We start from the raw sequence: 52,691 nt of genomic DNA, 5'->3' as shown, positions 1-52,691 counted from the left end.
GTTCACTGATAAAATCCTGGATTCTTGAGGAGCATTCATTCCCTGTTGCAACTGTACATTATACACAAAAGTGTCTTCCTCTATGTTTTACTTATAAAATATTTTAGACCTACCTATACAGACTGACAGAAAACAAATCCATAATTAAATATCAGTCTTCAAAAAGAGTTACCACATTTTGAGTTTTGCAATTACTATTAACTATTTGTCCTGAAACACAATGAACAACACCTGATTGGTTAAAAGAAAGTTTTATGTTCTAGTCTGCATTTTATTTACATTTTTTAATGTTTCCATTTTTGGGGGGCAGATGGTCATATTTTCAGTGCCAGAAAAATACAATTTGCATTTTCATTCTAGAAATAGGTCAGAAACTTACAAATAAGAATGCACAGTTATATCATTCTGTTTTGAATTTTTTTTGGTCCACTTCTCAAATAAACTACTTGTATGCAGAAATGCTGTAAGTTTGAAATATGACTTTTTATAAGTTTAATGAGTATAAAAATATTTAAAGAATTTTTTTAATTAACATTTAAATAGGCAAACCAATTTTTATCCCTGTCAGCTGATTTCACAGTCTACATACTAACAGCATAATTATAAACACACATGGAGTGTGTGCACATAAAAACTAATGCTACATCAACAGTAGTACTATATCCTTTATTCAGAAAGAATGATTGACCTATCCTCTTACAAAATTATAAATCAATCAGAGTCTTAATTTCATTGATCTTGGTTTGTTTTACTTCACTAGCAGTAAGCTTTTTAGATGCAAAGGCTCCTGCTGCAAGTTCCCTCTTCTTGTTCTGGATTTTCAGCATATTTTCTTCCACTGAGTTCTTCACAATGAACTAACATACATTAAAAAGAAAAAACAATACACAAAGTAAAAGGCAGACATTTTCAAAAATGGGTGCCTAAATTAGGCACTTAAGTGATTAACTGGAATTACTCTGTACTTAGCACATTTGAAATCAGGCCACTTATTTAAGTGCCTATGTATGGATTTAGAAATATAGGCCCATGTTTCTGGAAATTCTATCGATATGGTAACACTCTGAAAGAAGAAAAGGAGGACTTGTGGCACCTTAGAGACTAACCAATTTATTAGAGCATAAGCTTTCGTGAGCTACAGCTCACTTCCTCAGATGCATATCGTGGAAACTGCAGCAGGCTTTATATATACACAGAGAATATGAAACAATACCTATTCCCACCCCACTGTCCTGCTGGTAATAGCTTATCTAAAGTGATTTCCAGCACAAATCCAGGTTTTCTCACCCTCCACCCCCCCACACAAATTCACTCTCCTGCTGGTGATAGCCCATCCAAAGTGACAACTCATCAAAGTGACACTTTGGATGGGCTATCACCAGCAGGAGAGTGAATTTGTGTGGGGGGGTGGAGGGTGAGAAAACCTGGATTTGTGCTGGAAATCACTTTAGATAAGCTATTACCAGCAGGACAGTGGGGTGGGAATAGGTATTGTTTCATATTCTCTGTGTATATATAAAGCCTGCTGCAGTTTCCACGATATGCATCTGAGGAAGTGAGCTGTAGCTCACGAAAGCTTATGCTCTAATAAATTGGTTAGTCTCTAAGGTGCCACAAGTCCTCCTTTTCTTTTTGCGAATACAGACTAACACGGCTGCTACTCTGAACTCTGAAAGAAGCGTGGCTCTATCATTCACTTACTTTGCCAAAAGAGTGAGTGGCAAAGTACACAGACAAATCTTGGGTCTTGGGGGGGGAAAGGAGTAATCTCTCTTTTGCCTCCATTTTGATTATTGGAACAACAAATTCTTCCTACTTGCTGCTGCTATCAGAAGAGGAACAACTCCAATTTCCTAAATGTGATTCCCCCAGTTGGTGTAGGAGGAGGAAGGGGAGACAACTGGCTGGTGAAGAACAGATCAGCAGCTAGGAGACCTGTAGTGACATAAGGAAAAGCACGTGGGTCCCTCCCAAAGACCAACAGCCTGGCTAGCTAGACAACAATAGCATGCCTAGGGACCTACAGACTGGGGTACTGGCTAGATTCCATTCAGGCTTCTGGAGCTTGAAAAACCCTGGGAATCCAGAGCACAGAGGCTCAGATTCCTCTCTCAGCAGTTCTAGTGGGTAGCCAGGAAGGGGCGCTTTCTAGGATCTGAGACAGAATGGTGGCAGTGCAGTAATACACGAAGATTTTTACAACACTGTTGCAAAGGCTTATACTTTTGCTCTTTAAACTGAAAGCAAGAGCAGGTCTGTTCATTTGTCTCAGGTAAAAGCCATTTAGCAAGCACAAATTACAAGCAGTTCATGAAGAGCAGCTTCTGGGCCTGTATGCGCAGTGAAGTCTACCTGCTGCTGATCAGGAGAAACTGGAGTTGGTGGCCAGGATGTACTCACGTGCCATGAGGCACAATGGGTCACCTGCTCCAAACCAGCAGCCAGAGCGGGTCCCTTTTTCTCCTACAGGGCATGCAATGACAAAGCAGATGGGGTCAGATGATCCAGCAGAAGTATCTGCAGTGACTAAAGGTCCAGAGCTGTGGAGGCTGAGGAAGACACTGATGGAGCGTGAAGCCAGACATCAGAGTGAGGAGAGAGCTGGAGCAACAGAAGTTTGCTGACCTGGACAAAACGCAGGCAGCTCAAACGGGAGATGAGGGTCAAGTCACGCCCATGGGACCCAGGAGCAAGGACATAAGCGTATGCCTCATCAGGGGCTAGTATACAAATATATGAGGGAATGATGGATTCTATCATTCTGCCTGCAGCTGAATCACTAGGGATGCTAATGTTTGTTCTGGGATTCTGACTGTGGGAAATTATTTTTCTTGATTTTTTCGGTAGTAGTGTACCAGGGTCACATTCTGAGGGTTCAGGTACAAGCCCATCATGACCAGACTCAGTGGTTGAGGGGAGAGCTCAACATCTACCTTCACTGGGGAAATTGAGTCAGTGCTGAGTGTGTCTGTGGCACATCTAACAGTTGCTGTGGCTCAGAATCTGCTGGGAGCAGCAAGATAGTGATACAGCTAGGAAATGCTGTGGACCAGAACCCCACTAGAAGTACAGAAGATTACTGGGGGCGGTGAGACACTGGCGCAGCTAGAAGGTGCTGTGGACCAGAATGACGGTGGGAGAAGGGAAACTAGGTATGGCCATAAGGTGATGTGCCTCAGAACTCCCCTGGAATAAGGCAGACTCTGGGTGGTAAAAATGCTGACAAATCCATGCCACCTAGTAAAGGATGGGAAAAGCCCAGACAGGTTATAACCACTGTGGCAAGTGAAGATGTTAAGAGGGAAAGATGCCCTTTAATCTGTGGGTTTAGAGTGGTCATGAGAGATATAATTAAACCTGAGGGGGATGAGAGAAGGAAACACACCTCACCTCTCCCCAAGGGGGGAATGAACATGGGAACTAACGGATGACTGTATTTTAGTTTGATTATTGGAACAGTTTACTGGCTGAATGAATGTATGAAGTTCAAATTAATAAGCTGATACCCTGTCCAGACAGAGGGACTTTAAACCAAGATCTGTGGAGTAGCCAGTAGCTAATCCTAATGAGTCTACAACAGGGGAAAGCTGACACACAGAAGCCCATTGGTACCACCTGACAAAGGATTTACTGTCCTGTAACAGCAACTCTTAAGAAGCCTGACAAAGTCAGTACAGCTAAACACACTGCTTTGACGGTATTTATCCATAAATTATATCCTGTAAGGTCTCTAATATAAGCTTATGTCATACTAATCCTCACAATAATTGCATTATATATGTATGGATGATATTTAAGGAGTTCGTGTATATGTAGTGAAAATATAAAGACTGTCACCAATCAAAGAGAAAAAACAAGGTTCTTCCAGACAGGAAACAGGATGTATATTCACCTCTCTCAGTTCACAGGTAAATTAAGCATGGTAAGTCACTGGAGACTAAACCACAGAGGTTGTCCTGCCTCTACGGAGGGAAAATGAACTCTGAATAATACAAACAGAATGCAAGGAAAAGTCTCATCTATTCACTAAGAAAAACATCTGGTAGAAGGGGATGCTTCATGAACACTTGGATCCCAGTTTGCCTGAAACCGGCTAGCTCTGCAAGTCAGAACCCTTTTTTTTTTTTTGGGAGGGGGGGAGGGGGGAGGAATCTACAGCATATAGGAAAGATAATGATTTCTAAGTTTCAGAGTAGCAGCCGTGTTAGTCTGTATCCGCAAAAAGAAAAGGAGCACTTGTGGCACCTTAGAGACTAACCAATTTATTTGAGCATGAGCTTTCGTGAGCTACAGCTCACTTCATTGGAGCTGTAGCTCACAAAAGCTTATGCTCAAATAAATTTGTTAGTCTCTAAGGTGCCACAAGTCCTCCTTTTGATTTATAAGTGTAGACCCTGGTTTGTATTTATTATTTGATATGTAAAAAACAGTTTTGTTTCTAATTATCCTTACTCAGTATCTCTTAAATCTTAATCTTTGATAATAAACTTGTCTGTTTTCATTATGAATATATTCCTCAGTGCTATGATGTCATATAGGCACTGATCCTCAATTGCATCAAACAAGTTACTTAGTGTGTATTCAGTCCATTTCGGGATAGCAAATCTGGTAATTTCTGAGAGTGTCCAGTGACAGGTGCTGGATACTAAGGGGGTATGCTTCAAGAGGGCTCCAGGATTGGGGGGCATCTACTGATAACCTGCAAGGCAAAGAAAGGCCTGGCACAGCCCTGAGGAGACTGTAAGGGTGGCTAACAGACTGGTGGTGTCAGGGAGCCGCTGGTACCCAGTTAGGCATCTGCAAGTCTTCCTCTGACTGGAGACAGTGAGGGGTAAGAAGGTGACTCGGAGTCCTGGGCATCTTGAGAAAGCATCACACCTACCCACCTTAAGATCTCAGCCAGGAACAAGCAAACTCTGCTTCAAAAATTAATCTCTCTTCAGAGAGAGAGGTCATACCCTATTATTTTTGCAAAACTTTAACAAAATTTCACATTTTTGTAAGTGAGGAAAACAACATAGCCCGAGCTAACATTTCAAAAATGGTATCCCAACTATAGTTATATTTATGTTATACTATAGCTATATCCTCTGCCCAATTCTTTTAAATAAAAAGTTGTTTAAAAGAACATCACTCCTATATCAAAATCACAGTTGTTCAAACAGCTCACCTTAGTGATAACAACATCTTGCTTCTGGCCAAGTCTGTGACATCTGTCAAAACACTGGTCTTCTGCAGCAGGATTCCAAGCCTATCAATGATGCATGATCATCAATCTAAACCTTATGGTGAACAATCAGTTTTTCAAAACTACACTTCCAGTACATTAAGACACTAAGAAATTTAAAAAATGAATTCACTAAAACATGTTATCATGATAGTACGGCCTATGATAAAAGTAGCCATGTGATTAGCACTGTTTATTTTTATCAGTAACTGTTGTTCTTAGGGTATGTGACATAATCACACTATTCTATATAAGGCTGTAGGGTGGATTTAAAAAAAAATTTAAGTAAAAAAGGGCATTTATATTTTCAGTAAAACCATAGAGGAGTTTGTAATCAGGACCAGCAAATTCCAGCAAGACTCCATAGATGAAAAGTTCACTCAGTTCATTTATGCAACCAGTTCTCCCTTTTGTTTTGTTCAGAACAAATATTCCATTGACATGGTTCAGTCATTACAACAACTACACTTCACCCAGCAGAACAGACATTGCTGGAAGGTTGCTGGATACAGTGAATGAGAAGGAAACTGAACAGTGTGCAAAAAACAGTGATGAGAAATTCATTAATCTGAGCCTTGATGCATGCAGCAATGTACACAATGATTTAGTAATATGTGCTTGTGTGACAACAGAAGATGGGTTTGTCAATCTTTCAGAAAAAATGGATATGTCAGGAAATGCCCATGCAGCAGAGTACTTAAAAAACGGGCAGTAAAAGCTATAACAAAAATTCAAGTGTCAAGCACATAGCTTTGTCACTGACAATGTTGCAAATGTAGCAAAGATGAGAAGAAATCAAAGAGGGAACCTGAAATTTATGTAGGTGCAGTGCTCATTTGATGCATCTTTTAGCCAGAGACTTAAGTATGACTCCAGGAATAAATGAAAATGTTGCTGAAATTGCAAAATACTTCATCACTTTTCTTCAGCTTCACTGAAAAGAGCAAGATCTAAACTAATTCTCCCCCATGGTGTACAACTGAATTCAGTGGTTGACTGCTTTGAGCTATTTATTAAAAAAACTTGTCTATTCTGATAACAATTTACAATGAAAATCAGGACAAAATAAATGGAACTATCACAGCCAAAGTAGTCAACATCAGACTAAACGGAAATGTAGAAGATATGCTGAATGTCACAAAATCCATTTTCATTGCCTTGAACAAACTGCAGAAAGATTGCTGCTGTATTGCTGATACAGTCGACTGAAGAAAGACTCCAGCAACAAAAGTTATATTGCAGGTAGTAAAGAAGAGGATGGATCAAGCACTTACTCCACCTCAATTTCTTGCCAATATTACCAACCCAAAATACTAGAGTAGATATCTCACTATTGAAGATGATGCTGCTGCAATAGCATGGCATCTAATCTCATCAATAATGCCATAATAGATTTCAGGACTGGAGGTGAACCATTCTAGTAATACATGTTTGCTGAAGATATTTTGAAGAACATCATACCACCAAACTTGTGGTAAGTCCCTAGCTAAGCACCTGGAACCAGTTTGTTGAAGTGCTAAATCAGCTTTTAACAGCAATAGCCTCTTCTGCAGGCACAGAAAGAACATTTTCTTCATTTGGACTAATTTATTCAAAGTTGAGAAATCAAATGGGAGTTGAAAAAAAAGCAGGAAAATGTGTCTTTTCCAGTCTATGAATAAAAACGATGAAGGAGGGGATGAGATCTACTAGTTTTAAAAGTTTGAAGAACAGCCTAAGTGACTTAGGAGACTGTGCTCTCATTTTCAAAATACTTAGGTGAGTAGAAACTTGAGCTCCAGTCTAAGCTAATCCTAAAAAATACATGGTGAATCACATAGTGCACAAGAGAAGCAAACACTGCCAAGGGATTCCTCTTGCAGCCATGGACATGAAAAAGGAACATGGGGCAGGTGAGCCTGCTCCACTGCTTATGCCCTCAGTGAGGGATACGAAATGGTATAGAAACAGCCCCAAAAGAAACTGCTGGCCAAAAAAAAAATCTGATCTCAGGCGTATGGGGTGCATGTGATCCATGAGTGGAATCTGTGTGGACAACACAGAAAGAATAACCTTCTGTTTCTCCATCTGCAGTCACTTCATAACAGGAGAAGAAAGAAACTAGAGGAGAGTTGTGCTAAACTCAAAGAAAGATGTGTAGAATGAAAATGGCTCATGCACAACCCCAGTCAGCTGCACTCTGCAACCTGGTACAAAAAGTACAGGACTTTTGCATGCAAACACAGTGCTATCCCCCTCTTTGATGCCTCTCAAAAACAGGAAGCAGGACACAAAGAACAATGGATAGAAGAGAGGATTAAAAATATATGAAAACCAACAGAAAACAGTGGTAGTTTTTAAGTATCTCACATGATGTTACACTAAATTTAACTTTTAGCAGCCAGCTCTACTACTATTGCACAAATAGTTCTGTCTTTTCCAATTTTTTTGTTTTGGTTTGTTTTTTTTTTTGTTTTGGTTTTTTGTTTAAGAATACAAAGAGTGCTACATTGCCAAAGAAAGACACAAGATATTCTTTCCTTCCTCTATCTGCCCCTTGCCCAGATAGCACTAATGTCATTAATTCTTAGGGTATATCTACACTGCAATTAGACCCGCAGATGACTCTGGCTAAGAGGCTCAGGGGCTATTTAAATGCAGTGTAGACGTTCAGGCTCAGGCTGCAGCCCACGCTCTGGGCCCCTCCCACCTCAGAGTCCTAGAGCTCAGGCTCCAACCCAAGTCAGACTGTCTATACACAATTAAACAGCCCTTTAGCAGAAGCCCTGGGAGCCCAAGTCAGCTGGCACAGGCCAGGGTTGGGTTTTTAATTGTAGTATTGGCTTTATACCTACCGCTTCCTAAAATCCTGAGGGAACTACAACTAGTTTTGTATAGATCACTTCCAACATACCAGTGTTAAGTCTATTACTTACAGGATCCATTAAAAACACTCGTGAAGCAGCTGTCAGATTTAAACCAACTCCACCAGCTTTTAGGGATAGCAGCATTATGGTCGGGGACCCTTTTTGGCTGTCTTGGAAACTCTGAATTGCTTGTACTCTCTTCTTCTGTGGCATGGACCCATTCAAACGAGTAAACACAAACCCTGATTCTCTGCAGTAAAGAAAAACAACATTTATCAAGTTACTATGACAACAGGAAACATCTATTTAAAATCCTGACCTCTGCTGTGAATGTTTAAAAGGTTATGCTTCTAGTCAAAACAGAAGTTAAGATACATGGATCTATACCACTAAACAAAGAGTAATAGGATTCTCTTATATTCTAAAAGAAAAGCACATTTTGTTCAATTTATTTGAAATGGACATTTCACAGACATTTCAGCCACTAAGAAGTACAAAATTATAATTAGTTCAACTTACTTCAGTGGAGTTTCTATTAGAGACAGGAAAGTGGTGAACTGAGAAACAATCAGACACTTTACAGTTGGATTCTGCTTCCTTAGGTCTATCAAAGCATGCATTAGAGCACTGATCTGAAATGCCAAAAATTAAGATTTATGCAATAGGGTTATGATCCCAATCTTTTGGATACTTCAAAAGCTTTGTGCTTAGGTACTGTGCTGATGGCTGATAATTTACCCTGTAATAAAACAGGGTAATCCTAAAGAAAATTTGTTTTTTAGAACAACTCCTGAAAAGAAAATAAGAACTGGCCAGTTTTTATGGCTATAAAGGTAGCTATTGGGAAGTTGGCAATGTTTGGAGAAAGTTTCCTGAGGAATTAATATCAACCTAATCTGTGTATCCAATGCACTTTTCTCCTACTGACAAAGTGTCAACAACCTTCTTCAGGCCAGAAAGCATGCAAAGGGGAAGGACGTGGAGGGGGAACTCAAAGCAGTGAGACTGAGGTAGGGGTTCTGGCCGGGACCAGTGCTACAGAACATCAGAGGAGGAAAAGGAAGATCAGATTCCTTTTGGAGCTGAGAGAATAAAGAATGATCTCCTTCCACCTTTGAGCCCAAAGGCCAAATATTTTTGTTCTTCAGCTTCTATAACTGTCAGGATAGAGATATTTTTAAGGGCTCAATATATACTGACTTTGAAAGGGCAGTAACCTTCTTGCAAATTTAAATTAAGTTTGTTGAGAAACAGTCAAATTCTGCAATTAAAACCAAAAAAAGAAATCAAATGAAGACAGGAAAATTTCAGATTTGGCAGTAAGACCTTGTACACTGATGAGGTTGAGGCTAAACAAAAAAAGGTAAACTTTATAAAAAGATATAACCAGCTGGGTAAACTAGTGAAATAATGTTTCTGAATAAAACATCAGAAATATAATGTCTGAAGCTCATTTATTTTAAGAATTTTAATGTGTGAAGCTCAGCAATTTTAAGAATTTTCTAAAGAAATGTATTCATTCATTTCTGATAAATTAAAGAGGATTTCCTTACATTTAGTTACAAAATATATCTTCAAAAGAAAAAAACATTAGAATTTCTGCTCTTTTACTGAAACAGTATTTTAATTAGTACACTCCATAAACAGCCCTTCACTAAGGGAGCTCTAGGTCAACAATACTACTTAGCTGCAATTTGCACTACTTTTGTCTGTTTCCTTGTTGCAACCAAGGCTTGTGGTAGGATTTTATGGTTTTAGTAGTGTTGTATTAACTTGATGTATACACCGAAAATTCAATTTTAAAGCGGAGAAAACTATTTCTATATAACGTGCTAGATTTCACTACACAAGACAGTGGGAAATTACTTTTGAACTGGATATCCATTCCCGATCACCCTTCTTCTCAAGGCTAGAATCCGACTCCTCCAGAGGACATTCTACCAAATGTTCTACTCGAAGTTCGTTCCTACAAAGAGGACATTTGGCATTTGGCTATAAAATAAAAAGGGAGTTGAAACATTAGGAAAAGCACTTTCTTCATTTTAGATCAGATTAAGAGCATTTTCCCCCTGAAAAGCTACTTTATCACTTGCAGATCAAAGAGTTCCAAGATTGCCTTTATGAAGTACATTCAGTGAAACTGAGAATTGCATTCTCATCCATGCTAACTCACACATGGTACATTATTCCACATGATATAACTCTTCCAGCCACACCTGACACTGCAAAAATAAGATGATTGTATGTGCTACACTATGAAGACTACACTGACGTTTCCATTTTAATACTATTTTATTCACATTTCTTAAAAAACAAAATTGAAAATATTTGTTTGGAACAATGCAAACATTTGTTTATTTTTAAACTTTGAGCTAAATATGGTATATCATTCAGGTCCTCTGGAAAAGAGAGGGAAGAGAAAAACTCTCTGTATTCAAAATATCAGAAGCAGAAAAATAAACCATTTTTTAAAAAAATCTGAGTTCTTAGATCAAGGACAGTCTTCTCTTTAAAAATGAAATGTGAAAGATTAACTGCAAAGTTAAGCACATCCCTACCCTTTTGCTGTATTTAGGGGCAGATATTTGGACACTGGCGGTCATTTTTTTATAGGTGCAAATAACTGCAGACATAATTTTATGCCTGCAAATATTTGCTCTCACTGAAAATAGAGACCTGGTTAAGGCAGGGCCAAGAATTTCTCTATTAACATTTCCATGGGGCAGTATTTGACAAACATAGTATGGATTGTCTGTGTTGCAGGAATGGAGAAGGGCAAGAGTTTTAGTCTACCATCTCTACAGAAGGAAAGGGAAAGGGAAACTTCTTCCCCCCGTTCCCCTCTCCCCGGGGGCATGGTCACTAGGTAACTCGAGGGGATGGAAGACCACGAGTGTCGATGAAGCCCCCTCGCACTAGGCCCCGGTGTCCTTCCCCCCCCCCTCCTGCCTGGAGGCACTCGCAGCAGCTCTGCGTACTAGGCCCAAGTGTCCTTGGCCCCCCCGCCTGGAGGCACACACAGCAGTTATGCTGAGAATCTGCAACAATATGTTGCAGAGTCAGACTGCCTGAAACTAAGCAAGGCCAAACAGGGGAGATATGAAAGAACAATGCTGAATAAAGCAGCTTTATGTATAGTTTAACAAATGATACAGAGAATCAGGGAACTAGCTAGGAACTGGATTGGCTGGCTATATGGATACTTGGGGCAGCTTGCTATTGGATAAGTATGCTGGGAAAAAGGATGTATAAAAGCCTGTGTAACTTCCTGCTCTGTTGTGCAGGATTTGAGATTTTATTCTCCCTGTACCTTTTTGCAGCTGCAAATAAACTTTTCTGCTTCTCCACCCCGTTGTGATTATTGGGTGTAGCACACCGGGTAACGAACCACTCAAGCTGTTGTTCAGCCTCTCGGCACTGGGTGCCGGCAACAAAGGGAAATGGAAATCATGCCTCACCAATCTATCAGAATTCTTTAAGGGAGTTAACAGCCATGTAGATAAGTTGACACACTACTTGAATTTTCAGAAAGCCTTTGACAAGGATCCTAATCAAAGGCTCTTAAGGAAACTAAAGTAGCCATGGAGGGAGGGTCCTCTCATAGATCAGAATTGATTGAAAGATAGGAAAAAGGCTAGGCATATATGGTCAAGTTTTCACAATGAAGAGGTAAACAGCAGGATCCTCCCAGGATACAGAGATTGGAACCTGTGCTGTTCAACATATTCATTGATGATTTAGAAAAGGGGGTGAAGTGGCAAAGTTTACAGACTATACAAAATTATTCAACATAATTAAGTCCAAAGCAGACAGCTAAGAGTTACAGAAGGGTCTCACAAAACAGGGTGACTGATCAACAAAATGGCAGATGAAATTCAATGTTGATATGCAAAGTAATCCACACTGGAAAAAATAATCCCGATTATACATATTCAATGATGGGTTCTAAATCAGCTATTACCACCCAAGAAAGATCTTGGAGTCAAGCATGGATAGCTTTCTGAAAACTTCAGCTCAATGCACAGTAGTGGTCAAAAAGGCTAACAGTATGTTAGGAACTATTAGGAAAGGGATAGAAAATAAGACAGAAAATATTATAAATGCCACTATATAAATCCATGGTGTAATTACATCTTGAATACTGTGTCCAATTCTGGTTGCCCCATCTCAAAAAGGATACAGTGGAACAGAAAACATTCACAGAAGGGCAACAAATATATATGATCAAGTGTAGAGAATGGCGTCCACACAAGGACAGACTAAGAAGATTAGGGCTATTCAGAAAAGAGACAACTAAAGGGCAATATGATAGAGGTCTATACAAATCAAAAATGGCATGGAAAAAGTGAATAGAGAAGTGCTATTAATGCTTTCACACAACACAAAAACTAGGGGTCACCCAATGAAATTAATAGGCACGAGGTTTAATACAAACAAGAGGAAGTCTTTTTTCCACACAATGCATAACTAACCTGTGGAACTCATTGCCATGGAATGTTGTGATAGCCAAAAGCATAACAGGATTCAAAAAAGAAAAGGTCCTATCAATGGCTATTAGCCATGATGGTCAAGGATGCAACCCCATACTCAGGGTAACCCTAAACCTCTAACTACCAGAAACCCAGAGTGGAAGAAGAGTGGAACATTTCATAATGCCCTGTTCTGTACACTCCTCCTGAAGCTCTGGTAATGGTCACTGTTGGAGACAGGTTACTGGACAAGATGTACCATGGTCTGGCCTAGTATGGCTGCTCCCATGTGAGAGAGACAGGGCAGGTGAGGTAATATGTTTATTGGATCAGCTTCTAATGGTGGAAGAGATAATCTTTTGAACTACACAGACCTCTTCCTCAGGTCTGGAGAAAATAACCAGAAAGTAACCAGTCTGAGCTAAATACAAGGTGGGTTAAGCATAGGAGGTTCAACACATGCTGCAGGAGACCACTTAAAATGAAGTGGACAATTAAGGATTAGCAAGCAAGAGGGTGTGTGACAATTTCCCGTAGTAAGCCATAAAAATCAGTGCCCGTTTTTAATGTCCAGCAGAGTTATGAATTTAAGTTCCCAGGCTTGTCTTGAGACGGCGTTATGTAGATTTCTTTTGAGGACTGGGACCAAGAGGTCAGATATGGAGTGATCGCTTTATGACAAGTGTTCATCCACAGGTGATATGGTGTTTTTGTCTTTTATCATTTTTCTATGTGAATTCATTTGACAAATCACATCCTGGAACAGACCACCCAAATACCCCAGAACTTTCTGCAGCACAGAAAACAACAAACCCATGGACAGCACACCCTTAGTTGTCACCTACCATCCCCATACTGGAACCCATACAGGGTATCATTAAACAATTACAACCTATACCTGATGGGGACCATACAAGGAAATAAATCTTTACTAAACACCCTCTTCTGGCCTTCAAACACCATCCAACCTCAGCAAGCTCATCATCAGAAGCAAGCTCCTCAGAGGCCAGGATACAGCCAACTCAAAGCAGGGCTAAACAGATGCAAAACATGCAGACATATCTCCACAGCTAAAGTGATCAAATACCCCTGACAAACACACCTGTCAAGATGAATAGGTCTTACACATGCCTAATGCAACATGTAGTGTACCTCATCCAGTGCACCAAATGCCCCAAACACCAAGAGTTGAAAATGGACAATCAGTATGCTCTTGAATGAACTCACACCGAAAAATTTAAAAGACAAGAACACCAAATCATTCCTGGCTGAACACTTTTCACAAACAATCACCTCAAATCTGACCTCTCTGTCCCCTTTCTCAACGGAAACCTGCATAATCCCTTCAAAAAACAAGCCTGGGAACTTAAATTCATAAGTCAGCTCAACATTAAAAATCATGCACTTAACAGCGACTTATCTGTCACACCTTGTATTTAGCTCAGATACAGTGGTTGCCTTCAAGACATGAGAAAGATCTCTGTGTAGCTTGAGAACTGTCCCTTCCACCAACAGAAATTGGTCCAATTAAAAAAAAAAAAAAAAATTACCTAACCTACCTTTCCTCTCTTAGTTTTCACTATCTTATTCTATCATTCACCAACCTTCCACTCAGTTTACTATGGGGATAGACAATTGCTTCACCAATCCCAATATAATGTAGGTAACCTCAGAGTGAACTATTATAAAATGGTTAGCACTGACCTCTGGTGACAAATCTAGAGAGTACACTCAGTGCATATGTATGCAGTTTGAACAGATGTCAGCTGGCATACAAAGGGGTTGGTGGGTCTGCATGATGCAGGGGAAATTACAAGACTGCTGGGGCTTCCAAATTATCTTTTTTACTCACTTGAACAGATTACAAACAGAACTGCTAAAAAGGATCAGTTTTCATTAGAGTCTCCTATATGATGCTACTGACTGCTTCAGTTATTGAATATTTCTTTTTAAGTTCCAGTTAAATAACTGCTGTTAAACAGTTTAATTGAAAGGTGTTTTTGTCCTCACTGGGGAAAAAAAAACAAAAAACAAAAAACCACACACCTTACTTTTTAGATTCACTATTAATTGGTCATCTTCAAACAAAGTAATTTTGATTTCTTTTAAATGCAGATGGAGAACATGCTAGCCAAAGGCTTGAAAAAAGTATGCATGCAGCATACCCACAGTGATAGTCCTGTGGAGGTACACAGCACTATACATGATGCTCTCATATTCATTTCCAAGACTAAAAAGGAGTGACCTGGTAAAGCACAGCAGTAATCTCAAAAGATTAATCCCATTTTATCGTGAGAAAAAGTGAACAATGACTGGTAAAATCTGCACCGGAAACAGTTGCGAGGCTCTCATTAAAGTTTATGGGATATGCGGGTGCAAATCCAAAGACAAAATTTGGGCCTTGGGCTGTTCCAGTAGGCTTAGCATACATCAGTATATTCTTCAGCCTTAAAGCTACTCTGTTTATTAATAGGATTATGATATGTCATCTGGAACGCAACATTACCTCCGCTCTGGTCCAGATTCAATCTTTGTTGCTTTGGGATTAGTCACTACGATTAAATGCAACAACAAAATAGCTAACCTGTTCACTTTGGATGACTTCACAAATGCATGGTTTACAAAACACATGTGCGCAGTGTGTTATCACAGGAAGGTTCAGAGAATCCAAGCAAATTGCACATTCTTCATCTGAGCCAGAGCTGAGAACCAACTTCATTTTATTTACTAACTTCTCACGTAATTCTTCAGGAGTATTATAACCTAATATATATAGAAAACAAAGTTTTGTAAAACAAAAACAAAAAAAGATTTTACACATGGGGCCAGATCATCAGCATAGTTCCATTAAATTCAACAGAACCATGTTGATTTACACCAGGTGAGGATCTGGCCCAAAATTTATAAACACACTTAAATATGGCAGAATCAAGACTAATTCTGTATTACTATCTAAAAACATTTTTATGAATATTCAATTTGAGTCACTCAGACTAAGCTCAAGAAACCCTAACTGACTAAGGGCACACTGATCAGTACACGGTGCAACGTGCTCAGTGAATGAGGGGAAGAGAGCAATGTTTATGCAACAACAGTTTTGGACAGTGATTCTATTATGGAGATATTGGTAGCTACTCTGTAGTTGGGATTGCACTGTGATTTCTGCTTAAAAGGAGGAACTAATCCAACTGTTTCACACTAATTGAATGTAGCGTCCAAATTTAGCACAGTAAAACTCTACATGGAAAATGTATGTCCTATGAATTTTTTTTTTTTTTTTTTAGGAATAATGTTTAGCAACATTTTAAAATGCTCTTTGAAGTTTTGCCCCATTTTCTCAAATTTCTTTGTTTCCAGAAGCTCTAAACTTCATACTGATCCTGATGACATCTTAGATATATGATCATTTTGAAATTTTAGAACTGGGCATCAGAAGTTATTCCTTATATTCAGGATATCTCAACTGGACTGTGCTAAATGCAGTCAATGGACTCTACTCAGATCCAGCAGCTACTTTCCATTTTCTGAAGTTACAGGGGCATCTGCCTCTGCAGTGGAGCTGCACACTCTTGGATTCCAAAAACTTGGCCTTCAACTCTCACCCTTCCCCCCACCCTGCCATAGCCCCTATAATGGCAAAGAATCATGAGGAAAGAAAAACCCATAGCTTGCAACACCACTACAGAGGCAGTTTCTCCTTCTGATAAAGCTGCAGGGCTGTCCCCCAATGCCTCACTCATCCTTTTGTCCTCAGAAGGGGAGAAGTGGGCCCAAGACATTAATAAACTTTCTATGGCTCAGCAGAGCACAGCCGTCCTCTGATAACCCTCCTGCAATTCACCAGTCAAGAGCTTGACTGAGGTCTGTAACAGCAGAGCTGTCAGAATCAGGGAGGAGAGTATCATCTCCTCCCTGTTTTTCGCCTCCATGACCTCCCATACTGCTCTGCTTCCCCCACATGTACTTGTCAGACATATTCAGCTTTTAAATGTGTACTAGTGTTGATAGATCTACATTAAAAGCAGAATATAGTAGGAAAGGTGGACAACATGGCGGGAGCAAGGCTACCGGGGGCAATTTAGGCTGTGAAGGGTACTGGGGAGGAGTAGGTCAGGACAGGGAACAAGGCATAGGGGCAGGGGAAGGAAAGGAGGTCATGGGAAACACCAGGGCTTTGCAAAGGGCTTACAGGGGAGAATACGTATTAATACCAAATAGCTAATCACATGTATTAAAAAGAAGACGGTCAACACTGGTATATACTCATTAAACCCTGGTAATTTCCCCCACCATAAAAACCAAAACATGTACCTTAAAAGTTAAGTTTGCTAGACTGTACATCCAAATTCATTAAAACAAAAAAATTGCAGTTAAGACATTCAACACCCTCCTCCCATCTACATGCCACTCCTCATTCCTCCACTCATAATATACATAGGTCCATTTTCATCCTTCAAATCAACATGTAGTTTTAACTCAGTCCACAAATATAAAATTCACTAGTGCATGCATATGCGGACTTTACATAGCAATTACAGAACTGATATCAAATTTAGAATGACAGATCACCCATTCCCAAATTTTCATAAGCATTACAGAAAAAAACAAAAACAATCTCACAGCCACCATTTACAGAGACCACATACCTCATTTATTTACACACTAATACAAAATCATGTATGGAACTACAGTACAATTTATAAAAGCCACCCTAACCCTATATTCATGATTAAAATACATCAACATTTGAACACTCAGAATGGTTGTTTAAGAAAAAGATATTGGAATGAGATATTAAAGGATGACAATGTGAACCAATGAGTGAACTGTAGATGGGTTGATGAATGACTCAGCTAGATATTTTGGGTTTTTTTATGGCTTGCCTTTGGTGGGATATGAAGACTAGCATAGATGACTGTAAGTTAAGGGGCGCGGGTAGGTGGGGGGATGTTTTAAAGATCAATCTAAAATTCCAAATACTGTAGGTAAAACACATTAATATACCCAATTAAAGACTAATTGTTTTTGTCCATAATACAGCAGGTAAAAAGTCTACCAATAACATTTCTATTCTTGGGACTTGAACTAAAATGCTGTTATAGTTTTTAGAATAATACACGGAAAGTACATCTACTCACCTATTTGACAACTGGAAGACGATGTATTTGTGCAAAGATGAGGATGACAACACAGCTGCCTCAATCTGAGCAAGACACCAAGGACATCTGCATAATGTGCCAGAACAGTTCCTTCATTAAAATACCTGAAGAACAATTTTAATATTATAGTGTGAAAAACATTATACCCTAAATACATGGTCTGATGGGTCAAGTTCAGCAATCTAAACCATGTCCTATTCTTACAGTCACCTTTTACCTGTTTTTTATGCAAAACACGCCCTTTCATGTGTTTTGTTTTGTTTTTAAATGCATACATACCCGAATGACAAAACTGGAGCACTGCCATTTATCTAAACAGTGGTGTCCTGAACATTAGTGTTATCCCTGAATCTGACCCAGACTTTAATGGAATTGCAGCCAATTACACTCTGCACTTTAACTCACAGAAACCGGGGACATCTGGATGTCTGAACATTCTGTTATAAAAACTTTTTGTTGTGTAGATTTTCAAAGAGGTATATGAATTTTTAGTCACCTATTTTACATTGGCCCTGGTTCTCCACTCACCCATACTAGTGTAACTTCATTGAAGTAAGTGGGCCTCCAGCTAATATAAACTATGTGACTGAAACCTTGTGCAATGCTTTGAAAAAATTACTGCTCTGGGTAAGGTGTGCGCGCCACAGTTTCTTTGACCTCAGTTTTGTTAAAGCTGTGAAATGCAAAAGCAAAACTGAAAATCCTTCAAGGTTATCTAAACTTACTAAGCTATATATATGCACTTACCATACAGGTCAAAGTAGGAAGTTCCATATACCATCATATATCAGTAACTAGCTCCTAAGACTCATTTACATTTAAGTTCTACTTTTTTCAGAAATAGTGTATGAGAATATATGTGATGTTCTACAGAAACAAGTTTTTCAAGTGCTAAAGAATTATTTTTAAGACTACTGTTAGTGTATTTTGTATTATTTGCTTCTCTCAAAGACAGTTAGGCTCATTTATGACATATGCTAGACCATTCTTCATTTTCTTCTTCATGCTGACAATTGAACAGATGTTACCGTCATTTGCAGTTATTAATTCAGGGCACACTAAGAGTGAAAAGTGGGGGGGGGGAAGGGAGAGAGAAAGAGTTTGGCATATTTTAGATACATTCTGCTATTACAGCTAATATGCTTGAAATATCTGGACCAGTAGTTTTCAGAAGTCAGACTACAAAGAAAACTGACAACTCTAATAGCAACTGCACAATTTATCTTCTTTCTATCTACCTGCTAATAGCAGCTTGGCCTTCGTTCTTCACAGACTGATAGATTTTTCTCTCTTCCTCTGTAAGCGTAACATGCTGAATAAATACCTTACGTTCTGGTAACTCCAAAACAGGCTTTCCTTTAATTTTGCTTGTTTTCGTTCTCCTAAGGGTGATGTTTTTAATTAGGGACTGTAAACGCCTAGAAAAGACACATGAACCAGTCTTTAATACACTAACACAAATTACTAACAGTTTTTTATTCAGTTTACTATATAACTGATTCTTTTGCATAAAATCTAAGCTTGATAGTATGCTACACTGCACTAAAATTAAGTTATATACAATATATTGCATTTAAAACCAAAAATATACATTATGTTTAAACAAAGTACAAATGCATAAGTTTGTCATGACGCACTGGCAATCAAATATCAGATTTATTATCCACAAACATTTTACAAGCTCTTCATACCTCAGTCCCCCTTGGTCTCCCAGCATGACAGGGCGCTGGATTGTTCTGTGCCACCACTCTCTATCAGTAAAAGGTTTCAGTTTTAAAAAGGAGAGAAGAGACCACAAATCCTTTAAGGAATTCTGGATAGGAGTACCTAAAATAAGAAAAAGAATCTGGAAAACCTTAAGAACCAAAAATATAAATTTGATTAAAAGTAGTCCACCCCTCCACAAATATATAGATCAAGGTTTTAAAACCCAGAACACAGAAATTTTTTTTTTCCTTCAGATTGAGTCACAGATCCACGATATGAAACAAAGTACTAGTCTTCACAAACAAGGCACCATTACACTAGCATACACTTTTTCAGGGGAGTCTTTCTGCAGCTATCTCAACTGCATATTTTAAAATGTATTAGTTTTGCCATATAGTTCCACTTTAGAGAAACAGGCAGAAATTTTGTTCAGTTTTTCAGAATTGACAACAAATGGAAAAAAATCCATTATTCACCCAGCTCTATTCATAATACATGCCTTTGGGGCATTATTCCTTAGACAGCACATGTTTGCAGGTTGTTGTAGATGGTTTGCAGTTCACTTAGGCCCCAGTTCAGGAAAGCATCCCTACTCAGGCCAACACTTAAGCAGGTGATTAAGTGCCATTGATTTAAGTCAAACACCTGCTATGTGTTGGCCTGAATCAAGGACTAGGTGAACAAAAAATCTGGGTTTCAAGGAAATTGAACATGTTGGTTGGTGAGCCAGTCCCTTCCTTCTTTGCTGATCATATAAAATGAAGTTGGGATAATAGCATTATTTTAAATAGTTCAATTTGGTTGCATTCTCATCAAGTTTTATAAAGATGATAGCAGCAGCAGCAACTTTCTATGGACTTCTAATTTGCTACTGAGGACTTACGAAAAACTCTGACGTTACTTTTTCAAAACCGTTTTAAGATCTTCTTTCTGAACTAAGATTAATTTAAGAACATTCCAAAATAAGTCTGAATTTAGAGCCCAGCAGCCAAAATAAACGTTATGTTTTCTGGATAAAACCAAAATGAAAACATTTCTTTAAAAATGTAGGGTCACTGTAGTACAAAAATAAAGGTTAACACTGCGATTACTGTGGGGTAAAATATTTCACCTGTCAGTATCCATCTTCTCTGTGCCTCCAGATTTAATGCAGCTTTAGTTTGCTGAGCATTTGGGTTTCGAATAGTGTGCCCCTCATCCAACACCACTCTCAGCCACTTTAATCTGTGTAACAGACTATCACCTCTGCTCTGAAATACAATTTTATTTTTGATCCTGTAACTCAAATCAAAATAGATCTTTTTGAAACTATGATATAGCAAGTCATAGATCTAACACATATATAGCACAAGTAAGGTAGATTTATTAAAACAGATTAGTAATAGTAGAAAATATATTCATTTTTATCTTGCTTACTCATCAAAGAATAGTAAAACGAGGAATGTGAGGAACCCACTCTTGGATTTAAAGAATCCCTGGAAACGTACATCATGTGCCTGGGACTAAGAGGATGCAAAAGGGTGACCAGAGTGAAGTCATGGAAGCCAGATCAGAAAACAGAGGAGCGGGAAGGGGGCTTACTGATGCTAAATTAAATAGGAGGGACCATTTGAAAGATCTGATACCCAGATATTTAAAAAGGACCGAGATTTGTATGAAAACAAAGCTAGCCAAATGCATGAATTCACATATAACGGCTATCCTTATTCAGGAAATCAATATATCCCTCAAAAATAATCAGTTTTTACATACTTTCATAGATTATGCATAGGGCCCTACCAAATTCAAGGCTATGAAAAACTAATCACAGACTGTGAAACGTGGTCTTTTGTGTGCTTTACCCTATATAGATTTCATGGGGGAGACCAGCATTTCTCAAATTGGGGGTCCTGATCCAAAAGAGAGTTGCAGGAGGGTTGCAAGGTTATTTTAGGGAGGTTGTGGTATTGCCACCCTTACTGCTGTGCTACCTTCAGAGCCGGCACTCAGCTCTGAAGGCAGTGCCCCACCAGCAACAGTGCAGTTCCAATCCCATGCCATCCTTACTTATGTGCTGCCGCTGGCAACAGTCCTGCCTTCAAAGCTGTGATCCCAGCCAGCAGCCACCGCTCTCCACCTGCCCATCTCTGAAGGCAGCGGTGGGGCCAGCACCAACCCAGAAATAAGGGTAGCAGTATCAAACACCCTCTTCCCCCCTCTCTCCCCCACCCCACACACAATAACCCTGTAACCCCCTCCACAACTCCTTTTTAGGAAAGGACCCCCTACAATTACAACATCGTGAAATTTCAGATTTAAAAATAGATGACATTATGAAATTTATTACTTTTGAAATCCTATGACCATGAAATTGACCAAAATGGACTGTGAATTTGGTAGGGCCCTCACTATGCAATTCAAAAAGCTTTACTGAAGTGCCATAGCTGTGTAAAATTAAGCAGCAGACAGGGTTGGAACATTTAGATCCACTGCAGAGAGCTCTCCAAATTGAGCTAACAGAGTAACTAATAGCAGTAGTACGTGGTCATCCTTAGTGTGGATCAGCAATAGAAGGGGATGGGACATTTTGCCAGAGGGTTTCACAGATTTTTTGCTGACATCAGAGGAAAGGTGAGACTCGGGAATCTTGGGTTCCATTCCAGGCTTTGGAGGGGAGTACACTATATAGTGAACACAAACACTTCTACCAAATTCCCTTCCCTCCCCCACCGCCACCCTTCAAATTCAACCTCTTCTGCCCGGTCTCAGTCCTGTGTCTTTTCCATCATGGCTCCTTGTCCCAGTCCCATTCTCCTTGTCTACCCAATCCCAGTTCCCTTGCCCAGAAAATCCTTGCCTCACCCCTCAGGATTCCACGTCGGTTATTCCCCTCCCGCACTTTCATTCCCCCTGCCCAACCCTAATTCCCATCCATCCCCTAGCTTCCTATCTCCAGTCTCCTTGCTCACACGATCCTCTGCCTCTTTTCTATCCCAGAATCCATCTGCCCCTCCCTCCACATTCCCCATCCTGACTGGCCTCCAGGGATTCTCATTCAGTTTTAGTGTCCCACATCTCCCCAGCTCTTTGTCTCAGGTCTCTTTTCCCAACCAGTCCTTGTTCTACCTTTGCACCCAAGTTCCTTATCAGTCTTCCCTCCCATCTTATCTCCTCCCCCATTGGTTCTAAGTCCCAGTCTCTCCCTCAAGCTCTTCATCCAATCTCAGTCTCTACCCACACCTCTATCTGCTGCCTCTCAGCCCATCTGCCCCCTCTACTCCTAGTCCCAGTATCCTGGCACAGCTAGTCCCAAATTACCAATTGCCCACCCCACCCTAAGTCCCAGTTTTTGCCTTCCCTCCAGTTGCCTATCCTAACCTGCTCTCCACTCAGGTCTGACTCTTGTCCCCCTCTGCAAATGAATCAGATAGCTTCCTCCTCCATGCTGCCAGGGCACTGAGCACTAAAAGATACACTCTCCCTGCTCAGTTCAGGTGCTCAGATCCAGCACAGCCCACTGCTACCCAGAACTGAAATTGTAGGGTAAACCCTGCTCAGCCCCAGGCTAGATCAAACCCAATGCAGTCAGAATCTGTGGGGAATTTAATTGCTAAAAATCAAAGAAATGTCTACTAAGCACTTAATACAATATACACATTCAAAGAAAGCCTCCCACTCTCCATAAATGGCCATTTTGGGTTTGTTTGGTTTTTTATCATCTGATACAAAAAGTTGCTATAAAGATATTTAGTATTTTACTTACTCCATAATCGCTGGCTAAAATGTTGTAGGTTGTTAGTACTATGTCTTGTTTTGAAATAAATGCTGGGTCTTTGCTGCGGTCAGGACCATAATAAACATATATATTCAAACGAACATCTGATCTGATATGTTGTTCAAACTGGTCCTGAAAAGAAAAGTCATTAACAGAAACTGCAATTAACCAAATGTTGCCACATAACTATATTCCTTAAGGATGGCTTACAAAACAACTGTAGATTCTGTTCCGACTCTGTGGCATACTGCAACTACCAATGGTGGAACACAGGACAGACATAACAAAAGTCAATTGTTTTAGGATAAGAGAGGCAGAGGGAACTGAAGCAGCCAACTTAGTTACAGCAAAAACAGAGCCAAAAACAAAGCAAAGCTGTATAATCAATCACAAGTAATTGTACTGCAATGGAATTGAGGGGAGGGACAGAGGGAGGAGACCATTTTTTACACATGTAAAATAAAGCTACAATGGCATTTCTGAATAAATAAGAAAAAATAAATGAAAAAGTGACTGGTTGAAAATTACTAGCATTTTTTCAAGATCTACTTTTCATCATTAGTGTTTAAATTTTTGCACTTCTTTTAAATAAAACAGCTAATCTTCACTTGTCACTTTCATTTTTGTTTCTAAAGTGTTTCGCCTTTGTCGCTCTCCAGCACTGGCACCATGTTGCAGAATTTGAGCTGCTGACAAAAAGAAGGGGTAAAGTCTAAAGAAACCGATTTCAATAAAAAGTATCACAGTTCTAGGACACAAATATAATATATGGAGGGAGTAATTTAATCTCCCTCAATCAGTTCTCCACACAAAGCTTCATTTGTAGAGTTTTCTGCAAGTTTCTCCATTACTGAGTAAGTATTAGGCAGCATTTCTTCTCGTAATTTTATTCCAGCATCTTCATGAATCACCAGACTCTAGAGAAGGAATTATAGCTAGAGATAGGCAAGATTTTTCAGATGAATAGTTTATTCCCCCCCAAAATTGCAGTTTCAGTTGATTCAAAACTATCTGCGAATTTGTCAGTTTCAAACAATGAAATGAAAACAGAAGTTTCAGATGCTAAAGTCCAGAGTCCAATTTTGTAGTTTTACCAAAAAAAAAAAAAAAAAAATTAACAGGCCAAGAAAAAAACTGAAAAAGCAAAAGTATTTTCTCTCATCTCTTTTCAATTTTAATTATCTCTGTGTTGTAAAATCCGTTAGCATAAAGCTTCAGCAGAGACATGTGATTTTTAAGCTGACTATCCCTTTAACATGTTTACAAACAATGAACAACTCTCCTGCAATAAAAAAGGAGGGTGGAAATGTGAACCGGTGTGGAACCCATTTGCTCAGTAATGACTCCCCTCACAGGGTGACCAGTATTCATAGCTCTTTAATGGACATGAAATAAATCACATGCATCAGTGAATAAAAGCCATTCAGTCTCATGGCTCTATGATGTCACTTCAATTTGTTCTAGTATCAAAAATTACTAGGGCTGTCAAGTGATTTAAAAAAATAATCGCAATTAAATCACCCTGTTAAACAATAATAGAATACCATTTATATAAATATTTTTGGATGTTTTCCACATTTTCAAATATATTGATTTCAATTACAACAAAGGGAAGTGTACAGGGCTCACTTTATATTTACTATAAATATTTGCACTGTAAAAATAAAAGAAACAGTATTTTTCAATTGACAATACAAATACTGTAGTGCAATCTCTTTATCATCAAAGTTGAACTTACAAATGTAGAGTTATGTACAAAAAATATCTGCATTCAAAAATAAACAATGTCAAACTTTAGAGCCTACAGGTCTACTCAGTCCTACTTCTGGTTCAGCCAATCGCTCAGACAAACAAGTTTGTTTACATTTGCAGGAGATAATGCTGCTTGCTTCTTGTTTACAAAGTCATCTGAAAGTGAGAACATGCATTCGCATGGCACTGTTGTAGCCGACCTTGCAAGATATTTACATGCCAAATGTGCTAAAGATTCATATGTCCCTTCATGCTTCAACCACCATTCCAGAGGACATGGATCCATGCTGATGATGGGTTCTGCTCGATAATGATCCAACGCAGTGCAGACCAACGCAGTGCAGACCAACACATGTTCATTTTCATCATCCGAGTCAGATGTCACCAGCAGAAGGCTGATTTTATTTTTTGGTGGTTTGGGTTGCTGTTTTAAGACTTCTGAAAGCATGCTCCACAGCCCGTTCCTCTCAGATTTTGAAAGGCGCTTCAGATTCTTAAATCTTGGGTTGAATGCTGTAGCTATTTTTAGAAATCTCACATTGGTGCCTTCTTTGCGTTTTGTCAAATCAGCAGTGAAAATGTTCTTAAAAAGAACAACATGCTGGGTCATCATCGGAGACTGCTATAACACGAAATATGTGGCAGAAAGTGGGTAAAACACAAAGCAAGAGACATACAATTCTCCCCTAAGTTCAGTCACCAATTCAATTAATGCAGTTTTTTTTAAAACAAGCATCATCAGAATGGCAGCACATCTTCTCGAATGGTGGCCAAAGCATGAAGGAGCATACCAATGTTTAGCATATCTGGCACATAAATATCTTGCAGTGCTGGTTACTGAAGTGCCATGCAAACGTTTGTTCTCACTTTCAGGTGACATTGTAAAGAAGAAGTGGGCAGCATAACTCCAGTAAAATGTAAACAAACTTGTTTCATTTAGTGATTGGCTGCACAAGAAGTAGGACTGAGTGGACTTGTAGGCTCTAAAGTTTTACATTGTTTTGTTTTTTGAGTACAGCTATGTAACAAACAAAATCTACATTTGTAAATTGCACTTTCATGATAAAAAATTGCACAATGATACTTATATGAGGTGAATTGAAAAATACTATTTTTTTTATCATTTTTACAGTGCAAATATTTGTAATAAAAACATTATAAAGTGAGCACTGTTCACATTGTATTCTGTGTTGTAATTGAATAAATAGATCTGAAAATGTAGAAAAACATCCAAAAATTTTAATAAATTTAAATTGGTATTCTATTGTTTAACAGTGTGATTAAAACAGCAATTAATCTCAATTAACTCAAAAAAATTAATCGCGATAAAAAAGTCACTTGAGTTAACTGCAATTAATCAACAGTCCTAAAAATTATCTATTTTTTGAACAACTGCTTTATTTCAAAATTAGGAGAAGCAGTAATTTTAGTCACATGACATGTTACTGGAGCAATGTATTTGTATTGTCATAATTAAGAGTAAAAACATATTAAAGAATTAACATGATAATGTAAAACCTACAATCCAGTTGCTTAGGACAGAGAGCGGACAGATGATCAGTGTTGTTCTGGGACCCTCTTCAGAATCATTTTTCTTAACAGACTGTACAATTGCAGTACCTGAGAAAATAGAAGTGACACTTAGCAGGATAATCATTTACCTTAATCCTTTATTTTGAAAGATTATAACAAATACGACGCTAAAAAAATGTGAGTAGTTCCCTGAAGTCCTTTCGGAGGTCCCCATCAAAATAATGCAATCTTCACATAAGAAACATCTGTATAGTATTTCAGTTTGAAAAGAAAAATTCATAAGGCTTGTGTTTATTTCTTCATTACCTTTTTTCTTTGCTTTCTTTTTTAATGGAGCGGATGGAGATGCAAGAGCAGACGCAAAGCCTGTGTCTTCTTGAATAACGCAAGAAGCTGCTGACAAAAGACCACATCCAAATGCAAGACATTTTAAAAATGTGTGCATGGGTAAGTATATTTTTATTACATTTATGTTACACTAAGTATTAACCAAATGAACTGATTTTCTCACTGTTTTACAGGTAGCTACTAACACGGAGTAACTCTCAAAGGGACAGAATCTATCGGCCATTAGGACAAACGATTTAGCACAAGTTTCACTTCAGGAGTACACATAAACATAAAGTACTTTAGACTTGTTTACACAAACACTCAGCGCACATCAAGCTGGGGTGTAAACCTACCCTCTGCTAGCCTACCATGCATTAAGTGCCCATGTGGACCCTGCTGCCAAATACTAAAAGTTCCCTAGTGTGCTCTTGTTTCAAAGCAGCATAGATCAAAGCGCACTAGGGAACTTTCAGTGCCCGCCAGCTGTGTTCTCACAGACACGTAGTCCAGGCAAGGTAGCATAGGGTAGATGTACATCACAGGTTGCTGCAAAATGTTTGCGTAAACAAGCCCTCAATGCAGAGTACCTATAGTCTTTCAGATTTTCTTCCATGAGAGGTATTTAGTCTGACAGATAACATATGTTCTTGTATTTTTAGATTAGCATCTAAGCATTTTATCTTGTATAATAGCTTTGCCTTTCAAATGTGCTTTTTCCATTTCTGTGCTTACATACTACTACATCCTTGTCAGAATCTAAAGCATCTCATGTTTCCTCATTACACCTTCCACCATCCCATCCCTTTTACCAAGGAGGAAAGGATTCTCTTCAAAGCCTGTCACATCATTACTTACTTCTTCAGCCAGAAAAGCTGTTACAAAACATAAGCCCAGGGAAGGAGTGCATCACCACTAGGCTAGCTGAATAGTCCTTTCTTAAATAAGAGTTCAAGGTTCTACTTCTAACTGATAAATTTACTCTTATAGGTGGTTAAACCGAGTTACATGCTCACAGCATTAAACACACGTCCACAGGAGTTTTACTGAAACATTTTAATATAGATTCTTTTCTTGATAAAAAGTTGGTCTGAAGTATCTTCTGGTGTACAATTTCTACTTAAATTTCTGGTACGGAAAGATTTATACTCCAAAGAAACATACTTTTACTTCTCTTTCTGGTTGCTGGGAGATCTTTTTCACATTTGCCTGAAAAGAAAAACAACTATTTAAAAACTGAATGAAATTAATTCTATTTTAACCCAATTATTTAAGTATAACTTACTTCTTGTTTGTTGTGGTAGCCACTCTTCAGATTCTTCTGAGTCACTGCTTACTGTATATTTGGGTTTCTCAGCTTTAGCTCTAAAATATTAAAACAAAAACCCCTCACAACCAGTATTAAAACTTGAAGAGCATGTTTTAGCCACACAGACTAACATGCAATAGATATGACCAATGTGCTTTGAAAAGTTCCCTTGGAGGATGGAGGGGCGCAGGGGGACAAAACAAAACGTACTCTGCTCATTGTTGCACTTCAATATGCAAAAAAAAATAAAATAAAATCTGTGAACAGACTATTTTCTCATAAATGTAAAAAACAAAACAGATCTTTACACGAACCAATAAAAAGAACAATCTGTGCCATGATGAAATGGCATGAACATATCAGTATGCTTCAAACTCAAATCAAGCCAAACGCTGCCCCTTTTGTCCACAGAACAATGTATCTAAAGCAGCAGTTCTCAGACATCATTGTACTGTGACCCCTTCTAACAACAAAAATTACTACAAGATCCTGGGAGGAGGGGACCAAAGACTCAGTCCACCTGAGCCCCGCCGCCCTAACTCTGCTGTGACGGGGTGGGGGCCAAAGCTGAAGCCCAAGAGCTTCTTCCCTAGGCAAGGGGCATGTAATCTTAGCCCTGGGCAGTGAGGCTCAGGCTTCAGCCCGGGGCGGTGGGGCTTGGGCTCTGGCCTCCGCCCTGGGCCCCAGCAAGTCTAACATCAGTCTTGGCAACCCCATTAAAATGCGGGTCCCGACTCACAGTTTGAGAACCCCTGATCTAGACATGAAACACTGACAAAAACTATTGACATTTAGCAGGACATCAGAAGTTTATGTCAAGTTTTTTAAACAATAAATACAGACTGATTAATTTTAATTGTGAAGTAGATACCTGGCACTGCTATCATGCCTATCGTTCAATTTCAATTAATGGTCTTTGATACTTCCCGCCTTATTATATACATTACATCATATTTCTGACAACTATAAGCTGAAGCTTGGGAAAGCAAAAGGAATATTGCTGCTACGGACACTGGCAGATAAACAAAAGCAAAGCAATCTAACCTTGTTGTTTACATTCTTTAAAAAAAAAAATTGAAGACTGGGTATCAAAACAACATTACTACAAGAATGGATTACAGTTAACACCTTTGATACTATTATACTGACAAGAGGAATAATAAAAATTTAGAACAGGCGTCTCAAACACGAGGCCAAGCTCCCCATGGGGCCCCCCCCCACAGTTATTTCCTGCGGCAGCCAAGCTCCCCTCACCCGTCGCCCCACCTCCTCCCCAGTGCGTCGCATCCCTGCTCCTCTGCCTACCTCCAGGCGCTTCTCACTGCCAAACAACTGTTTGGTGTCACTTAGCGCTTTCCAGGAGGGAGGGGAAGGAGTGGGGAGCCATGCGCTCCAGGGGGGAGGCAGAAAAGGTGGGGCAGGGGTGGGGATTTGGGGAAGGGGTGGAGTGGGGCGGGGCCTCATGGAAGGGGTGGAGTGGGGCGGGGCAAGAGCCGGGGGCAGGGAGGGGGCTTTTGTATCTTTATATGAAAAGGTGTCAGTGATGCGGCCCTCAGGCCAATGTACTAATCCTCATGTGGCCCTTGTGGTGATTGGAGTTTGAGATCGCTGATTTAGAATGTAGGCAAGAGTCACTTAGAAAAAAAATTCATGATGGGCAGAGGACAGGACACCAAACACTTACCGCCTAGATAAGATCATCCCTACTCCAACCCAACTGATGTAAAAACCTGAAAGGGACTGCATCTTCTAGTTTTTTGCTAATAACTTTAACTTTAACTTTATTCAAATGTCATGTAGCAAGCCAACAAAAGAGAAAAAGTGTGTTTCAGGATATTACCTTTTTGGTCGGGAACTAGAACATTGTGACTGAACAGTTTCACTCTTCTCCTTTACATTAGAAATACTGGGCTCCACATTACAGCTGGTCTCTTCAGGAAAAGAGAGAAAAGAAAAGAGAAAAGAGTTATGAAAAGGAAAATACAGTCTTTTTGCCTGAAAGCCAAGTTACTTGATGAATAAAACTAGTACAGATTTAGATCAAAAATAATGTTCTCAATTCCTCAGAGTGAAATTAGCATAACTGGCACTTTGAGTCACGATTGTAAATGTGAGATAAAAATACTATGAAGATCTTCCTAATATATTTCCAGCCATCTAAAATGCTGACATATTAAAGCAACCACTCACCACCTTGCCCAGATAAATTTGCATACAAAAGAAGTCAAAAAGTGTTAACGGCCTGTGTGAATGCCCCTGCATTCACACCCTACACACTATTGTAGTAATCTTTGTAGAAGGTGTGCTTTTGTAAGATATTTGAAAACTCATACTTTGCTGGTCAATATTGACCTGATAACATTCGTGTGGCAACATTGTATGTGAAGTTATAAAACTACTGTGTATGATGTTCAAAACTCACGTTCCACCAAAGTGGTCAAAAAGTCCTGTCTTGAACAAAGGAGTACGTTTGCCTTAATTTGCACTTAAGTAGTAAACAGAGTCATCAAGTAGGAAGGGAAAACAAAGGAAGCTCAAACAGGTAGGAAAAAAAACAGCAGGGAACATCCTTCCACACAGACTTTTTGTCTCCTAGTTCCCAGCTGGAAAAGTTTTTTCAGGAGGGAGGCGGGGATTAAAACTTTCAAAAGAAGGGGCAAACACCCCAAGACTCCCACTCTCTCTCCGTCTGTCTCTGACATTGCACCTAAGATGACAAAGAAAAAAAGACGTTGGAATCTGAGGGGCGTCCATACCTGAAGAGTTTGGTCAGTAGCCTTGCTGGAAGCAGGTGTTGAGAAATTTTGCTTGAATTTAATATACTTTGTTAGAACACTTATTAGTGCCTATCTTGATTTTTTTTTAATAACCATTTCTGACTTTTATGCCTCATTACTTGTACTAGCTTAAAATCTCTTTGTAGTTAATAAAGTTGCTTTACTGTTTCATCTAATCCAGTGTGTTGAAACCAAGCGTCTGGGTAACTCTATTTAAGATAATAAGCTGACATATTTTTCCCTTAAAGGAAGAACAGACATAATATATTTATACTGTCCAGGAGAAGGCTGACCAGTACAGGACATACGTTTCTGTCAGGAAATCAGGGACTGGGAGTGTGTTGAGGTTCCCCTGCAGTATATCCCAAGCTGGTGAGAGCCAGTGGGTAACTAGCAGGCTGCAGTTACACCCGGACACTCAGGGAATAGCTTGCATGCTGGAAGGCTGTTTGTGAGCAGCCCAAGTGGGAGCTACTTCAGCAAGGCATTGTAAGGCACCCAGGGTTCCAAGCCAGGGGTGACACAGCCCTGCAACTGATCTGAATTGTACCCTAGTATCCACAGTCTGGTTCTGGCTGACAAAGCTTTGACTTAGATTTCCAAGCTAAAGATACAAACTAGCTTTCTAATCAGACCCTGAAAGGTATTCTAATACATTTATTGGCTTTTGTGGGTTTATTCTAGACCCTTTTTATTTTAAAATCATTTCTGAAATAGAGGACCCTTTTTAAATGTTAGCTTTAAAAAGAAAACAACATTAAGGATGGGCCTGTATTTAGATACTATTTAATATTTTTTAGATCATAAACAATAATTTAAATGTCTAAGAATAATGTAAGCATCAGTACAGACTATCATGTAAGTTCATACTTAACTACAACGCACTTTGAGAAAAACAACTTGTCCCAACAGACCACAACACTGTTTACACCAGGAGGAGAACAGATATTGTGAAATGGAGAAATATGAAACCAACATTGAGCTGATGAAGAGCTAGAGAGCAGAAATAACTAGAAATGAGTTACAACAGAAAAAAGTCTTTCCTCTATGGTGGGATACAGTGACCTTTACCTTACATTAAAGTACATAATAATAAAATCTTACACTTGTGTGCAAGATCAAGGCATAAAACTGAGTCTTACCACATTATTGTAGTAGACCCAAGTACAAAACTTACAAGACACAAGGAGAAAATTAATGTAAATACCATACAGATAGCAAGGACAGTGCCAACAAGGCTATGTCAGGATAGAGCACTTCCAAGATGAGCGTTGTTCTAGCTGCAGGCTTGATTAATTAGGGATATCTGAGTTTCTGGGTTACCTAAAACTAGTTAAAGTCAACAGGAACAGAGAGATATGTTGTAACTGATCCATAAGTAAAAAAGTAAATAAAATTATTTAAGATGAAGATCTTATCTGTTGGAAAAAAAAGAAACTAAGAATTCCCAAGAAGAATATACACAAAAGTGAATTCAAGAGATAAAATGTAGTAGGACAGCCCTGGCGGAGGAAAACTGAAGCAGCTGAACTTGAAGAAGCAGTTTTGGTGTAAGTGTAAATAGTACTCAAATTTGTGCAATTAAATACCAGCAAATAAAAGGTGCAGAAAATAAATAGGGAGGAAAAAGCATGTGCCGTATGCAATTTTTACTCTCTCCAACTCAGTAACTTTCCTTTCATAATGAGTTCACCCAAATGAATGCAATGGTGCTACACTTTTATATTACTAAAAAACCCTCACAATCTTGGGGAAAAAGAAAAGGAGTACTTGTGGCACCTGAGAGACTAACCAATTTATTTGAGCATAAGTTTTCGTGAGCTACAGCTCACTTCATCGGATGCATACTGTGGAAACTGCAGAAGACGTTATATACACAGAGACCATGAAACAATACCTCCCCACACCCCACTCTCCTGCTGGTAATAGCTTATCTAAAGTGATCACTCTCCTTACAATGTGTATGATAATCAAGTTGGGCCATTTCCAGCACAAATCCAGGCCCTCTCACCCCCCCCACCCACCCACACACACACAAACTCACTCTCCTGATGGTAATAGCCAATCCAAAGTGACCACTCTCCTTACAATGTGTATGAAAATCAAGGTGGGCCATTTCCAGCACAAATCCAAGTTCTCGCACCCCCCCACCCCCATACACACACAAACTCACTCTCCTGCTGGCAACAGCCCATCCAAAGCTGGAAATGGCCCACCTTGATTTTCATACACATTGTAAGGAGAGTGGTCACTTTGGATAAGCTATTACCAGCAGGAGAGTGAGAGTGTGTGTGTGGTTTTTGGAAAAGGGGGAGGTGGTGTGAGAAAACCTGGATTTGTGCTGGAAATGGCCCACCTTGATTATCATACACATTGTAAAGAGAGTGGTCACTTTGGATGGGCTATTACCAGCAGGAGAGTGAGTTTGGGGGGGGGGGGGGGGCGGAGGGTGAGAGGGCCTAGATTTGTGCTGGAAATGGCCCAATTTGATTATCATACACATTGTAAGGAGAGTGATCACTTTAGATAAGCTATTACCAGCAGGAGAGTGGGGTGGGAGGAGGTATTGTTTCATGGTCTCTGTGTATATATTGTCTTCTGCAGTTTCCACAGTATGCATCCAATGAAGTGAGCTGTAGTTCACTGAAAGCTTATGCTCAAATAAATTGGTTAGTCTCTAAGGTGCCACAAGTACTCCTTTTCTTTTTGCGAATACAGACTAACATGGCTGTTACTCTGAAACCAATCGTGGGGAAGAGAGTGGAAACAACAACTCAATTTGACAAGTCAGATGGCCTCCATATACCTCAGTTTAAATGTGTATTTTATTACTTCTCCTAGAGCTACTAAGAGGCTTAACTAGTTTGTAAAGACCTTTCACACTCTCAGAGAATTGCCATTGTAAGCAGACCTGGCCAAAACTCAGGATTTTTGATTAATCAGAAATTTTGGCATTTCAAAATCTGGTATGGAATGAAACCAAAATTATCAATATTTCTCACAAACTGGAAATTCTAAAAAACTATTGTTTTTTGGAAACAATGATGTTTCTGAAACAAAATTTGCTCTCTGGGACTACAGCAGAGGTAAAACTGAGAAGAATATCAATTTCATCCAGCAGCTGCCAGAGTGACCAGGATCTGTGGCTCCAGGGTAACCACACCATACTTACCGCCAAGGGGCGGAAACCCAAGGGCTTCCAAACTCATGGGTTAGCTGGCTCCCCTGGAGTCTGAAGGCTCTGGGGTCCCTGACCTGAGGCAGTATGCATGGCAGGGTTACCCTGGAGCTACACATCCTTAGAACCCAACCCAGGACTTCCAGGCTCCTAGTTCTGTGGCAATAATCCTGAGAGCTCTCATGGCTTCCCAGCTTCCTACTGCAGAACTGGGAACCTCAGCTGAGAGCCCTGGCAAAAGCCCAGTTTCTTAGGGCTTCCAGACTCTGTGCTGCAGAGCCAGGACCCAAGACCCAGTTAGAGTCAGGACTTCCAGGCTCTTAGCTGCCTAGGAGCCTAGAAACCCTGGCTGACCAGAGCCATGGACCTTGCAAACCCCAGGGCAGCCCACATGGTGGGGATCCTCAACAGCCTGCCAGGCAAGCTTACAGGGTTCCATTGGGCTCTGCCAGAACCCTGCTTGTGATGTGGCAAAAGTTCATCAAAACTTTACTCATTTTTGTGAGCAATTTCAAGTTTGATAAACCGGCATTTTCCAGTTTGTTTGGGAAATTTCCAATCAACTCTAATTCTAATTGCATATTGCTATTCTAATAATATTAGTGTTGTTGTATACAACTGAGTTAACAGATCTAGCGCTAGCATGTATTATTCATAATTCAAGTACTATTTTGTTGTTTAAATTTTACTGTTACCTTTCAAAAGTTTATGTCCTTCATTTTTCACACCAGTGACAACAGATTCCTAAGGAAAAACAACAGTTTATTCTGTAATGTAGTAACAACTAATAGTGTAATATGGTAGTTACGGGTTTAATCTGAACAGATAATTATTTTTTTGCATGCCAAAGATTGGTATAGTGATAATACATTAATCAAAAGCTTAAAAAGTTATGGAGTTTAACACATTCATATAGTAAAAAAAGCAGATACACCAAAAGGGAACTGTAGACAGGCAGAAAGAAAACTTTAAATTACACAGGTATATTGGAAGGAAAATAAACCACTAAGCTTTTTAGACTATTCTGAGCCCAAACACAAAGTATTACCACGTAATTTTGATGCAATCATGGTTCTTTTTTTTAAAAAAAAAATTCTAATTCCTGTACAGATTACAATAAAATAATCAGACAATGCTCGTACTTACTCTTTCCACTGCATAGTTAAATAAAGTTATGGAAAGGGAGTGAGTGCAGCAGAACAGACAGTTGGATTAGATGATCCAAGAGGACCTTTTCAATCCTCCCTCCCCCCCGCCCCTTTTTTAAACTATTTGGTAAGATGGTGTTCCACAAAGTAAATAAATCTGAGGTGTTTCCCCCCCACATTCAGATGCTCTGCTTCATATTTTAGGTATAGTCTCTTCAATGCATGGGAATTATGTAAGCAAGTCCTTAGAAGAAAATGTACTTATTTGTGTATTCACGACAAAAGGAAAAATTTAAAAAATAGACCTTTATATTCTATTTTATATGAATTAACCCAATAGAACTTGAATGAAGTATGTTTTCATGATCTAAGTTTAACTCTTCCCTGGAGTACATCATTTCAAAGTTCAAACACACAGACTATTTTGTTTCAGAATATATTTAAATTAAGTCCTCTAATTATATCTGACCTGGCGGTGTAACATTATACCATTCTGCTTCTTACTTTGTATTACTGGATATTAGAAGCATAAAAAGCTCATATCAACTACAAAAATGATATGAGGTTGCCATAACCATAGGGGTTGCCTAAGTTCCTCCTGAACTGTAAGGATTAAGAAGCTCAAGTAACCTGGTTGGCACCTGACCAAAGGAACCAATGAGGACAAAAGCGGGGGGGGGGGGGAAGAGGAGGAGGAAGGGGCTTTGTTCTGGGTTCTTTGTGTTCATTCGCTCTCGGGACTGGACATCAATCCATGTTCTCCAAATCTTTCTAAACAAGTCTCTCATATTTCAAACTTGTAAGTAACAGCCAGGCAAGGAGTATTAGTTTATCTTTGTTTTCTCAACTTCTGAATTTTCCCTTTGCTAGAGGGAGGTTTATCCCTATTTTGTTGTAACTTTGAAACTAAGGCTAAAGGGGATTCCTCTATGCTCTCTGAATTTTCTGCTAATCTGTAAGGTTAACTACCAGCCTAAGTTTATAGAGGAGATTCTTTTACCTTTTTCCTCTTTAAATAAAATCCTTCTTTTTAAGAACCTGACTGATTTTTCCATTGTTCCAAGACCCAGGGGTTTGGGTCTTTGATCATTTTGTAACCAATTGGTTAGGATTTTATTCTCAAGCCTCCCCAGAAAAGCGGGTGTATAGGCTTGGGGGAATAGGACTCCAAGTGGTCCTTTCCCTGATTGCTGGTTAAATCACTTGGTGGTGGCAGCGATCCCAAGGCAAGAAAGAAATCTGTGTCTTGGGGAAGTTTTAACCTAAGCTGGTAAGAATAAGCTTAGGGGGCTTTTCATGCGGGTTCCCAAATTGTACCCCAGAGTTCAGATTGGTAAGGAACCCTGAGAGAGGTAAGGATTTTTGATTACTTGCTAGAAGAAATTATTTCACACACACAAAACCCTAGTCATTGTGTGTGCCATCAAATACGTTTATTAAAAAAAAAAAAAAAAAAACACTCACCTTATGCAACTGATCGCTTTTAATCTTTTCAACAGAAAGAGGTTTGCCATCATGAAAGTTGGTAAGAATCAATGCAATTGTTGCAAGTGTTTTACCCTAGATAAAATGCAAAGGATAGAATTTATGATTTTTCCAGAGATAAGTCAAACTGTATTCAAATACACTAAAGCACTATACATAGTTACCAATCCCATATCATCAGCCAGTATTCCTCCAAGTACATTTTCTGGTCGTTCTTTTTCAGCGAAGTTTGTAAGTGTATTATAGTAGAAATTATTTTTCTCTTCCCAAAACAGTGGCAACTCCTTACTGTTCTCACGTGAAACCATCCAAGCTAAAGCCTGCTTTTGGTGTGGGAGTAATGGTGTTCCAACAGCCTATAAGTCAAAAAAGGAATGTTATACCTCTTTCACATGAAATAACCCTCTTCCCTTTGGGAAGTGGGGAGGGGGGGAAGGGGGCAGGGAGATAACATTTGATTAATTGCTCTCTTAAAACTTATTTAAATTAACTGGTATCTAGGGCAACTTATTAGTCTTGCATGACACTGCTAAACTTTGAAGATGTGTATAGATGTTAAAAAGAGAGTTTGTAACACAGAATTTAAGGCCTGATTTAAAAGCCTATGTAAGACTTTTTCAATAGAACAAATACCTCTGCTCCTTCCATTTCATGAGTTTTATCATCTTCTTTCAGATCTTCAAACAATTTGTCAAACTCACTTTTAAGCTGCAATGCATAAACACAGAAGTTGCAATTAAACTCAACTTCTACATTAAATAAATACTTGATGACATAACGGATGCCAGTCACATGGCCATACGGATACCCAGATCTCCAAATGACTTCTGGAGCCACTAGAATCTGTAACTGCTGCTACTGGGGAGGTAGGTAACAAAGAACATGTGGCAACCTGAAAAAGGAGAAGAAGTGGGGGAAAAGCCGAAGTAGTGGGAGAAGAGCCACATTCATATTCCAGCTTGGCATTAAAATATGCATTAAAATAGGATGAGGTATACCAGCACAGCTGTGTGGAAAAAAAAATCTTCACACTGCTGAGTACATCTTCTTGTGAACTGTTTGAAATGGGCCACCCGGATTACATTGGCTTCATTACCACTACAAAGTATTCTACTGTTGAGAATAGTCCATTTCCACCTTAATGGAATTGTCTCGTTAGAACTGACCCTCCCACTTGGTAAAGCAACTCCCATCTTTTCACATACTGTGTATTTATACCTGCCTACTGTATTTTCCACTCCATGCATTGGATGAAGTGGGTTTTAGCCCACAAAAGCTTATGCCCAAATAAATTTGTTACTCTAAAGTACCACAAGTAGTCCTCATTGTTTTTACACATTGTGTTTCTTTTAATTTTAAATTTGCGCATTTGATAGCACTTTGTGTCCAATTGGTTTCACTGCTGCTGTATGTAAAGCCCACTGAAACAAGGTATAGAAAAGACATTTAAGAAAATAGGAGAATGGCTTTAAAACCATAAAAACTGGCAAATGGACTCTGGAGCAGGTGTAGTAGCTGAACCTAAATGGTTAAAAAAAACAAACAAAAAAACCCCCCAGATTTCAAGTTGACTGTGCCCTTTAAAAGATATTTGTTTCAGAAGGGAGAAAAACAAAATACTTCAGTGCTCATGAAAAAGGACTAATCCTCACTTTTATGAGCAGCAAGTTCCCTTTTTTAAAAGTATATATTTTCAACTAACTACCAAAAAAACTACCACACACCTGTTCTGTTGTCATCTGCATAGCAGCATGTCCTGGAGCACTATAGCTTGGTCCAGCTCTCCCAGAAACCCAGCTTGATCCAAAACCAAATTCTGAACCTGTGCTCCATTAAGAAAAAACACAAACACAGCAGTTAGAGACTTGGCTTGCTCAGATGACTAACAACAGAATATGGTGCCTTTTTCTCCCCATTTGTTTTTTATTCAACTATGTTCAGTAGAAACCAAAAGTTTTTACCAACTAATGGCTATTTGTGACATATGGGAAATGACTATGAGCGTAGTTCCTTGTGAAGAGTTGTATTGCTTACCAATTAGACTACTAAAACATTACAAAACATAAGAATAAAAATGCCTAACCATTCAATGCACAATTAGATCAACAAAAAAAGGAAAGTGCTGAATAAGATTTTGCAAGTATAACATATCAAAGCATGACTTGTTGATTTCAAGAACTCTGGTACAAGGAGTTTCTGGAAAAAAAAAATGTTGACATGATTACATTTCTGTTATAACATGGTTTGATTCTTCACCATGCAAAAAGATGAAACTGTGTTCCAATCACATTCAGATCAGGACTATAATATATTCAAAACAAAGATGAAAGAAACCATACTAAAGCACTTACCGGTAATTATAATCTACATTCTCAACAATTTTACAAAAACACAACTTTACTAATGTCAACATTATACAGTAACTCCTCACTGAACATGTAGTTATATTCCTGAAAAATGCGACTTTAAGCGAAACGATGTTAAGCAAATCCAATTTCCCCATAAGAATTTATGTAAATAGGGGGGTTTAGGGTCCAGGAAAATTTTTTTCACCAGACAAAAGACTATATTATATATATATCTACACACTGTGTAGATTAGATAGATAGATTTAAGCAAAATTTAATATTGGTACATAGCGATGATGATTGTGAAGCTTGGTTGAGGTGGTGAAGTCAGAGGGTGGAAGAGGGTGGGATATTTCCCAGGGAATGCCTTACTGCTAAATGATGAACTAGCAATCAACTGAGCCCTCAAGGGTTAACTCACTGTTGTTAATGTAGCCTCACACTCTACAAGGCAGCACGAATGGAGGAGGGGAGACAGCATGGCAGACAGACACACACACACAGTGTGAGAGAGAGAGAGAGAGAGAGAGAGAGATGCACATTGCCCCTTTAAGTACGCTGACCCCACTCTAAGTACACTGCCTTTTTGAGTAGATCAGCAACTTGAGATGGAAGCTGCTGCCAGGAAGCTCCCTCCATCCTGAGCCCTGTCCTGTCCCGTCCCCCCCCTTTGGAAATGAGGTAAGCGGGGTGCAGGAGCAGGGGGGAGGGGGACACCCTGACATTAGCCTCCCCACTTCCTCCCCCCCGCACAACAAGCAGGAGGCTCTGGGAAGCAGCTCCAAGGCAGAGGGCAGGAGCAGCACATGGCAGTGGGGGGAGGGACAGCTGAACTGCTGACAATTGATAACCTGCTGGGCCGCTGCCCCACAGGGAACTTAGGGAAACAGGGGGCTGCTGGTCCACCCTGGTTTCAAGCCCACATCAGCTAGCAAGCAGTGGACAAAGCAGGAAGCTGCCACACAATGTTATAAAGGAGCATTGCGCAACTTTAAACGAGCATATTCTCTAATTGATCAGCAACATAACAATGGTAACAGGGATGACTTTAAGTGAGGAGTTACTGTATGTTCATCCACCTTTAAATTATATAGCAACTCTATGATCTATCCCAGTCAGAAACAAGGAAAAGAAATGGGCCTAATTCTATGCCAAAAGCCAACAGGCTCTCTTTTGCACACCTGCAGGGGAAACAATATTTTGGGTCAACACTATGAAAAGAATTAGCATGAACATTTGATCCCCTTTCTTTCACAAGGAGGTTAGTGATACTACCACAATTTCCAGGGTGAAAGACAGAAAAGGGTTAAAAAAAAAAATTCCAGAGGATAACAAACATGCTTTGCCACAACCATCAATCACTTTTTCATGTCTACAAAGTCAAGGAAAACCCACATTATAGCACAGATGGAGCACAACTGCATATTCACTATGAACCCAGATCTGGCCAGTTTGGGGCTGGTCATATTCCCAATGAATCCACAGGAATATTACCATTGACTTCACTAGGAGCAGGATCAAGGCTTTAAAGTCTCTTCTAATGACTGGGGTTTTGCAAAGCTCATCTTTAAAATATTTTAAAGACAAAAACTAATCTATAACTTACTTTTTGAAGGAGGAGCCAATTTAAATCCATGCATTTTCAATTTATCTAGAACAGCTTGCTTATTTTCTTCTTTTCCCCAAAAACTCATTTGCACAGGCATAGTAAAGGCATTCTGTGCTCCATAAGGGACAACCCTTAAGAATAAAGGGAAAAAAGGAACATACTTCTCACTTAAAAAGTAAAACATTTCATAGCAGACTCCTACGGAGAAAACACAATTAATACTTCCATGAAATAAAGAACCTGTTATAATCATTAGAACACTGAAACAGTAAGTCACAAGTTCCACCAAAGAAGCAGACTCCTAAGAAAACTATCAGGCATTCATTGTCATTCTGTGTGTCACTATGAAACCTAGAATTTCCATCACGTCAGTATCAACGATATGGAAATGGCTACAAGCATGGTTGAGAGTTCTTCTTGTTCAGACAATCATCACGTTGAATCATCAATGGAATCTGTGGTGTGTTACCAATTTGTTTTAAGTTCTCAGCCATTTTGACTTTACGAAGTATACCTATGTGACACACAGCTACAGTAAGACAAGTATTTGTGCCATACCAGAGTCCCTAGACCATCGTGATATCAGAGGGAACTCAATCAATCATCGTTGCTCTACAGCTAATTTTCATGCAACGATTTCAATTGGCTGTATGAGGCAAACTGCACAGATAGTGGATTACGAGGCCCAAGTGCTATACCCATGTAACAGCACAAGCTTTCAGCTTCTACTACAGTATTAAATACACAATGGGCCAGATTCTCATTTGTCCAAAGACCTATTTTACACCACTATGGCAGCATATAACCATGCTTAAACTAACTTTATGCTTATTTTAAGCCCCTTTATCCTACCAGAATAGTGTAAAGTGCCCTTAGCATAAATAAGAATAAGGCTCAAAATAAAGTATTTTTATATGATATTAATACATTAGAGATGGAGCAGTTAGTTCCACAAAAGTTACAGCTGCCTTAACACTTTCAATTATAAGATCCAGTTTTAGTTACTTACAACTTTTTGAAACTTTGCCCACTCAGGCTAAAGTTTTCCATGCAAGATGTCTGCCTGGGGCTGAATTTTTCTGGGAAGTTTCAGCAAACACATTTCGACTGCTCCTCAAAATTAGTTTAGGGGAAGGAATAGATTTAAAAAAAAAAAAAAAAAAAGCATGGGCAAAATAATGTTACAAGTATTTCACTGGGGAGCTCGAGTACTTCCATTCTTTTGGAGCAGGGACTTGAAATTTAGCAGGAAACAAAGACACCAGAGTGCCAAGAACAGAGCTAGGGAAATTGGTAATCAAATTTTTTTTTGGTGAGAGGGCAAAAAACTGCAGACTTGACAAAAACCCTTTCACAAATTCATATCAGTTCTGTCAAAGTTGCTCATGTAAAAAAAAAAAAAAAAAAAAAAACCCTGAAATTGAGAAAAAGTTAAAACCTTTTGTTATGACATTTTCTATGGGAAATGTTTCAAATTTTTTGGTTGAAAACAACTTTGTTTCAAAAATTTCCTTTAATTTTATAAATAAAACCAAACATTAAAAAACGCTTGAAATCAAAACAAAAAGTTCTGTTTTCGGTTGTCCTAGACATTTTATTTGACCTAACACATTTTTTCCCCAGTTTTCTGGAATTGCAAGTGAACCAAAAAAAAAAAAAAAATCCATTGTTGGCACAGCTCTAGAAATGTTCCTTTTGCTGTCCTCCATGAAAAAATGTCCAAATTTGGCCAAGTCAGAAACCTACAAAAATATCTCAGTTCCCACATGCTCAGTAGACGCATCTTAGAGGCTGACAGCATTATTAACAAGGTTTCCAGAGGATGCTATTTGTGAAGGACAAAAACAAAAATGACAAGAAGATGAGTCTGCAAAGAGAACAAATATAGTTTAAAATAGTGCCAGAGTGGGAGCTGGGATGGGTGAAGAGAATGGAGAGCAATCACTTGTACAGGACAGTTTACACTTTAAGAGCTCAAAATCTGAAGACAATGTCCAAATTTAATAAAAACCTAAAAAAAAAAAAATTATTTAAATAGTTTCAGGATTTTTCCATGCATCTCAGCAGGTGTTCGGATTTTTGGATTATTGGAGTTTGGCACTAATAGTCACAGAAAGATAGTATTAGCAAGAGTTAGCCAGGACTGCCAAATTTTCATGACAATTTTACAAGAACACTTTTACACCGATTTAACGTTATATAATTACTGCTTAACATTGAACATTTTTCTGATTGTTACTGCGAATGAAATCAGAATCAAAAACTGATTCACAGCCACCTATAATTAAAAATTTGCAAAATCACAATAGTGTTACAAATTTTGTCATTTTCCAATAGGACATTTGCTCAGAAGTACCAATTTTATTGTATGTACATGATGAGAAACTTTTTGCCACATTCACTTTCAGGGAAGGGGAAAAAAAAAATTCTTTTATAATAAGTCTGTATAACGTAAATATAGAATTAGTCCAAATTTTTCCACAGAAGAAAAATGATCAGTGAAAACAATCTTTGGTTTTTGTTGAAATTTATCATGGAAATATTTTAACTTTCTGAAAATACTGAAAGATTTCAGCCAAAATCTTTCTGGTTTGGAACAAATATTTTTATGAATAAACAAAAGTTTTCCGTGGAAACGAGACACGGGGGTGGGGGGGGACACATCATTTAGTCAAAAATCCAAGTTTTCCATCAAAAAAGAGTTTCAAACAGAAAATTTTTCACCCGCCCTACTAGAATGCTTTGAAGGAGCCAAACCACTGTGTAAGAATTACAAAAGTACACTTTTGTCAATTCAACTCTCACGGATGCCTCTAGAATGTCATTTACAGAGGAAAACGAACTGCAATCTGGATGGTTCATAAAGGAAGCCTATAGCCTGCAGCTATGACACTTAAATCCTGTTATGGCAGCCTCACTGTTACTGTCAGTAACCTCAGCGAAAGGATATACATTTTAATTGTTGCTACATAAAACATACTAAAAATATTAAATTGCCATTCCCTTATAAAAATGAAACTAAATATTTCATCTGCCCACTTACCCTTCAACTATTGCTAGCTTGTTGTCCATGATGTACGCCAAGGGTGCTGCAAGTTCTTTTTTGATGTGGCCTACCTGGTTTCCATTCACATTATTTACTTTTACTGCATTTTTATCATAGAGGTTATTGGGCTCTCTCTGAAGTGCAACCATTTCATTATTGTTAACCTGCAAAAAAGAAAAGAGCACAGACTTGTTTAGTTACAAGTTATTTACAGAAATACCTAAACGTATAGCCATTCTGAAGCTACATTTAAAGATTATTTTAGCATAATAGGCTGTTTTTACCTCCAGTAATTCTTTATTCAAAATACTAAAGACTTTAGAAGTTAGGTAAGAGGTGGGCTTTAGAGTCCAAGCTCCATCCTGAGCTGCAACTTCAAAGCACTGTCTACACAGCTATTTTTAAAGCACTGGCACAAACCCTGTTAGGCCAAGTCTGTTGACCTGGGTTGGTAGGTTTGCTGCCTGCAGGCTGGTTAGACATACCCTATAATACTTTGTACTTATTCAACTCTTCTCATTTGCAGAATTCACGGCTCCTTACAAAAAGCTAGTAAACATCATTCCCCTTTTACCATTGGAGAAACTGAGGGGCAGGTATGTTAACTGACTTGCTTAAAATCATGTGGGCAGGATATACAATCCATGTCTCCTGGCTTCCAGTCCTATCGAAGTGCTATACCATCAAGTGTCTCCTCCATCCACCAACACTGTCAAGACTGTGGCTAGGAGGACTGAGCTAGCTACAAGTATGTTTGCACAGTCCTAAATGAGTGTAGTCAGAGAAAGCAGGAAGGGGACGGCGCTTTGAGAAGGGAAAACACCTTCCCTTCCACTACGCTCAACTTCTTGGGGGCTGTTCTTATCTCACCTGAAGCTAGCTCCAGAGTAAATACCTTAACAATTCCTGAAATTTAAATTGCGGGTTTTGACTACTGAATTCTTCTCTTGGAACTGTGTAGAATCTTAAATGCACTGATAACAAATGAATGAGAAAACCCTAGGACTTGTCAGAAAATTCTGGAAAGCTGTGAAATTTTAACAACAAAAAGGCAAAATGTTAAATTTTTGTCCCACTTTTCAACTACCTCTGCTTAGTAGCAATTTATTATTCATACTGCACTTACAACCCCTGTGTAATAACGTAATCCAACCACATTTCCTCGCAAGGTTCCAAATAAGACAGCTGAATCCATATCTTCATCTGTCCCAGGAATGTCATCTGTACATAGAAAGTCTTCTAACCCAAACTGAGAATAAAAATCACGAGAGGTATAATGGGAATAGTTCCTATCTCCTCCATGATGGGCAGATGGTAAGTATTTCCAGGCAGAATCTCTGCAGAAAGACAGAATAGAAGTTATTTGACATTATATTTAAAAGAGTAGTCCGAATATTTCAGTTACTGTTGATCCCCTTTTATAAGTGTCAATTTAATTTTCCCTTTTATAATGTGAATATTTATATTTCACATCTTTATATAATCATTCTACCTTACCTGGCAATTTTCTCCTAAGTTATACCCTTAAAAAAACTGTCTCCAGGACATTATAGGCTCACACAAACAACACATAGTCAAATTATTTTTACTATTTAACTGACTAGAATATAATCTTCAAGCACTCAGAAAAAGAGTCAGCACTGTAGAGTAGGCTCTTTTGGCTGCTTTTAGGGCAAGATTGAGCAGCAGGAGCAGATGACTAAAAGATCTTCATTGTTTTTATTGCTTAAGACTTTTTTTGCTGCGTGGGGGATCAAAAGAGCAAAGGGCAGAAGAGAGTAATGTCTCACACAACAGAGGACCAGAATACTGAGTTAGTCAGGGTTTCTCATGCTCATGGGCTTATAATTTTCCGCTAAAAAAGGATACACAGACTTTGCCGTGGCAAAAATGCTTTCACTTCATTCTTCAGAAAGGGCTGGAAAAAAGGGAAACACTGGCATTTTTTAATAGAACACTTCCCTAAACTTCACTTCCCCCCATGTTCCTAACTTTGTCAAAAGTCATAGAGAATACGCAAAAAATTGTGTTTTTCCAACTTAACAGAGTCCTCTATAATAAGTGCTTTACAAACATTAGTTTATTTGCCATGGGTTCTCTCAAAGAGAAGAGTGGCTCTTCTCATTGATAATACCTGATCACTTCTGCCTGACATCACATTTATGGACTGTCAGAATCCACAAGAGACAGCAAGTCTGACGTGATATAAACAAATTATTATCTGCATTAGAAATCTACACTTTTCAGGGGAGATACAACGAGGTACAAAGCCAAAGCATAAGTTGCTTTATTGAATACAGTACACTTCAAGAAGTAAAGTTATTACTTTTATAACATACTTTCCAACACTTCTGAGACAACTGCTCAGTCCTGACACATATAGTCATACTGGATACTCACAGTAAGAATTTTCACCAACCAGGTGAAGATTCTCTCTTATTCTCCTTCTTTCTTATTAGAAAGAGAAATCCTCAATAACACCTTAGTATATTGTACTTTTTGGCTAACTCACAAAAACTTCTGTGACCACATATGTCAAATACATGTTTTCACATCAATGCAAAGAACAGTACTAACGCTTGCCGAGCTTTACAAAAGCAACACAAAAATGAATGCTCAGTGCTTTGGAAGGCTCAGCTGTTAACAGTTAACAGCATAGCACATTATAACTTTGCACAGCAAGACCTTCCTGCACAAAGGTATTATTTACTTAAATTATCTTAAACTACTGTCAGGGAGTGTGACTAGGCTTGCAAAGGCTGTGTATCTGGAGCTTTCTCAGGATCAACTTTGGTTTCTTTTGCATAATGTCACTCCTTTTCTTTTTGCGAATACAGACTAACACGGCTGTTACTCTGAAACCATCCAAAATTAGAGTAATCCTGGCTGAGTAAGAACCATGGAATCAGATCCACAATTTAGCCAAGGTTTACCACAAAGTCATCTAAGCTTTGCCCACCTGAGGGCTATACTAGCAACTTGTCAGTTCAAAAGCCACATATATGTTGTGCCACATACCTCTTATGTTCTTACAGGACTAAACTGGCATTACATGGGTGTGTGACAGGGAAAGTGAAATAGGCAATCAACTCCAGCAGCTACTGGGTTGACATGGAAGGGAACACATACCATACCCGTATAAAGGGTGGCTGAGCAACTGCTTCAAGGTGTGCTTGCTTCCTGTGGAACTCCAGGTGAATCACCCATAATTTCTGCTGAGACGCCTGAGGCAGCACTTTCCTCTCTATACACTAATTCAAGTAAAACATGTGCTTTAAAGGCGCAACCCTGCCCTGATTTTGGAAATGTGCTGGTAGCAGAGAATAATGACCTAAATGCATTAATGTAAAATGTGTATAACTGAAGTGGGATGCCAAGATTTAGGGAGCACTAGAGCCCAGCTAAGGAGAAACAACAGCCCTCACAGGATGGGTAAGGGAGGATGGAAGAGACAGGCATCTCACACCAGTGAGAACTGCTCGCTCTCTCGCCATTATATCTGTCACATGCTCTCAACACTACAAATGATAACTGTCTCCACTCTAAAAGAAAAAGAGGACTTGTGGCACCTTAGAGACTAACCAATTTATTTGAGCATGAGCTCACGAAAGCTCATGCTCAAATAAACTGGTTAGTCTCTAAGGTGCCACAAGTCCTCCTTTTCTTTTTGCGAATACAGACTAACACGGCTGCTACTCTGAAACCTGTCTCCATAATAGCACCACTAACCCCTCCTGGCCCAGGGTGCCCAGCTTCCCCCGCCCCGCCCCTTCCGCTCCCCAGCCCCCACCCAAGGCTCCCAGCCCCGCCCCGTCCCGTCCCGCCCCCTCAACTCCCCCAGCCCCCACCGGACCAGGGCCTAACCCTTCCCCCAGCAACCGGCCACGCTGACCTCAGTTACACGAGACCTACCCGCGCCTTCCCATCCCGGCCTCGCCTGCCCGCTTTGCCCCACGCCGGGCCTCACCTCATGAACATCCAAGCCATGGTGCTGCGGGAGCCGCCGCACGCCGTCCGTGACAGAAGAGCAGACCCAGCGCCCGGCAAAGAGCCAGAAGACGCGCAGCCCTCCAGTGACATCAATCCCAAGCCCCTCACCGTCAGTGCGGCGCTTAGCGCTCCCAGCCTGACTGACGCCAACAGCACCAATCCCACCCAGGCTTTCACAGACGCCAGCCAATGAGAACAGGGCTGTGAAAGAGGGGCGGGACTTTCTTCATGCGTTGTCTGTGCGACAAGAGCAGAGCCCCCAAACCCTCCATCCGCCGCCTCCGCAGTGTCCCTCCGCCTCCCTTCCACCGTCGCTGCGAGGAGGCTGCAGGACGGACTGGTTGCAAATTAATCCCCCCTCACCGTAAGCGGCCACCCTGCTACTGGCATCTCTGCCCGAGGTGGCCTTCGGTGGGCTCCCTGTTCGACACAACACTCATGTTGCAAAGCGTGCAGAGAAGAGATGCAAGCAGGGGGTCAAGGTCGTCTGGCTCACCTGCCTCCTACAGCTCCAGCTACTTGGTTTATCCAAGAGCAGGTTAAGATCTGGCTTAATTTCATTGTGGTCTATAGCTACCTGTATGGGAAAGAAAAGGAGGACTTGTGGCACCTTAGAGACTAACCAATTTATTTGAGCATGAGCTTTCGTGAGCTACAGCTCACTTCATCAAGTGCCACAAGTCCTCCTTTTCTTTTTGCGAATACAGTCTAACACGGCTGTTACTCTGAAACCTGTATGGGAAAGAGATCTCTGAGCTTAGATGGGTCTTTAATTTAGCAGAGAAAGGCATTAAAATGAGGAAATTTTAAACTGGGTGGGTACCCAACCATTGCAATAAAAACCACCTGCGGAGGTGGTGAAGTCTCTAGCACTTGCAGTCTTTAAATCTGGACGGGATATCTTTCTAAAAGATATGCTATAGCTATAGCTCAAACAGAAGTTATGGGTTTGATGCAGAAGTTACTGCATGAGATTCTCTGGCCTGTGTTAGCAGGTCAGACTAGATCGGGGTGGCCAACCTGTGGCTCCGGAGCCACTTGTGGCTCTTCAGAAGTTAATATGCGGCTCCTTGTCGAGGCACCGACTCCGAGGCTAGAGCTACAGGTGCCAACTTTCCAGTGTGCCTGAGGGTGCTCACTGCTCAACCCCTGGCTCTGCCATAGGTCCTGCCTCCACTCCATCCCTTCCCATCCCCTCCTCTGAGCCTGCCTTCTCCTTCTCCCCTGCCCCCAGAGTCTCCTGCATGCCACGAAATAGCTGATCGGGAGGGAGGGGGAGGCGCTGATTGGCGGGGCTGCCGGTGTATGGGTGGCCCTGGGAACGGGGGTGACGGGGAGCTGATGAGGGGCTGCTGACATATTACCATGGCTCTTTGCCAATGTACATTGGTGAATTCTGGCTCCTTCTCAGGCTCAGGTTGGCCACCCCTGGACTAGATTATAATAATGATCCCTTCTAGATTTAAAGACTATTAATTGGATGTCATCACATCTTGATGTCAGTTACTGGCTGAGTTTGTGTCATCACAACCTGACAAAACCATGGTGTTCCATATCATAAAGCCTAGGGTTGCTAAGTATCCGGTTTTCGACCAGAACACCCCGTCGAAAAGGGACCCTGGAGGCTCCGGTCAGCACCGCTGACTGGGCCATTAAAAGTCCAGTTGGTGGCGCAGGCAGGCTCCCTACCCAGCTCCGCATGGCTCCCGGGAAGCGGCGACATGAACCTCCGGCTCCTAGGCATAAGGGCGGCCACAGGAGCTCCACGCACTCCCCCCACACCAAGCACTGGCTTCGCAGCTCCCTTTGGCAGGGAACCATGGCCAATGAGAGCTGCGGGGGCGGCACCTGCGGGCAGGGGCAGCATGCACCGCGTAGCAGCGCCCCATGGCCGCACCTGCGCCTAGGAGACAGAGAGACATGCTGACCACTTCCCAGGAGCCACCTGAGGTAAGCGTTGCCTGGAGCCCGCACCCTGAACCTCCCCTGCACTCCAATCCCCTGCCTCACCCCGGTGAAAATGAGTGAGTGAGCGAGGGTGGGGGAGAGTGAGCAACGGAGGGAGGGGGGATGAAGTGAGCGGGGGCAAGGCCTCGGAGAAGGGGCGGGGCAAAGACGGGCAAAGGCAAGGGTGTTCGGTTTTCTACAATTAGAAAGTTGGCAACCCTAATCAAGTCACAACCCAACATAAAAAAGATATTTATTCACTCCTTCAAGTGTTACTCCTGTCTTTGTCATCAAATCAATTTGACACATTATCTGGATGTTCTGCTTTCACTATAGAGATAAATTGATCACTTCACACCTCTCTGAGCTATTGTTTTAGGATGTCTGCAGATTCAGGACAGCATTGAATCACTTACTTTATTTTTTCAAGTTTTTCCACAACCATGAGAACTAGAAGTACAATTTTTTTTAAAAAAATGAAAACTTAGGTTCTTGAGTATCAATTTGATGACATATATGTTATAAGTATGGTTATTAATGAGCATTGTAACATATACACTATTATTAATACCTATATTAAATTTAAATCACAATGCAATCTTAGCTAAGGAGCTGCTATGCTGCTTCTGTACTTGAGAGCCAATTCTACTCTTATTGTCTTCAGGGGAAGCAGGATAAAGTCTATAATGTGTAAATTTATCCATAAGAAATTCTTGAAAATTCCTTCTCATTATCCCCACAACATCTTGCTGCTTACTGAGGCTATTTTTCCACATCTGGGATATGGGAATTTGCTATTGACTTCAACAGGAACAGGAGCAGGCCCGTAATAGGTGTATTTATTACTAAGAAAACCTTTTACAGCTTCTTCCTTTCCCACAACTTCCTGCCACCTCTTCAGTCTGAAAACCTGTTATCTACCTGTCCAGGATGCAGTCTAAAGGGGTTTCCTATTTCTGGGATGCTGCCATGGTGGAAGAGCTAGAGTGAAGGGTGAACAAGGCAAGGGGCCTCCACCATGGCAACACAAGAATTCATGTGGTTGGACTGATGCCATGGAAGCCAAGAAGATATTTGGGCAGCCATTGAGACAGTAGGGAAGGGATCATTCTTCTATTGGTACCTGACCCTCTAAAGACTACAGGGCCAGAAAGCCAGCCACTTTCATGGCTGAAGAAGTACTAACTGCCACATAGCAAGAAAGGTCCTATAAAAGCATTTAGCTTTATAAAAGTCAGACTTGACTACAGGAGTGCAAAGCTTGACTACATAAGTCATAAGCAATATTGACACTTGGGTAGTCTTAGCAAAGCATCCAAAGCCACTAAGCATAAGTACTAGTTACTAAAGAGTGGGGAAGGTGGGGTACTGATGTCCCTCTGCGACATTTTGGGGTCAACCCAGATCACTAAGAGATTGTGTCACCTCCTGCCTTACAGCTCTGGAGGTCTTCAGAACTATGCAGCTGTGGCTCAGAGCCCTAACACAAACAGCCAGTATTCAAGCCTATAAGTCACACCCTGGCTTTCACCCTGCCACCCACTTGCTTTTCGCAGAGTGACCCTAACACTCTCCCAATCCTGAATTTCCCCAAAATTATCTGCCAGTGGGGTGATCTGCCAAGAATCCCGGAACTGCGGATTACTGTTACCCCTCTCAGCCTCAGCAAGTGAGAGTTTTGCTACTGCTAAGTTGTGTTTCAACTCCCTGGTACACCAGCTTGTCTGTCTTGCCAGCAAACTCTTCAGGACTCTGCCAGTCCAAACTTTGCCTTGCAGGTAACAGTGAACCCTAACTCCCAAGTTCCCCAGAGATGTATCCCTGCAGCGCCCAGCCATCTCCTGGAACACTCACAGCAGTTATTAAGTTTGTTGCTCCTTTAACAAAACAATACATTGCAACTCATTAATTTAACTAGGCTTTGACAAACTCTTATTTCAAATCACAGCACTGAATTGATTTATAGTAAAAGTAGAACAAGATGATTTAACAAAAAGACATCATCTTAAATTATATGAAGTATAAGGACTAAAGATAGGAAGGGTTACAAGCAAATAAAAGTTAAAAATACACTTTTAAGACTAAAACTTAATTTCAGCAAGTTACAATCTTTGCCTAAGCAGGTTTCTCACCTACACTCACTTCCCAGAGACTTCAACCCCATTGACTGAAGGAGCCAACATTCTGTGATTTCAAGAGCTCTGGCCCCTTTAATCCCCCAAGTGATGGCTACCAAAATTGCTTTCCATTTCTGCTTATATCTCCCAGAGTTCATTGACCCTGTTACAAAGGGCAGGAATGTTGTTGCTGTTCTTCCCTTCCTATTGAAGTGGGGCTTCCATTGTTTTGATTCCATAATGCTTAATTTACACTGGAAACAGATAGATAGCTACTGCTATCTGGGAGCCTTTGCTGAGTTTGGTTACAGACTTTAAAGCATAATATCAGTGAGTATCCATAATTCCCCACATACTGTTAATGCATACATTTCACACAATGATATTAATCACCAGTGTGTCAGAGACTTTAGTAAAGACACATTACTCAATACATTTTTATTATACACTAATATTGTATACAATCAGTTGATTCAATTGCTTATCATTTGAGTATCAGACACTGTCTTTATAGACATGTAAATCTTTGAAATATATTATTTGAAAAGTAAGCCCAGAACAAGCTTCTCTCTCTTACTGGGATATAGATGTGATGCTGTCTTGACACTGCTTTAAGATGTAGGAAGGCTTCCTGGGGGTGCAGTCTCTGTCCCCTGAGATTGGTAAGCATTCATCTTTCCCCACTTGGTCTCCTGATGGCTTTATTTACCTTGCATGTAAATGTGCTTTTCTTTGTCTTTGGTTACACTCTTGCCTAATATACATCAGAGACACCTTCAGCCAGGTGGAACCACATTCCTTTGTCTGGACAGGGTGTGGCTTAAGCACTGCTTGCCAAATACATTGTAAAGAACATAATTCTGTCATAATTCTATAACTCTTTGTACACACCCTGTACATACACCACACAATGATTTTTAGGACCAGCGTGTTACCAGATTGTATATGATACCTTACATGACA

At 39.9% G+C, this 52,691-nt stretch overlaps 1 protein-coding gene across 2 annotated transcripts; it reads right to left on the bottom strand.

The window, feature by feature from the left end:
• Positions 1–250: 250 nt before the first annotated feature.
• On the bottom strand, positions 251–47,819 carry HLTF (helicase like transcription factor). Of its 2 annotated transcripts, none has more exons than XM_084638186.1 (25): positions 47,642–47,819; positions 44,801–45,011; positions 43,672–43,838; positions 40,626–40,759; positions 38,396–38,493; positions 37,305–37,379; positions 36,836–37,027; positions 36,651–36,746; positions 34,734–34,782; positions 29,924–30,014; positions 28,060–28,139; positions 27,939–27,983; positions 26,754–26,843; positions 26,437–26,534; positions 23,151–23,294; positions 20,520–20,658; positions 19,393–19,528; positions 18,940–19,119; positions 17,681–17,805; positions 15,127–15,305; positions 9,940–10,065; positions 8,593–8,705; positions 8,143–8,323; positions 5,171–5,251; positions 251–857 (listed from the first exon to the last, which is right to left on the bottom strand). In XM_084638186.1, the coding sequence occupies exons 1-25, from the start codon at positions 47,752–47,754 to the stop codon at positions 705–707; spliced, it is 3,096 nt and encodes a 1,031-aa protein (XP_084494312.1). In that variant the 5' UTR covers positions 47,755–47,819; the 3' UTR covers positions 251–704. The 2 variants fall into 2 exon arrangements, with proteins under 2 accessions (XP_084494312.1, XP_084494313.1); XM_084638187.1 differs by having other exon boundaries at positions 26,754–26,840.
• Between the last annotated feature and the right edge of the window lie 4,872 nt (positions 47,820–52,691).

Source organism: Lepidochelys olivacea (genome assembly GCF_965140295.1).
Source record: "Lepidochelys olivacea isolate rLepOli2 genome assembly, chromosome: 9".
Classification (NCBI taxonomy): Eukaryota; Metazoa; Chordata; order Testudines; family Cheloniidae; genus Lepidochelys; species Lepidochelys olivacea.
This window is presented reverse-complemented; position numbering and strand designations above follow the sequence as displayed.

What these genes read in the sequence shown, in the direction of transcription:
- HLTF (XM_084638186.1), bottom strand. Translation starts at nt 47,754, where the DNA reads ATGTCACTGGAGGGCTGCGCGTCTTCTGGCTCTTTGCCGGGCGCTGGG. An exon ending in GCTACCACAACAAACAAGAA is followed by an intron (nt 27,984 to 28,059) that starts GTAAGTTATACT and finishes TTTTCTTTTCAG; the next exon opens with GCAAATGTGAAAAAGATCTC. An exon ending in GGCCAAGCTGCTATTAGCAG is followed by an intron (nt 17,806 to 18,939) that starts GTAGATAGAAAG and finishes ATTGTTCTTCAG; the next exon opens with GTATTTTAATGAAGGAACTG.